The sequence below is a fragment of the Arachis hypogaea genome, chromosome 18, assembly GCF_003086295.3.
Source record: "Arachis hypogaea cultivar Tifrunner chromosome 18, arahy.Tifrunner.gnm2.J5K5, whole genome shotgun sequence".
NCBI lineage: Eukaryota > Viridiplantae > Streptophyta > Magnoliopsida > Fabales > Fabaceae > Arachis > Arachis hypogaea.
The window spans coordinates 73,020,247-73,092,335 of NC_092053.1; the positions used below are offsets into that span (position 1 = coordinate 73,020,247).

Consider the following 72,089-nt stretch of genomic DNA (forward strand, 5'->3'; position numbering starts at 1 on the left):
GCCGTGAAGGACGACTTATGGGTGCTAGGTAGCACATAGTGGGATAGGATCTGGGCCCAAGCTCTAGCTTCTACAGTGAGGAAGCAAGCGTCAATGCATTTGGGCCTCATCCGAAGTCGACCATCGGTCCAAAATGTCTCTGGCTCAGCAATGACTCGGAGGATCGAGTCCCAATCAAACCCAAATTTTTCTCGCTGACGTAAGACCTCTTGGTAACCATCCATATCACTTGGTACCGGTAGGACATTAAGTACTTGCTGAATAGCCTCTTCTGAAATTGCGACTTGCTTCCGGCGCATGTATACCGATTGAATAGAGGGAGATGGTAGTTAGTGTAGAATTCTACCTCCCATGAGAGGTTGACCTCTTGTGGTTTCCTCAGAAGGAACTCCCATCCTTGCTGTTTAATGTGGGGTAAAATACAAGGAGCAACCTTGTCCGACCCTGCGCCATTCTGATAATGAAATTTGCTCGATGGTCTAGATTTTCTTCTTATAGAAAAGAATTACTTCGTTGTAAGCATAGCTCCAAACCAACAAAAAATCCTCACATCAAAAATTTTGGTTGTCACAAATAACAAACCCCAAATAAGAATTTACCAAAGTATTTGAACTCTGGGTCGTCTCACAAGGAATTGCAATGAAGTGTATGATTATTGGCTTTGAGGGACAAGGGACGTGCACGCGTCAATGGCGCTGACGCGCGAGTGTAGCCATGCCCCTGGCACAGGATTGGCACAAAGTTGGCCCAAGTCTCGGGTAACATGTACCAGAGTTAGCATTCAGTGCAGGTGCGTGGATGCGCATAGTGCGCTGACGCGTGCCTGAGCGGATTGGCAACCGGCGCAGACGTGCGCAGTGCGCGAACGCGTCGGTGCGGGCACAGGTTAGGCACAAGTGTGGCATAACTCTCTGGGTTTTGTACCAGGAAGTTTGGGTGGCACCATCGGTGCGCAAGCGCACTGCCAAATATGCAAGGGGCGCACAGGTGGCAAGCACGGGGATGCGTGGGTACCTTGCTCGAGATGGGCATAAAGTGGACATGACTCTCGGGTTTTTGGCCCAGGAGTTAGAAATACACCACCGGCGCACGCGCACGGTGCGCTGGCATGTCGGTGCCCTTTTTGACCATCTTCTCATTTTTTTTCAAAACATATAAAGAGTTATTCTAACACATTCTTGGTAGGTGGTCAAGCTAGTAGGCAAGAAAACACTTATAAATTCATGCACCATTCAAGACAAAGCATTTTCTCTAACTTCAATAATTCATCCATACCAAAATGAGGGAAAACTATATGAACATCCTATCTCTCCAACAAGAACAATAAGGCTAGCAATCCTATGCAATCAGCAACAACAAGAAATCACAAAATTCACAAGAATTTAAAGCTACAAACTAGATGGTATACATAAGGAAGATCTTACCATGGTGGGGTGCCTCCCACCAAGCACTTTTCTTTAACGTCCTTAAGTTGGACGGTTAGTCGCTCAAGCTTCTCCTTCCTTAGGTGCATCCGCCAATAGGAACACCTCTAGCTCTTTTGGGAGCTTGTAGCCATGATACTTCTTCACTCTATGTCCATTCACCTTGAAAGTTGCTTCACCTTTAGGATCAAATAACTCCACCACTCCATAGGGCTTTATCTCCTTTACCTTGAAAGGTCTTTCCCATCTTGAACGGAGCTTGCCAGGCATGAATCTAAGCCTCGAGTTGTAGAGAAGGACCTCATCTCCTTCTTGGAAATTCTTTTTCCGGATGTGATGTTCATGAAATGCTTTAGTCTTTTCCTTGTAGATCCGAGCATTCTCATATGATTCGTTCCTCAAACACTCGAGCTTCTCTAGCTGTAACTTCCTGGCTTCACTCGCCTTGGCTAAATCCATGTTGCACTACTTTACTGCTCAGTAGGCTCTATGCTCATCTCCACCGGAAGGTGGCATGCCTTACCAAAGACAATCCGGAAGGGGCTTATCCCTAACGGAGTCCTGTAGGCCGTTCTATACGCCCATAGTGTATCTCCTAACCGGACGCTCCAATCCTTCCTTTGTGGATTGACCACTTTGACCAAGATTCTCTTAATCTCCCGGTTGCACACTTCCGCTTGCCCATTGGTCTGTGGGTGATAAGCAGTAGCAACCTTATGCGACACTCCATAGCGCTTGAGCGGTGCCTCTACTTTCCTGTTACAAAAGTGGGATCCTTGGTCGCTCACGATTGCTCGTGGTGACCCATAATGGCATACAATGTGATTTCTAATAAAAGAAACAACGGTATTGGCGTCGTCAAGGCGGGTAGGTATTGCTTCTACCGACTTTGACACGTAGTCAACCGCTAACAGGATATATAAATACCCACTTGAGTTGGGAAACGGTCCCATAAAGTCAATGCCCCATACATCAAATATCTCACAGAACAACATAGGTTGCTGAGGCATCTCATCCCTTTGGGATGTGTTTCCCGACTTCTGACATTGATGGCAAGACACACAGAATCGGTTAGCATCCTTGAATAAGGTTGGCCACCAGAATCTACAATCCAACACCTTTTTAGCTGTCCTTTGTGGGCCAAAATGGCCGGCACATTCGGACGAATGGCAAGCTTCAAGAATGGGTTGGATTTCAGATTCTGGCACACATCTTCAAATTACTTGGTCTACGCCCCTCTTCCACAAGTGAGGGTCATCCCAAATGTAGTATTTGGAATCACTCCTCAACTTATCCCTTTGGTGTTTAGAAAAGTTAGGAGGGAAGAATTTTGCAACCAAGTAGTTCGCCATTGGGGCAAACCAAGGAAATCTACCCGACACAGCATGTAAACTATACAATGGGAATGAGTCATTGATCGGAAATGGGTCAAATTTTAAATTCTCAATGCGGCTTAAATGATCCGCAACCTGGTTTTGAGACCCACTCCGGTCCCTAATCTCAATGTCGAATTCTTACAAAGGCAAGATCCAACGTGTGAGTCTAGGCTTTGACTCATTCTTTGTCAACAAGTACTTTAAAGCTGAATGATCCGTATATACCACTATCTTGGACCCTAGCAAATAAGATCTGAATTTATCTAAAGCATGAACAATAGCTAGGAGTTCCTTTTCAGTAGTGGTATAGTTTGATTATGCTGCATCCAGTGTTTTAGAAGAGTAAGCAATGACATAAGGGAGTTTACCATCGCGCTGTGCAAGCGCGGCACCTACATCATGGTTTGACACATCGCACATTATCTCGAATGGCAACGTCCAATTGGGGTCTCGCACAATCGGTGCTGTGGTAAGAACTCTCCTTAGCTCTTCAAACGCTTTCACACATTCACTGTCAAACTCAAAGTCCACATCTTTTTGGAGTAGGCGCGACAATGGCAAAGCAATTTTGCTGAAATCTTTGATAAAGCACTTGTAAAATCCTGCATGTCCCAAAAACGAGTGGACCTCCCTCACAGATGAGGGGTGAGGTAAAGTGGTGATAACATCAACCTTGGCCGGGTCTACAGAAATGCCTTCATGAGATACTACATGTCCTAACAATATACCTGGTCTTACCATAAAGTTACATTTCTCAAAATTCAAGACAAGGTTAGTGTCAACACATCTAGCTAAGACCTTGGCCAAGTTCTCTAAGCAACAATCAAATGAAGTTCCATAAACACTGAAGTTATCCATAAAGACTTCCAGACAATTCTCCATTAGATCGGAAAAGACACTGGTCATACACCACTAAAAAGTAGCAGGTGCATTACATAGTCCAAATGACATCCTTTTATAGGCAAAGGTGCCAAAAGGGCAAGTGAATGTGGTCTTTTCCTGATCTTCAGGAGCAATGTGAATCTGGAAGTAACCAGTGAATCCATCAAGAAATCAATAATGGGATTTACCCGCCAAACGGTCCAATATCTGATCGATAAAGGGCAAAGGGTAGTGGTCCTTTCTTGTAGCAGTGTTCAGTCTTCTATAGTCAATGCACACGCGCCACGCATTTTGTACTCTCTTGGTGACCACTCCTCCATCATCCTTTTTAACCGCAGTGATGCCTGATTTCTTGGGAATGACCTGGACCGGGCTCACCCATTCACTGTCAGAAATTGGGTATATGATACCCGCATCAAGTAGCCTAGTGACCTCCTTCTTTACCACATCAAGGATGGTCGGGTTGAGCCTCCTTTGCGGTTGCCTAACTGGCCTAGCTCCCTCTTGGAGAAATATACGATGCATGCACTTGCGAGGGTCAATCTCCACAATATCAGCTAGGCTCCAACCAATTGCCTTCTTGTACCTTCTCATAACATCTAGGAGCTTTTCTTCTTCTTCACTCGAAAGCTCACTAGCAATAATGATCGGAAACTTTTGGTTGTTCTCTAAGAAAGCATACTTTAAATGAGATGGAAGAGGCTTTAATTCACTCTTTGCCTCAAGTTGAGGTTCCTTTTCATCAAGCTCACGGAGTTCATTCTCAAAAATTTTCTCATGTTCATCCTCTTGGTCATCCGTCTCTTCAACAATAGGGTAGCATAGCTTGGTGTGGTCTTCTTCTTGCACTTCCACTACCACCTCGTCAATTACATCACATCGGAGAATGGAATGCTCTTCGGGAGGATGCTTCATGGCTTCTTCCAAATTGAACTTGATAGTCTTCTCTCCAACCTCAAAGGAATATGTGCCGGTGAAGGCATCTAACTTGAATTTAGAGGTCTTAAGGAAGGGTCTACCAAGTAGAATGGAGGATGAGCTTCTATTTTCTGTTGGAGGTATTTCAAGGATGTAAAAGTCAACCGAAAAAACCAAATCCTCGATCGCAATAAGTACATCTTCGGCTATTCCTATCACCGTGATCACACTTTTATCGGCTAAGGCAAACTTCACCGCCGACTTCTTTAATGGAGCTAAATTTAACCGCGCAAAAATGGATAATGGCATGATGCTTACGCAAGCCCCTAGATCACACATACAGTCATGAAAAGTGCGTCCACCAATACAACAAGACACCAAACAAGGTCTAGGGTCACCATATTTCTTTGGAAATAGGCTCCATCAAGGAAGAAATTGAACTACCCAAAGATAATGTCTCCAATTCTCCTATCCTATCCTTGTGTGTACACAAGTCTTTCAAAAATTTTGCCTACTTTGGAATTTGTTGAATAGCATCAAGAAGTGGTATGGTTACCTCAACCTTCTTGAACACTTGAAGCATGTTCAAATCAAATTCTGGCATTTTCTTTGCTTTCTTCACCATGGATGGGAATGGAATAGGAATGGACTCATCCACTATAGCTTTTCTCTTGGGTTCCTTGAGGCTTACTCCTTCTTCCTCAGGCCTTTTGTCTACCTCCTCTTCTTTATGTGGAGCTTCAACAACCACTTCTTCCTCATGAATGTCTTCCATGACCCTTGGAGGTATCTCCTCCAATGTAGTCCCCGACCATAGAATGATGGCGTTGAGACCGCCCTTGGGGTTTGGTTGGGGTTGGGATGGAAGATTAGAAGAGCTTGAGGGTTGGTTGGTGTTGTTGTTGGAGGTGGAGGGTTGGTTTGACATGGCCATCTTTGAAAGCATGTTGGTGAGGTTAGCCAATTAAGCGCCCAAGCTATCAAATTAAGCCTTGTTGTTCTCGTCCCGTTTCTCCATGGCGGCTCTAAGCTCATCAACTTGATTGTTGGAAGATGGAGAGGTTTGGTTGGATTATTGTCTATGGTGTGGTGCTTGGTATTTGGTGTAGTTATTTTGGTTTTGGTTGTGGTGATTTTGGTTGGCTTGGTGGTTGTTGTTGTTGTGTTGGTATTAAGATGAAGATTGGTTGTTGTTGTAATGAGAAGAAGAATTGTTCCATCTTTGGTTTTGATTGCTCCCTTGTGCATTGTCCCTCCACCCTTGATTTTGATTACTACCATGAGAGTAGTTGTTTTGGCCTTGAGAAGGATAGGACGGACGGTTGTTATAGTTCACATTGGCTATAACAAGGGCATGCTCCTCTTGAATTTGATGGCATTGATCGGTGTAATGTGTGGTGCTAGAGCACAAACCACAAATTCTAGGAGGGCCTTCAAGTTGAGCAACTAGAGGTGGGGCTTGGATGGCTTGGATGGAGTAGTATTCCTTTTGATCCTTTTGTATTTGTGTAAGGATGGTGGTCATATCCCCAAGTGCTTTGGTTAGGCTTTCTTCGGAAGGGGATGGTTCTACCACACCCTTGAGAGGATTACTTCTTACCCTCGTATGTTGTGTAGTCTCGGCAACATCATTTATCAACTTCTAAGCTTCTCTCTCCATCTTGTTTTTCGAAAGGGAACCGCCACTAGAAGCGGTGAGCAATCTTCTATCTTCCACACAAAGACCTCTGGTGAAGTAGCTAATGAGCAAGTGAGTGTTCAATCCATGATGTGGACAAGATTCCAATAGCCTCTTGAATCGAGTTCAATACTCATACAAACTCTCTTGGTCTCTTTGCATTATTCCTGAGATCTCCTTCCGGACATAATCGGTCTTCTCCGGTGGGAAGAACTTATCTAGAAACCCTCTTATCAAGAAATCCCAATTGATCGCAATCTCATCTGGTAGCGAATAAAACCATGTCTTTGCTTGCCCTTCAAGAGAGAAAGGAAAGGCAAAAACCATAATGGCCAACTCATCAGCTCCATGCCTTCGAGCCATAGAGCAAGCAACTTGAAAGTCTTTTAGATGTCAGATGGGGTCTTGACCCGGCAACCTATGATATTTAGGAAGTAGATGTATCAAGCTACTCTTCAACTCAAAGTTTGGATCAAGGTTAGGATACCTTGCTTGCAAAGGTTGGAGTATGATATCCAGAGCTCCTTGCTCATGCAAAGTGATCCGTCGTGGCTCCGCCATGTATGGTTCACCTGTAGGATGCAAAGATGTATTAGTAGTACCAACAGAAGAATAGGAAGTATCGGACTCCAATTCACTTTTGGTACCGCCTAGTGATTCGGTATGTTCCTCAAAAGAGGCCGAAGTACTAGCCATATAGTCCAACCGCCGTCTAGCTTGCCGAGTGTGTAACAAAGTTCTTTCAATCTCAGGGTCAAACTCGGCTAAGCTAGAATTTGGTTGAGACCGAGTCATCAAACTTGGGAGTCATAGCACACAAACAAAAGAAATCTAAACTAGAGCCAAGTATTGAAAGAAAGTAAACTATCTACAATATTCACATATTCACATAACCAATATCAAGGCATGTGTTGCAACCATTCCACGGCAACGGCACCAAAAATTTGATGTACCTCAAGAGACTACGTCGGAATAGAATTTCTCAATAAAGTCCCGTTGCAAGTATAGCTCTACCAACAACAATCCTCGAGGATCAAATTTAGAAAGGGATTTGGTTGTCACAAGTTTAACCCCAATAAAAATAACCGAAGTATTCAAACCTCGGGTCGTCTCACAAGGAATGGGCAAACATGTACTTCAACATTGGTTAGAATTCTGAGGTTGTGAGTCATGAGCAAGAAAATAAAATAGGAATCTTAACAAGCAAGTAATCTTGAAATGCAAGAAACTATTCAAATGACTAATCAAGATGTGAGCAATTCCAAACTAATAGGATCATTCAATGTAATTCTACTCTAAAACTAAACAATAACTATGAATAAGACAAGACAATTAGAATTTGGGTTTTCAAATATGAATAATAAAAGCAAATCTTGGCTAGGCATGGGAATTAGGGTCACTATCCTTGTCTAATAACCATATCTTGACAATTATGAGGAACCAAACTCATTAAGTCTACTTCTATACTTGAAGTACGTTAAATGGTTTGGTCAACATCAACCTATAAAGTCTAACCTCACTACTAATTGTCTTAGTAGTAGGTTAGTGTCAATGGCTATCAAATTGACCACTAAGGGTTCCCAAATCATCAAATCCATTAGACCCAATGACTCAAGTTTACCCAATTCCCTTAGCCTAAGCCAAGAGTAAAGAGAACTACTCCATAATCAAAGTAAACAATTCATCAAACACATGGTAAGCATTAATAAAAGACATGTTCAAATTGCAATTAAATTGAAACTAACAAGTACCCACTAACAATTATCAACATACAAGCCTTCAAATAACACAATTAACCATAGAAATCATCAATGTAGCATTAAAAAGTCAAGATTCACAACATTCATGAAATGGGTATAAAATGACAATTGACAAGAATTCATAAAACTAACACAAGATGTAAGCAAAATTATACTAAGGAATTCAAAGCAAACAATCAAAACTAGTAATTAACAAGATCCAATTCAGAATTCAACAAGGGAAAATCAAATTAAAACTATATTTAGAGAGGAACAAAGGTTTCTCTCTCTAGAAGAACAAGAACCAAAAACTAGCTAAAAATTGTGTCTAAGTGTAAAATGATTGATCCCCCATTTCCCCTAGCATCTTTGGTCTTTTCCATGTAGAAACAGCTTGAAATTGGGCCTGATGAGCCTCAGAAATTGCCAGGCACGATTTCCTTTAATGAGGTCACGTGCAGCTTCCCGCGCGTGCGCGCCATGCGTGCGTGCGCGCCGATTGCTTCCGCGTGCGCGTCGATGGGATTTTTCTGATCCGCGCGGATGCGTCCATCCTTGCGCGCCGCTTCTAGCTATCCTCATGCACGCGTGCGCGTGCAGTGCGCGTGCGCACCCTTTGCGAAGTTCCCAAAATCCAAATCTTCATGTTCCTTCCTCTTGTGCATGCTTTCTTTCTCTTTTCTAGGCCATTCTTGTCCTATAATTCCTGAAATCACTCAAAAAATATATTATGGCATCGAATGGCAATAAAAGAGGATTAAAATATAGCACTTCTAAGGCAAAATAAGCATGTTTTTCATCATGAATCAAAATCAAGAAGAGAACACAAAACCATATAATTCTTATGAATAAGTGTGAGAAATATTGACAAAACCCCCCAAATTTTACACAATATAAACCACAAAATTGGGGTTTATCAAGGTTCATCCTCCCAAGTCTCATTACCAAATAACTTGGCATTCAGCTTCATGATTTCTCCTAGATACCGAGCAACTTATATCTTCATCCTCTTCAGAAAAAGAATACTCATTAGAGCTCATGAATGGCAACAGTAAGTTCAGTGGAATCTCAATGGTCTCTGTATGAGCCTCAGATTCCTTTGGTTCCTCATTAGGGAACTCCTTAGTGGTCAGTGGACGTTCATTGAGGTCTTCCTCACTGTAAATCACTGCCTCTTCCTCCTCTATAGGTTCGGCCACTTTGGATATATTGATGGCCTTGAACTCTCTCCTTGGATTCTCTTATGTATTGCTTGGGAGAGTACTATGAGGGATTTCAGTAACTCTTTTACTCAACTGACCCACTTGTGCCTCCAAATTTCTGATGGAGGACCTTGTTTTAGTCATGAAACTGAGAGTGGTCATAGATAGATTAGAGACTATGGTTGCTAAGTCAGAGAGGCTTTGCTTAGAATTCTCTATCTGTTGCTGAGAAGATGATGGAAAAGGCTTGCTATTGCCAAACCTATTTCTCCCACCATTATTATTATTGAAGCCTTGTTGAGGCTTCTGTTGATCCTTCCATGAGAAATTTAGAAGATTTCTCCATGAAGGATTATAGGTGTTTCCATAGATTCTCCCATGTAATTCACCTCTTCCATTGCAGGATTCTCAGGGTCATAAGTTTCTCCTTCAGAGGAAGCTTCTTTAGTACTACCGGATGCAGCTTGTATTCCAGTCAGATTCTGAGAAATCATATTGACTTGCTGAGTCAATATTTTATTCTGATCCAATATGGCATTCAGAGTATCAATCTCAAGAACTCTTTTCTTCTGAGTCATCCTATTATTCACAGGATTTCTTTCAGAAGTATACATGAACTGGTTATTTGTAAGTATTTCAATGAGTTCCTGGGCTTCTGCAGGTGTTTTCTTCAGGTAAAGAGATCCACCAATAGAGTGGTCCAATGACATCTTGGACAATTCAGACAGACCATCATAGAATATACTTAAGATGCTTTATTCTGAAAGCATGTCAGAAGGACACCTTCTGATCAATTGCTTGTATCTTTCCTAAGCTTCATAGAGGGACTCACCTTCCTTCTATCTGAAGGTTTGGACTTCCACTCTAAGCTTTCTCATCTTTTGAGGTGGAAAGAATTTAGCCAAGAAAGCATTGACTAACTTTTCCCAAAAGTTCAGGCTTTCTCTAGGTTGTGAGTCTAACCATATCCTAGCTCTGTCTCTTACAGCAAAGGGGAAAAGCATAAGTCTGTAGACCTCGGAATCAACCCCATTGGTCTTAACAGTGTCATAGATTTGCAAGAATTCAACTAAGAACTGATGAGGATCTTCCAATGGAAGTCCATGAAACTTGCAATTCTGCTGCATTAGAGAAACTAATTGAGGCTTAAGCTCAAAGTTGTTTGCTACAATTGCAGGAATTGAGATGCTTCTTCCATAGAAGTTGCAAGTTGGTGTAGTAAATTCACCAAGCATCTTCCTTGCATCTCCACCATTGTTCTCAGGTTCGGCTTCCATGTCTGCCTCTTTTTCGAAATTTGCTGTAAGGTCCTCTCCTGAGTGTTGTGCTTTAGCTTTTCTTAGCTTCCTCTTCAGAGTCCTTTCAGGTTCACGATTTATCCTTGTTCCTGCTCATATGAAGAAGAAGAGAACAAAGAGAGAAGAGGAACCCTCTATGTCACAGTATAGAGATTCCTTTATGTGTCAGAGGAAAAGAAGAATAGAAGAATGAGGTAGAGAGAATAAGAAGAATTCGAACATAGAGGGAGGGAGAGGGTTCGAATTATTATATGAGTAGAAGAGAAATGTTAGTAAATAAATAAAATAAATAGAAAGAGATGAGAGAGAGAGTATTCGAATTTTAAGAAGAGGGAAAAGAAAAATATTTTTATTTTTATTTAATTAATTAAGTTAGTTTCAAAGATTTGAAAAAGAAATACATGAAAATTGAAAACTAAAACAATTAGTTAATTAAAAAGATTTTTGAAAAAGTGGTTAGTGATTTTCGAAAATTAGAAGTGGAAAATTAGTTAGGTGGTTTTGAAAAAGATAAGAAATAGTAAACTTTTTTAAATTAAAACAAATAAGTCAAGTAGTTAGTTGAAAAAGATTTAAAAATAAATTTTGAAAAGATAAGAAGTTAGAAAAAGATTTTGAAATTAAAATTTTAAAAAGATATGATTGAAATTTATTTTGAAAAAGAATTGAAAAAGAAGTTAAAAAGATTTGATTTTTAAAATTAAAGTTGATGACTTGACTAACAAGAAACTAAAAGATATGATTCTAGAATTTAAAGATTGAACCTTTCTTAACAAGAAAGTAACAAACTTGAAATTTTTTAATCAAAACATTAATTGTTAGCAAGGATTTTCGAAAATATGAAATAAAATTAAGAAAAATATTTTGAAAAATTAGTTTTAAAATTTTCGAAAACATTAAAAGAAAAATGAAAAAGATTTTGAAAAAGATTTGAAAAGAAAAATTTTTTAAATTGAGATTTTTAACTTGACTAACAAGAAACAACTAAATTTTAAAAACTTTTTACCAAGTCAACTCAAAATTTCGAAAATTATGAGAAGAATAAGGAAAAGATAATTTTTTTTACTTTTGAATTTTTAATGAGGAGAGAGAAAAACAACAAAATGAAACAAAATATAAAAATTCAAGATGAACACCAAGAACACTTTGAAGATCATGATGAACATCAAGAACATACTTTTGAAAATTTTTAAGAAAAAAAAGAAATGCAAGACACCAAACTTAAGAACTTTTGTACTAGGGACACTAACAATTTGAAAATGCATATGAAAAACAAGAAAAGACACAAAACAAGAAAATGTAAAGATCAAATAAAGAAAATCATCAAGAACAGCTTGAAGATCGTGAAGAACATAATGCATGAATTTTCGAAAATTTTAAAAAAATTAAAATAAAAAAATACAGTTGACACCAAACTTAAAATTTAACACAAGACTTAAACAAGAAACACAAAATTTTTTTGGTTTTTATGATTTTATTCAACTTTTTGTATTTTTTTCGAAATTATTTTAGAAAAAGAAAATAATGAAATTCAAAATTTTTAATAAGAATTCCAGGATCCATGCAATGTTAGTCTAAAGCGTCGGTCCAAAAGAATTAAACATGGCCAAATAGCAAGCCAAGCTTTAGCACAGAATTATAAATGAGAATCTAAAGGCTCCTCCAATAGCTGCATTGATAAGTGGAAGCTCCGGTTCAAAAGAATTAGACATGGCTTAATAGTCTGCAAAGCTTCAACATATCATCCTGGAGCTCTAAGGTGGAATTCATTCTTAAAATTTTTGAAGAACATTTTTTTCGAAAACTTTTTTTTTTCTTTTTTTTTTTTGAAATATTTTTAAAAACTTTTTGAAAAGAAAATAAAGGTTGAAACAAGAAAGAAGGTTACCTAATCTAAGCAACAAGATGAACCGTCAGTTTTCCAAACTCGAACAATCCCCAGCAACGGCGCCAAAAACTTGGTGCACGGAATTGTGATCACAGTTTTCACAACTCCAGTACAACTAACCAGCAAGTGCACTGGGTCGTCCAAGTAATAAAACCTTACGCGAGTAAGGGTCGATCCCACGGAGATTGCCGGATTGAAACAAGCTATGGTCATGCGTGCTCCCTTTCATGGCAAGCTATATGTTGGTTGATCACCATTGTCAATGGCTACCATCTGTCCTCTCAGTGAAAATGGTCCAGGCACGGCTTCTGTACGGCTAATCATCTGTCGGATCTCTCGTCTCGGATGAAGAATACCAGGCACAGCTACCGCACGGCTAATCATCTGTCGGTTTTCACTTGTGTCGGAATAGGATCTCTCTATTCTTTTGCACACTGCCACTGCGCCCAACATTCGTGAGTTTGAAGCTCATTTGTTCTAGCCTTTACCACGAAGGTTCTGATCTCTGTGAGTTCGACTGCTCTGTTATCAGGAGATGCAAGTCAAAGTCATGAACCAGAGGCCTAAGAGATTATACTCCAGCTGTCATCCAATGACTACGTTGAACATCATATAGGCCGCTTGTGGTTGTCAGGCAAGCGGATCTTGGCTAAGCGAGTAATGAAGATAGTGGGTGATTGTCACGGGTCACCCCTTCATTCTGACTTAACTGAATTAAGAATGAGAGTATATCTTGGAGAAGAGACATGCGTGAATTGAAAGAGAAACAATAGTACTTTCATTAATTCATGAAGAACAGCAGAGCTCCGCACCTTAATCTATGAGGTGTAAAAACTGCACCATTGAAAATACATAAGAGAAAAATGTCTTGGCATGGCCGTGTGGCTATCCTCCAAATGTGAAAAATGGCATAAGATACGAATACAATAGTAAAAGGTGCTATTTATACTAAACTAGTTACTAAGGATTACAGAAAATAAGTAACTAAGTGCAGATAGTGCAGAAATCCACTTCCAGGGCCCACTTGGTGTGTGCTTAGGCTGAGAATTGAGATTTACACGTGAATAGGCCTTTTCTAGAGTTAAACGCCAGCTTGGATTCCAGTTTGGGCGTTTAACTCCAGTTCTGGTGATAGTTCCAGCATTTTACGCCAAAAAAAGGTCTCTGGCTGGCGTTGAACGCTAGTTTGGGCCATCAAATCTCGAGCAAAGTGTGAACTATTATATATTTCTGGAAAGCCCAAGATGTTAGCTTTATAGCCCAATTGAGAAAGCTCCAATTGGACATTTGTAGATGTAGAAAAACGCATTTGAGTGCAGGGAGGTCAGAATCCAGCAGCATCTGCAGTCCTTTCTCAGTCTCTGAATTAGATTTTTGCTCAGGTCCCTCAATTACAGCCAGAAAATACCTGAAATTATAGAAAAAACACACAAACTCATAGTAAAGTCCAGAAATGTGATTTTTGCATAAAAACTAATAAAAATATAATAAAAAGTAACTAAAATATACTAAAAACTACCTAAAAACAATGCCAAAAAGCGTATAAATTATCCACTCATCAGAATGCTTAAACATGGGCTGCCTCCCATGGAGAGCTTCTTTAATGTCATTAGCTTGATGGTTGGCTTCTATCAGGGAGGGTTGTAATGTCTCAGGTGCTCTCCTCTCATAGTGAATCTATCTCCGCTTGCTTCTTTGAGAATTTGTACATGCTCCAAGGATAGAATTTTATTGATTGTGTACACTTGAGGCAGCTGAGATGGAATGGTAGGAAGATGAGTTAGGATTAATGGGTGGGGGATTGATATCACCTGATCTCCTGAGGAAAAGTCTTCTGTATGGATCTTTTGGTTTTTCCATCTCCTTGGTACCTTCTTCCCAATTCTTTTCTCTTCATCAAGTGGTATTTTGGTGATTCCTGTGTCCGGAGGATCCTTGTTGATTATTTCTCTTGAATCTTGTGGGTTCAAATCCTCTTTGGGTTTCCTTGGTTGTTGTATCATTTGGACTTCTTGTTTGGCTGTCAAAGAGGTCTTCAGAGGCTCTGCTTATGATTCTCTGCTTGTTTCCTCCAAGAATGGCTTCTTGTCGTCCACCTTCAGGTGTTTGCTCTCTTTTTCGGATTTAAGTGAGGGCTTGAAGACATGAAAGGAGAGTTTTCATCTTGTATTCTCAATATCAACTCCCCTTGCTCAACATCTATGAGTGCTCTGGCTGTGGCCAAGAATGGTCTCCCCATAATGATTGGATGGAGGTAGTGTTCATACCCTGGGTCGAGCTATGAGACCCGGGCTGACTAAGGACAAAGCGACCGACCTCTTTACGTCAGGTCCCCTGACCTCTTCTTTAAAGAGTTCGGCCACATTAAGGAAAGGAAAGAGGTTTGAATGCACAACAGAGTATGAGCAAGCCTTCCACGATTTCAAAAAATTCTTGGGGCAACCACCCATCCTTACCCGACCACGGGAGGGAGAGGCACTCATATTATACCTCACAGTAGGAAATCGGGTAATAGCCTCAGCACTAGTCAGAGAGGACAAAAGTGGGCAACAACCCATCTACTTCATCAGCAAAGCTCTACAAGGGGCCGAGCTAAACTATCAAAAGATAGAAAAGTTCGCCTACGCTCTCATACTCACTTCTCGACGACTTCGCCCATACTTTCAAGCGCACACTATCAAGGTTTGGACCAGCCAGCCCATAAAAGGCATCCTACAGAAGACAGATTTAGATGGAAGAATCCTGCAGTGGGTAGTCGAGTTGTTCGAATTCGATCTTCAATATGAAGCTTGGACAACCATCAAATCACAGTATCTGGCTGACTTCATTGCTGAGTACACTGATACTCCGAGAACTCCCACATAATGGAATCTATACGTGGACGATTCTTCAAACAAAACTGAGAGTGGCATAGGTGTGATAATAGAAAGCGCAGAGAACCCAAATCGAACTCTCACTAAAGTTTGAATTCCCTGCTTCAAATAATCAAGCTGAATACGAGGCATTACTGGCTGGTTTGAGGTTGGCTAAGGAGGTAGGAGTTCAAAAACTCACCATCTTCAGCGATTCACAAGTAGTTACCTCACAAATAGAAGGGAGCTACCAAGCTAAGGATCCCACCATGAAAAAATATCTGGACAAGACCAGAGAACAGCTCAGACAACTCGGGGAATATGAGGTCCAACATATACCTCGGGAACAGAATGCTCGAGCTGATGCACTCTCAAAACTAGCCAGCACCAAACCAGGGGGCAATAATAGAAGCCTCATCCAAGAAACACTTCAAAGCCCATAAATCTCAGAGGAAGAAAAGGTCAAGACCATATTAGGTCAGGATCAAGGGTGGATGACCCCTATAATCAACTACCTCAAGACGAAGACACTCCGCACAGACAAAAAGGAGCCAAAAAGACTAGTATGAGAAGCACAGCACTACACCATAGTAGGCAACATCTTATATAGGAGAGGGATTTCAACACCCCTCCTAAAGTGTGTGCCGACCTCCAACACAAAGGAAGTTCTAGAAGAAATACATAGTGGTATGTGTGACAACCATTTCGGGGCACGAGCTCTCTCCAAAAAGGTACTCCGAGCTGGATTCTTCTGGCTGACCTTACAAAAAGAAGCGACAGAGTTCGTCAAGACATGCCCACCATGTCAGAAGCATGCTAACTTCCACATTGCTCCACCAGAAGGGCTCATCAGTGTAACATCACCTTGGCTGTTTGCAAAGTGGGGGCTCGACCTCCTCAGACCCTTTCCCCAGGGATCAGGATAAGTCAAGTTCCTCATTGTAGGGGTAGACTATTTCACAAAATGGATTAAGGCAGAGCCCCTAGCTAATGCCACCGCTCAAAGAAGTCAGAAATTTCTATACAGGAACATTATTACAAGGTTCGGAGTCCCTGATAAACCACTATTGTATGGTTTATCTTGTGCTCAATTGAGTGGTTTTTATCAAGTCTTTGCACACTAATTCATACTAATTTCATGGTTTTACATTTTCTTTCCTAATTTTGTGCTATGATTGAAAACATGCTTCTTTGGTCTTAAATTTTACTAATTTTAATCCTTTCTTATTACCATTCGATGCCTTGATATGTGTGTTAAGTGATTTCAGGGTTTATAGGGTAGGAATGACTTAGATGATGGAAAGGAAGCATGTAAAAGTGGAAGGAATACAAGAAACTGAAGGAATTGCTAAGCTGTCCAGCCTGACCTCTTTGTACTTAACTAACCATAACTTGAGCTACACAGGTCCAAATGAGGCGGTTCCAAATGCTTTGGAGAGCTAACATTCAGAAGTCGCTGGGGGCAATTTCTCATTATTCATAATTTTAGGTTTTACATGTAGTTTCTAGAGAGAAAGGCTCTCTCCTCTCTCTAGGTTTTAGAATTTCTCTTATTTTTAAGTTTATTTCTTCTCAATTCTAGGTTCAATGTTCCTTTACTTTATTTTCTCTTCTACTTTTATTTGTTCTAGCTTTCTAGTTTATTTATTTTCCTTGTTGATTACTTTATGTTGACAATTTGGTTTACAAACTCCATGTTAGAATTCATTTTCTTATTCAATACAATTCGAGGTATTTCATATTTATGATTTTAATTTAGATTTTTACATTCTTAGCTTGAATTGATTAATTAAAGACACTTGAGTTATCAAACTCCTTTGTTGGTTGATAATTGGAATTAAAAATACTGGAATTATGAATCCCAGGTCGTCTCCCAACGAGTTGCAGGAAAGAGTGCTATTTTATCAACTAGGAATTTTCCAATAGTTTTGAGAGTTGAATAATGATGAGCAATTGAATAATTATAAATTAGAACAATAAAAATAAACTAAGAATAATTATTGATATTCTAAATAAAAGGCCTTGACTGGGGGACTAACTAATTGGAAGTTCTATCCTTGTTGGGATCTCTTAAGTGTAGTATTAAAAAGGTTATTGTTTTCAATTAGTTAACCCTTACTAAATAAAGGAAAGTCAAGTGATTAAGCTAACCCTTATTCGCAAATCCTAGTCCTCTCCCTTAGGAAGGTCTAGCGTTAGTAAATAGAGAACTAGCCAACAATGTTCAATTTAACCGACACTTAAGCCTTCCAACTCAAGTGTCTCCTCTTAATCAACTCCCATGTCAAGTAGAAAAACTACTCCATTGACATGGATTGAATACTCATAAAAATATAAGAAAACATAATAAATTAATTAAAATAAAATAAGAGAATTAATAATTAATTAAAAGTAAAGGTAACTCTATATATTAATAAATTTAAAATGCAACATACTTATCTGAATAGGGTGAATGAATAACTGAAAAGAGTAAAGGAATAAGGAAATAAACTAAAGTAGTAACTTCAACGGAGGTGTTGATTCTTCAACATCCAAAATCCAAAGCAAAAACATAAACTATCAATGTAAAGCGAATCTAGATTCAGATCTAAAACTAAAAGAAGTCCTAATATCAATGCATCTCAATGTGTATGGATGCCTCCCTGAGTCTCTTCATGTTCCTTGTTTTTAATCTGTGTTTCTGGGCCAAAAACTGGGTTAAAACGTGGCCCGAAATTGTCCCCAGCGTATTCTGTTATTTCTGCAGATCGCGCAGGTCACACGTACGCGTCGTCCACGCGTTCGCGTCGTCCACGCGTTCGCGTCATTCAGCTATTTTTCTTGTCACGCGTTCGCGTCGTCCACGCGTTCGCGTCATTCGTGCAGACTTCAATCCACGCGTTCATATCAGGCACGCGCTCACATCGCTGCGATTTTCTTCTTTCTGCGCGTTCGCATGAGGGACGCACTCGCGTCAGTGTTCGCTGGTCATCTCCTTAGTTTCTTGTGTTTCTTCTATTTTTGCAAGCTTTCTCTCTATTCTCTGAGCCATTCCTGCCCTATGAAGCCTGAAACACTTAACACACGGATCACGGCATCGAATGGTATAAAGGAGAATGAAAATATACTAATTAAAGATTTCTAGGAAGCAAGTTTTCAACCATAAACAATACTAGGAAGGAATTATAAAATCATGCAATTCATATGAATAAGTAGGTAATGGCTTGATAAAAACCACTCAATTAAACACAATATAAATCATAAAATAGTGGTTTATCAACCTCCCCACACTTAAACATTAGCATGTCCTCATGCTTAGTTTAAGGAGATAAAATAAATGAGTAAGGAAATGTAAGACTCATGTAATGCTATGCAATCTATATATATGAATGCAACTATATGATTCTTGTCTACTTGGTTAAAAGTAAATAAGCTCTTCAAGAAAAACATAAATTGGATTTCACTAATTCAAATTATACAATAAAAGACAAGTAAAATTGTAAGAAGACAGCTCATGAAAACAAGAAACATAGAATTAAACATTGAACCCTCACTGATGGTGTATATGCACTCTAGTCACTCAAGTGATAGGGTAATCACTCTACTCTTTTCTAATCATGCTTTCTAAATTTTGTTCCTCACCTAACCAATCAACAATATTTAATGTCCCAATGCAAACATCATGAGGTCTTTTCAAGGTTGTAATGGGGCTAAGGTAAGGGTAAGGGTATATATATGGCTAAGTGAGCTATAAATTGAATCTTTGACTAACCTAAGCTCTCACCTAACATACATAGACTCTATATAACTCTAGAATTATGACTAGCTACCCAAAATTTTCACTTTTGCATTATATACTCATGTATCAACTTTTGTTTTAACTTTTATCACATATGCATTGACCATGGAGCTTATCTTTACTTATAATTGGGATAATTTTGTCCTCTTATTTATTTATTTATGTAATGAATATTTTTGGATTTTTTTTTCAGCATAGAAATAAACATATCATTATCAATGCACATAGATTTTCAATTTCTCTAGTTTCACATGAGTAGATACCCAAATTCCCATTATTTTATCATGACACGTTCCCTTATTAACCCTTGTTCCCACAATCTTTCTATACTCAATTGACACACAATTTCTATCTTAAGCTGACCAAAGATTCAATTTGGGGTGTTTAATTATTTTTCCGCTTAAGGCTAGTAATGTGGTAAAATATAGAACAAATGGGATTTAAAAGGCTCAAAGTAGCTAACAAAGATGTTTGAAAGGGTAGGCTTATTTGGGATAAGTGAGCTAAACAAGTAATGGCCTCAATTATATGCATGCATATAACACATTAAATATTGGACATATAGGATAGAACAAAATAAAGATTACAATCATAGAGAAGTAAACACACAAGAATAATATTTATGGTTAAAAAATATAACCATGTTATTAGGCTCAAGTTTTACAGGTTGTGTGTTCTTAGCTTTTTAACTATGTTCTAAATACAACTTCTAACAATTTTAGCACAAAAATTTTGATTTAAATTAGTGAAATTTTTTAAAAATAGGGTCTTAAAAGAAACTTAATATTTTTCAATCAAGTAGAACATGCATGCAATTAACCTATTACTATGCAATTTATCCTATCCTAAACAAAAGAGAAATTAACTAAATATCCAATTTTATTGGTGTTTTAAGGAAAATAAATTACCTCCGGAAGTTAGGTACTGACCGACCTCCCCACACTTAAAGCTTTGCACCGTCCTCGGTGCCATCTGTCAGGAACAAAGGGGAGCTGGTAGCAGCATTTCTACCATCGGGACCGTCATGGCTCCCTATGCTGGTAAATAAACTGGAGTCTGGGGTGTCTGGGTCTTCTTTAGGTAGGTGGTTATCAACAAGTAGCTCTTTGAGGTATGTAAATCTGCGCTTGTTACGGCGCTCTCTTTGCTTTCCTTTCCGGTCAAGCCGGTCTAGCCTCTCAAGTATCTGATGGAGCAGTTGGTTTGTTGAAGGTGCTTGTGATGTGGAAGAAGAAGGAATATATTCTGCTGGTTCTGTGCTCCAGTTGATAGTGGCTGCTGGAGGTCTGATATACTTCCCGTTAGGGACATATTGATCATCTCGTGGAATCATGGCCTTGGTGTCTCCAGCTCTATAGGAGACTCCAGCTGATGAGACTAGATTTGAAACCAAGGCGGGGAAAGGTAAGTTGCCCGCAATCTGTACATGTCCCATAGCATGCCGAATGTGTCTTGGTAAATTGAAGTGCTGGTCTGTAAGGATACACCAGAGTAAAATAGCCATGTCTGCAGTGAAGGACAACTCATGAGTGCTCGAAAAGATGTAATGGGACATGATCTGTGCCCATACTCAAGCCTCCAAGGTGAGTGCTAAAGCCAAGATTCCCTTAGGTCGGGATCGATGGTATCCGTAGATCCATATGCTGCCAGGTTGTGCGATAACTCTGAGAACGGCGTCCCAGTCAAATTGGTATGTCTGGCGCTTGAGTGAGGCTTCTTGAAATGCGTCCAATCCTTCTGGAGCAAGGGAAAGATCTAAAGCTCGCTGAATGGCTTCTTCTGTTATAGGGACTTGCTTCTGACGGACATAGACAGATTGCATGGTCGGTATGTGAAAATTGGAGTAAAATTTTACTACCCATGAAAGATTAACCTACCGTGGCTGTCTCCGTAGGAATCTCCATTGTCTTATCTCAATGCGGGGCTCAACAATTTCAGCAATATTGGTCGGGAGGATAAGAAGATACTCATTGTTATAATTCCTTTCAGCCAGGATAGGGAACATCTGCTCACAGTAGCGGTTAGTGAACCGCGCAGTGTCCTTTGCTGGAAAAGCTTTCTCTTTTTCATCGACCTTGATGATCCTCTTGATTCATTTTGTTGAGGGTTTCACCGCTGTTGAAGATGGCTCTGCCACTAATGTTCTTTTCATTCCTCTCCTTGCCGGTGGTTTGGGAGTAGCTTTCTCCTTACCTTTCTTGGTGGCCATCCTAAAAAAAAAAGAAGAAAGTAATATGTAAAGCTAAGGGTTCGAGCAAGGGAGCGAATATTTTGGCTCAGCTAAATCGCTGATCAGTTGCCATGCTTCATCTGCGGTCTTGTACTTTTTCATAAAACCATTACTAGCACCATCCAGTGTAGTTTTATCCTGAGGCTTCATGCCTTGTGTGAAGTAGCTGATCAACACCAGTCTATCAATCATGTGATGGGGGCATACGTCTAGAAGGTTCTTAAAGCACTCCCAATACTCATAAAGAGTTTTTGATTCTCCTTAAACAATGCAGGAGATCTCTTTCCTCAGTCTATCTGTGACTTCAGTTGGAAAGTATTTTTCCAAAAATTCTCTCCTGAGCGTATCCCAGTTGTTAACAGTTGCTTCAGGTTGGGAGTAGTACCACTCCCTCGCCTTTCCCTTAAGAGAAAATGGGAAGGCGGTTAACAGAATAGAAGTTTTATCTGCACCATTACGCCTAACAGTAGAACAGGCTGTCTGAAAATCCTTTAGGTGCTTGATAGGCTCCTGAGTAGGTAAGCCATGAAACTTGGGCATCAAGTTGATTAGTGCAGTTTTTAGTTCAAAATCTGCAGCCAGAGTTGGATGATGCACTTGATAAGGCTGCAGTGCTCCAGCTTCCTGGAGAGTAATCCTCTTAGCTAAGAAATTAATAAATGAAATGCGTTGCAAGTACAGTTCTTAACCAGCTAAAATCCGCTTATCAATTTAAAAAGGATTGTCACAAAAATTAGAATTAAAAATACTGGGAGTATGAATCCCAAGTCGTCTCCCAACGAGTTCCAGGAAAGAGTGCTATTTTATTAACTAGGAATTTTCCAATAGTTTTGAGAGTTGAATAATGATGAGCAATTGAATAATTATAAATTAGAACAATAAAAATAAACTAAGAATAATTATTGATATTCTAAATAAAAGGCCTTGACTGGGGGAATGATTAATTGGAAGTTCTATCCTTGTTGGGATCTCTTAAGTGTAGTATTAAAAAGGTTATTGTTTTCACTTAGTTAACCCTTACTAAATAAAGGAAATTCAAGTGATTAAGCTAACCCTTATTCGCAAATCCTAGTCCTCTCCCTTAGGAAGGTCTAGCGTTAGTAAATACAGAACTAGCCAACAACGTTCAATTTAACCGACACTTAAGCTTTCCAACTCAAGTGTCTCCTCTTAATCAACCCCCATGTCAAGTAGAAAAACTACTCCATTGACATGGATTGAATACTCATAAAAATATAAGAAGACATAATAAATTAATTAAAATAAAATAGAGAATTAATAATTAATTAAAAGTAAAGGTAACTCTATATATTAATAAATTCAAAATGCAACATACTTATCTGAATAGGGTCGATGAATAACTGAAAAGAGTAAAGGAATAAGGAAACAAACTAAAGTAGTAACATCAATAGAGGGGATGATTCTTCAACATCCAAAATCCAAAGCAAAAACATAAACTATCAATGTAAAGCGAATCTAGATTCAGATCTAAAACTAAAAGTAATCCTAATATCAATGTATCTCAATGTGTATGGATGCCTCCCTGAGTCTCTTCATGTTTCCTGGCTTTAATCTATGTTTCTGAGCCAAAAACTGGGTTAAAATGCGGCCCGAAATTATCCCCAGCGTATTCTATTATTTCTGCAGATCGCGCAGGTCACGCGACGCGTCCACGCATTCACATCATTCAGCTATTTCCTTGTCACACATTCGCGTCGTCCACGCGTTCGCGTCATTCGTGCAGACTTCAATCCACGTGTTCACGTCAGGCACGCGCTCGCGTCGCTGTGATTTTCTTCATTCCACGCGTTCGCATGAGGCACACGCTCGCGTCAGTGTTCGCTGGTCATCTCCTTAGTTTCTTGTGTTCCTTCCATTTTTGCAAGCTTCCTCTCTATTCTCTGAGCCATTCCTGCCCTATGAAGCCTGAAACACTTAACACACGGATCACGACATCGAATGGTATAAAGGAGAATTATATATACTAATTAAAAGTTTCTAGGAAGCAAGTTTTCAACCATAAACAATACTAGGAAGGAATTATAAAATCATGCAATTCATATGAATAAGTAGGTAATGGCTTGATAAAAACCACTCAATTAAACACAATATAAATCATAAAATAGTGGTTTATCAATGGACAAGGATTCCATACATTCCGTACCGTGGTCCAGGGAAAGGCTCTCTATTTTCATATTGACAAAGTGAGAAAGATCTTTAAATTACCCCCACAAAGAGATGATCCAAAATCCTTTAATAGGAGGGTACAAGCCAATCCAAAGCTGGATCAGGTCCTAAAGGATATATGTCTACTTGGAGCTCAATGGATCAATGACACAAAAGGCAAACCAAACCAACTGAGAAGAGTGGACCTCAAACAAGTTGCTAGGGGTTGGCTGGACTTCATTGGGCACTCGATACTCCCCACTAGCAATCGGTCTGAAGTCACTATTAAAAGAACTGTGATGATTCACTGCATTATGATGGGGAATGAGGTGGATGTCCACTGATGAACGGATTTTTGATGGTTTAGAATTCACAATAAATTTTCGTTGCAAGTATAGTTTCTAAACCAAACAGTGATCCTTTTATACAAACGATTGTTTGTCACAAGTACAAACCCCTAAATTTATAAACCGAAGTATTGGAACCTCAGGTCGTCTCTCAAAGGAATTGTATGGTAGTATTCTTGTTATTGGTTATGATTTGTATATTTTGGGTTTTGATTAAGGAACAAGAAAAGTAAATGACAATGGAAATGTAAATGATAAAGCTGTCTTGGCAAGGGTTGGTGGTCAAGGATCTCTATCCCTATCACTAACCACAAAATGAGAATTGGCAAGGATCAATCCAACTAAGTCATCCTCTAACTAATAGTAAAGGAAAGTCAAGTGAGCTATATCAATCCAATTCCATAAGTCCTAACTCTCCACTAATTGAATTAGTGAGAACTAGAGTCAATGGTTCCCAATCATCAATTACTTGGACATTAGCAACTCAAGAGTTCTTAAGTTACCTTCCCAAGCCAAGAGCATAAAATTCTACTCTAACATCCTTCCAAGCATTTCATCAAACACTTTGAAGGCAAAAAAGGAAAACATAGTAAATTGACAACAAGAATAGAATCTAACAACAATTATTGCAAGGAATTAATAACAACAATAAAAGAAAACAAGATCTACATGAATTACCTCAAATTGCATTAGAAGAAAATAGAATGAACAAAAGTAGATCCACAACAAAGCATAGGAACAAAGTAGAAGAAATTATAACAAACAATAGAAGAATGATGAATGTAACAACAAAGTAGATGAAATAATGAATTAAAACCTAGATCTAAGAACTAAACCTAATCCTAATCCTAATTCTAGAGAGAAGGGAGAGCTTCTCTCTCTAAAAACTAACTAAAACTAGATCTAAAGTGTGTTGTGTGATGGAGTCCCCTCATCCCCCTTCATTCCTTGGTCTATTTAGCCTTTTCCAGCCAAAAAATCAGCTCCAAATAGGGCCAGAAACCCTCCTAAATTGCCAGGCACGAGTTCTTCTTTAAAAATCGCGTGCGCCCTTCGGCGCGTATGTGCACAATGCGCGTACGCGTCCCTGGAGCATTTTGCAATCCGCGCGTAGGCGTATAGTGCGCGCGCGCGCCCATGGGCTTTTCCAAATCTTTTGCTTTTCATGATTTCTCCACTTTGTATGCTTTCCTTCCACTCCTTTGATCATTTCCTAGCCCTTTTCAATCTGAAATCACTGGCAAACACATCAAGGCATCTAGTAGAATCAAAGGAAGATAAAAAATCATCAAATTAAAGGTCTAAAAAACATGTTTTTACATCTAAGCACAAATAAGGAGATAATAAAAAATTCATGCTATTTCATTGAATAAATGTGAGGAAAGGTTATCAAAATGCTCTAGATTCAACACAAGATAAACCCTAAAAAGGGAGTTTATCAACCTCCCCACACTTAAACCTTAGCATGTCCTCATGTTAAACCAAGGATGAAGCAAAGGGTATGACATTTATTCAATGCAACTAAACTACCTAAATGCAACTAACTATATGAATGCAAATGCTTGGTCAAAACAATTCAATTTCCAAGAGAACATATATAAGCATAAGGGCTAGAGTAATGAAAATCAAAATCCAACCCACAATTGAATTGAATTATCAAAAAGGATTTACAAGCTTGCATGAATATAGATGATATTGATGAATACATGTAATTGAGCGATCGAACCCTCACCGGATGTATATCCGCTCTATTCACTCAAGTGTTTAGGGGTTGATTCACTCAATTCTCCCCTAATCATGCTTTCCAAAATTTGTTCTTCATCTAACAATCAACACTTATTCAATGCATGTATACCTTCTTTATGAGGTCTTTTCATAGGGTCGTAATGGGGCTAGGGTTAAGATAAGATCATATATGGACAAGTGGACTAGAATTTGAATCTTTGATTAGCCCAAACTTTCCCACCTAACCTATGTAATAACCTATACAATTAAGTTCTAACGTAGCTACCCATCCTTCATTTTTCACATACTCATGCATTTCTTTTGATTTTTCCAACACTTATGCATTGACTCTTATTGGACTTTACTTTGGAGCATTTTGTCCCCTTTTTATTGTTTTTCTTCTTTTATTCTTTCTTTTTCTATTTTTTTCTTTTCTTTTCTTTTTCTTTTTCTTTTGTTTTTTTTTTCATTTTTTCTTTCTTTCTTTCAAGCTACATACAAGAACATCAATGCATAAGGTCTATACATTTGATCAATACATGAGTGTGCTAGAATAAAGATCCAAACAAGGGACTTTATTGTTTTTTCGCTTTAGGCTTGTAATGTGCTAGAATAAAGAACAGTTGGATTAAGCATAGGCTCAAAATTGGTTGACAATGGAGAGTAAAAGGTAGGCTATTTGGGTAAGTGAGCTAATGAAATAATGGCCTCAATCATATAAATGCATGAATACAAAGAATAATTGGACATAAAGAATTAAACAAATCAAGGATCACAATCATAGAAAAAGAACAATTTCACACAAGAAGGAAAATAAGTGGTTATGAGATGTAACCACACAATAGGCTCAAAACTCACAAGCTTGTGTTCTTAGCTCAAAACATGATCCACAAAGGTATAAATCCATGCAAGTTCAACAAAAATTTTCCAATCAATTAGGGTGGTGCCCTATAGATAATTTTTTTTGGAAAGATCTCCTTGTTTTGACTAGGCTTATTCTAAATGCAAATGCAATGTTGTGATTGAGAAATTTTAAAATTCCATAGTTTACCCTCTTTTTCAATCAAAACAAATTCATTTATGCGCAAAGGGTTTAACTAGATTTTCAACAATTCAAAACAATTTTCAAATCACAACCACAAGGCTAAAATGCAATCTATACAATAAAAGTGTACAACAACCAAAATAAAGAATCCACAATAGCAAATATATACAATAATCCTAAAATAGTGCAAAATAAAGCAAAATAAGATGAACTAAGTGATAGTGTCCGAAAATGTTCACCAAATCCACCGATGGCTACGATGGTGACCTCCCCACACTTAAGATGAAGCATTGAACGAACTGATTTTTGCTGTAAAGAATTCACAATAAAGTCTCGTTGCTAGTATAGTTTCGAAACCAACAAAGAATCCTTTCGTACGAAAACTTTTTTGTCACTAAAGCAAACCCAATAAAATTTATAACCGAAGTATTTAAACCTCGAGTCGTCTTTCAAGGAATTGCAGGGAAGTATGATTTATTATTGGTTATGGAAAAGTATCTTTTTGGGTTTTTGAAATAGGAAACAAGGAAATAAATTGGCAAGAAAGTGAATTAATAATAATGAAAACCATTGCAAGGTATGAGAATTGGAAATCCCATCATAGTTATCCTTATCAATTGTGATGAGAATTGTTCATTACTCCCACTTAGTTAACCCTTACTAAATAAAGGAAAGTCAAGTGGACCAATCAATGGGATTCCTCAAGTCCTAGTCAACTCCTATGGAAACACTAGCTTTAGAGGGATCCAAATCAATCAGCAAATTCCAATTTTCAATCAACAAGGAGTTTGATAACTCAAGTGTCACTAATTACTCAACCAAAGCAAAGGGAGAAAAATCTAAATATTGAAAGCATTAATAACATAAATAGAAGAAACAATCATAAATCTGAAATACCTCAAATTGCATTAAATAGGAATTCAAATCTAACATGAAGAGTTCATAAACAAAATTGGGAAAATAAGTAATTAACAAGAGATAAACCAAAGTACTAGAATAAATAAAAGTAGAAGAGAAACTAAATTAAAGGAACATTGAACCTAGAATGGGGAAGAAGTAATCCTAAAACTAAGAGAAATCCTAAATCCTAAAACCTAGAGAGAGGAGAGAGCCTATCTCTCTAGAAATTACATCTAAAACCTAAATTTATCAATATGAAAGTTCTATGATTGAATGAATTGATTTTCCCGCTTTATAGCCTCTAATCTGTGTTTTCTAGGGGGAAAACTGGGTCAGAAGCAGCCCAAAAATTGCCCCCAGGGATTTCTGATATGTCCAGCACGTGGCAAAGTCACGCGTACGTGTCGTCCATGCATACGCATGGATTGAATTTTCTCCAGGTCACGCGTGCGCGTCGCCTATCTTTGGGGCGGTGATGAGCGGATAATTTATACCCTTTTTGGCATTGTTTTTACATAGTTTTTAGTATGATTTAGTTACTTTTTATTATATTTTCATTAGTTTTTATTCAAAAATCACATTTCTGGACTTTACTATGAGTTTGTGGGTTTTTCTATAATTTCAGGTATTTTCTGGCTGAAAATGAGGGACCTGAGCAAAAATCTGATTCAGAGGCTGAGAAAGAACTGCAGATGCTGTTGGATTCTGACCCTCCTGCACTCAAAGTGGATTTTTTGGAGCTACAGAAGCCCAATTGGTGCACTCTCAATTGCGTTGGAAAGTAGACATCTTGGGCTTTCCAGCAATATATAATAGTCCATACTGCCATTGAAAGACAGCCAAAAACTTTCTGGCATAAAACGCCAGAACTGGCACATTTCTTGGCGTTAAACGCCCATTTTGACACCCAGGGTGGCGTTTAACTCCAACTTTAGGCATATGCACGTGAAAGCTTAAAAGCACAGCCAAAACACTCACCAAGTGGGTCCCGGAAGTGGATTTCTGCACTATCTGCACTTAGTTACTCATTTTCTGTAAACCTGAGCTACTAGTCTAGTATAAAAACTACTTTTAGAGATTCAGTTTACACCTTATGACATTTTACACTTCATATTGTATATTCTACGGCATGAGTCTCTAAACCCCATAGGTGGGGGTGAGGAGCTCTGCTGTGTTTTAATGGATTAATGCAATTACTACTGTTTTCTATTCAATCACGCTTGATTCTATTCTAAGATATTCATTCGTACTTCAATATAGAGAATCTGATGATCCGTGACACTCATCATTACTCTCAATTCTATGAACGCGTGCCTGACAACCACTCCCATTCTATCTGACTCAACGTAGTCATTGGGCAACAGCTTGAGTGCGTATCTCTTGGGTCTCTGATCCACGGACCGAGTCTGTGAGATTAGAACCTTTGTGGTAGAGGCTAGAACCAATTGGCAGCATTCCTGGGATCAAGAAAGTTTAAACCTTGTCTGTGGTATTCCGAGTAGGATCTTGGAAGGGATGACTGTGATGAGCTTCAAACTCACGAATATTGGGCGCAATGACAGTGTGCAAAAGGATAAGGGTCCTATTCTGACGCTAGTAAGAACCGACAGATGATTAGCCGTGCGGTATCTGTACATGGTATTTTTCATCCAAGACGAGAAATCCGACAGTTGATTAGCCATGCAGAGATCATACCTGGTAGTTTTCATCCGAGAGGATCATACAGCTTGCCATTGAAGGAAACCATGCGTGTTTGGAGAAGAAGACAGTATGGAAGTAGAGATTCAGATGACAGAGCATCTCCGGAACCTCAACCTATTTCTCACTACCGAATCACAAGTACCATTTATTTCATGTTATTTATTTTTCATAAACAAAATCATCTTTATCATTAATCTCCTGACTAAGATTTACAAGATAACCATTGCTTGCTTCAAGCCGACAATCTCCATGGGATTGACCCTTACTCACGTAAGGTATTACTTGGATGACCCAGTGCACTTGCTGGTTAGTTGTACGGAGTTGTGAAAAGTGTAATCACAATTTCCTCCACCAAGTTTTTGGCGTCGTTGCCGGGGATTGTTCGAGTTTGGACAACTGACGGTTTATTTTGTTGCTTAGATTAGAAAAATTTATCTTTTTGGTTTAGAGTCACTAAAATTGTGTCTTCAATTATTTTTTTTGTTGAAATTTTAAAATCCTTGTTTTCTTTTTCTAGATTTTTTTTCGAAAACCTTTAATAAATAGATAAAACCAATAAACTAAAAATTGAGTTTTCTGTTTAAGTTTAGTTTCATGTTATAAGTTTGGTGTTAATTGCATGTTTTTAATTTTACTCATTTTTTTAATTACATGTTCTTAGTTCTTTCTTGATCTTCAAATTGTTCTTGATAATTTTCCTTATTTAATCTTTAAAATTTCTTGTTTGGTGTTTGTTGCTGTTTATTTTATTCATTTTCGAATTATTAGTGTCCAGAGTATAAAAATTTTTAAGTTTGGTGTCCTTTGTGTTTTTATTTTCTTAAAAATTTCCAAAATTTGTTCTTGGTGTTCATCTTGATATTCAAAGTGTTCTTGGTGTTCATCTTGACATTCAAAGTTTTCTTGTTTGTTTTCTTTGTTTTGATCTAAAAAAATTCTAAGTTTGGTGTCATTTTATTATTTTTCTCTTTCCTCATTAAATTCAAAAAAATTAAATAAAAATATCTTTTCCTTTATTTACTCATCAATTTCGAACTCCTTAGGTTGACTTAGTCAAAATTTTTAAAATTTGGTAGTTTCTTGTTAGTTAAGTTAAAATTTTAATTTTAAAATCTATCTTTTTAAATCTTTTTCAATTTTTTTTTAAAATCTTTTATAAAATTTTTCAAAATCTTTTTCTTTTCTTATTCATAATTTTCGAATTACTTGTACTATTTTATTATTTTGATTGAAAAATTTTAAGTTTGGTGTTTCTTTGTTGAGAAAGTTTCAATATTCAAATTTTACAATCACATCTTTTTCAAATCTTTTCTTTTATTTATTTATTTTTACAAGTATCTTTAATTTTTAGACATATCTTTTCAAAACTCCTTAACCATTTTCTCTCTCTTCAATTTTCAAAAATCATATCCAAAATTTTTCAAATCCTTTTAATTAATTAGCGATTTAGTATTCAAATTTTTATTTATTTATTTATTTTAATTTTTTTTCTTTTAGTTTTTGAAACCTATATTCCATTTTCCAATTATTTTATTTTATCTTATTTCAATTTTATTCGGTTTATCCTTAATTAAATTAAATAAAAAAAAAATATACTTTATTTACAATCCACATCATCTCCCTTTCACCATCATGGACTTAAGTGGAAATGAACAGTCCAGAAGGACTCTGGGGTCATATGCTAATCTCGCTACTGCTGCATATGGGAGTAGTATCTGTATACCCCCATAAGAGCCAGCAATTTTGAGCTAAACTCTCATCTCATTATCATGGTGTAGCAAAATTGCCAGTATTCCAGTCTTCCACAGAAAGAACCTACTGAGTTTCTGGTACAATTCTTACAAATTACTGACACAATACGTGATAAGGAAGTAGATTAGGATGTCTACAGATTATTACTGTTTCCATTTGCTGTAAAAGATCAGGCTAAGAAGTTGTTAAATAATCAACCCACAGCAAGCATAAGAAAATAGAAACAGTTATCAGACAAATTCCTGAATCAATATTTCCCTCCAAAAAGGATGACACGACTAAGGCTGGACATCCAAGACTTTAAACAAGAGGATAATGAATCTCTTTATAATGCCTGGGAGAGGTACAGAGAGATGCTAAGGAAATACCCTTCTAAAATGTTTTCAGAATGGGTGCAGTTAGACATCTTTTACTATGGGCTTACAGAAAAGGCCCAGATGTCTCTAGACCACTCAGCTAGTGGATCTATACACATGAGAAAGACAATTGAAGAGGCTCAAGAGCTCATTGATACAGTTGCTAGAAATCAGCACATGTACTTAAGTAGTGAGTCCTCCATGAATGAAGAGGCTCAGGCAATATCCACTGAACTTAGTCCTCTAGAACAAATTGTTGAACTCAATCAGCAACTATTTTCTATAACAAAATAGTTAGCAGAATTTAAAGAGATGCTGCAAGAAACCAAAGATGCTAACCAGAATATGGAAAAACAATTAAATCAGACAAGACAGCAGTTATCTAAACAGATAACAGAAGAATGCCAAGCTGTTCAATTAAGGAGTGGGAAGACATTGAATGTCTCAACTCAAGGGAGCAGAAAGCCAAGAAAGGAACAACTGAAAGAGGATGACCAAGCCATTGCCCAAATTCCCTCTGAATACAGTAAGAGCCCAGAGAGGAATAATTCTGACGTTCAAACGCCAGAAAAGGGGGAAAATTGGCGTTAAACGCCCAATGGGTAGCCAAATCTGGCATTCAAACACCAGAAAAGGGTGGCAATCTGGCGTTAAACGCCCAAAAAGCACCAAATTCTGGCGTTCAAACGCCAATAAGGGATCAGACAGCTGCAAGTGCTGATAACAACCCCCTTAAGCAGGCTTCTCCAACCCCTTCTGTAGGAAATAAACCTGCAGCAACTAAGGTTGAAGAATATAAAGCCAATATGCCTTATCCTCAGAAACTCCGCCAAGCGGAACAGGATAAGCAATTTTCCCACTTTGCAGACTATCTCAGGACTCTTGAAATAAAGATTCCGTTTGCAAAGGCACTTGAGCAAATACCATCTTATGCTAAGTTCATGAAAGAGATCTTAAGTCATAAGAAGGATTGGAGAGAAACTAAAAAAGTCTTCCTCACTGAAGAATGTAATGCAGTCATCCTAGAAAGCTTACCAGAGAAGCATAAAGATCCCGGAAGCTTTATGATACCATGCACATTAGAGGATGCTTGTACCAAGACAGCTCTATCTGATCTTGGGGCAAGTATCAACCTAATACCTGCATCCACTATCAAAAAGCTTGGTTTGACTGATGAAGTTAAACTAACCCGGATATGCCTCCAACTTGCTGATGGCTCCATTAAGATTCCATCAGGCATAATTGAGGACATGATTGTCAAGGTTGGGCCATTTGCCTTTCCCACTGACTTTGTAGTGCTGGAAATGGAGGAGCACAAGAGTGCAACTCTTATTCTAGGAAGACCTTTCCTAGCAACTGGACGAACCCTCATTGACGTCCAAAAAGGGGAGATAACCCTGAGAGTCAATGAGGATGAGTTTAAGTTGAATGCTGTCAAAGCTATGCAGCATCCAGACACATCAAAAGACTGCATGAGCGCTGATATTATTGACTCCCTGGTGGAAGAGGTCAATATGACTAAGAGTCTCGAATCAGAGCTAGAGGATATTTTTAAAGATGTTCAGCCTGGTCTGGAGGAACCAGAGAAAACATAAGAACCTCTGAAAACTCATCAGGAAGAGGAGAAGCTTCCTAAACCCGAGCTCAAACCACTACCACGATCCCTGAAATATGCATTTTTGGGAGAAGATGACACTTTTCCTATGATCATCAGCTCTACTTTAGAACCACAGGAAGAGAAATCATTAATTCAGGTGCTAAGGACACACAAGACAGCTCTTGGGTGGTCCATAAGTGATCTTAAGGGCATTAGCCCAGCCAGATGCATGCACAAGATCCTATTGGAGGATGATGCTAAGCCAGTGGTTCAACCACAGAGGTTGCTGAATCCATCCATGAAAGAGGTAGTGCAGAAAGAGGTCACTAAGCTACTAGAGGCTGGAATTATTTATCCTATTTCTGATAGCCCTTGGGTGAGCCCTGTCCAAGTTGTCCCCAAGAAGGGAAGCATGACAGTGGTTCATAATGAAAAAAATGAACTGGTTCCTACAAGAACAGTTACAGGGTGGCATATGTGTATTGACTATAGAAGACTCAATACAGCCACAAGAAAGGATCATTTTCCTTTACCATTCATAGACCAGATGCTTTTTAGATGGTTATTCAGGTTACAACCAAATTGCAGTAGATCCTCAGGACCAAGAGAAAATAGCATTCACATGTCCTTCTATAGTATTTGCCTACAGAAGGAAACCATTTGGTCTGTTCAATGCACCTGCAACCTTTCAGAAGTGCATGCTCTCTATCTTCTCTGATATGGTAGAAAAATTTCTGGAAGTCTTCATGGATGACTTCTCAGTATTTGGAGACTCATTCAGCTCCTATCTTGACCATCTAGCACTTGTTCTGAAAAGGTGCCAAGAGACTAACCTGGTCTTAAACTGGGAAAAATGTCACTTTATGGTGACTGAAGGAATTGTCCTTGGGCACAAAATTTCAAATAAGGGGATAGAGGTGGATCAAGCTAAGGTAAAGGTAATTGAAAAATTACCACCACCTGCCAATGTTAAGGCAATCAGATGCTTTCTGGGGCATGCAGGATTCTATAGGAGGTTTATAAAGGATTTTTCAAAAATTGCAAAACCTCTGAGCAATCTGCTAGCTGCTGACACGCCATTTATATTTGACACAGAGTGTCTGCAGGCGTTTGAAACTCGGAAAGCTAAGCTGGTCACAGCACCAGTCATTTCTGCACCAGTCTGGACATTACCATTTGAACTAATGTGTGATGCCAGTGACCATGCCATTGGTGCAGTTGATGGTGTTTTTGTGGAAAAACGAATTCCAAACACACAAATCTAACCGGCAAGTATACTGGGTCGCATCAAGTAGTAATAACTCACTTAGAGTGAGGTCGATCCCACAGGGATTGATGGATCAAGCAACTTTAGTGGGTGATTAGTTTAGTCAAGCTAACATTGAAGTGAAATTGGGTGAAATGTAGCCAATAGAATGTAAACTGCAGGAATCTTAAAGATGCAGAAAGTAAAATTGCAAGTAACTTAAAGAACAAGAAAGTAAAATAGCTGAAACTTAAATTGCAAGAAAAGTAAATTGCATGAAAAGTAAAGGGGAGTGGGTGCTGGAAATTAAAGAAAGCAATAGATCAAGCAACTAGAAATTTAAATTGCAGGAAAATGTAAATGTGCAGGAAATTAAATCAAGCTCAATGTGAACAGAAATGGAAAATTGCAGAATGCAGGAAAGGAAATTACAGAAAAGTAAAAGTAGCAGAAGAGGAAATCAGTAAGAAGACTTAGATCAATTTTGAATTCTCAAAGAGAAACTAACAATTTCAATGAAATAATAAAAACAGAAAGGAAGCTAAGAGCTCACTTGCTAAATCTAAAGAGAGGTTGAAGATCTCAGGAGCTCAATGAGACTAGAAAATAAGTCTAGATCTCAATCACTTCCTTGATCCAATAAGAGAATAATTGCAGAAGAAGTAGAAAATAATTGCAAAAGTAGAAGATGAAAGCAATAAAGAGAACTTTGATTCAACTCACAATTCACTAAAATTATGCAGACAAGCAAACAGAGAGAATTCTCAAGGTGAGATTAAAACAGAATTTTTTCAATTCTCAACGCAAGATTCAAAACAAAAATGAAAACTAAGAGAGAGCTCTCAAATCCTAATGCTCTCTTGTGGAGCCAGCCCCCTAAAGAAATGAAGCAGATGCCTTTTTATAGGCTTTTCACAAAATGAAAAATGAAAAATGAAATTCTAAACAAATTACAATTAAAAATAAATTCCTAAGCTAACTTGTTCTTGTGCCTTGAAGTGATGTCCATGGGCTTTTAAATTTTGGTGCAGGATTGAATTAATTTGATTTTTGGACCATGGGTCACACTCCCAGGGCAAAGCCCAAGAGCTCAAAGCTCTCCGTAAGAGCTCTATTAGAAGCACCCCTTTGTTTTAGAGAGAAACTCCAAGTTCGAACCATGATGGAAGTATTTTGTGAGCCCTTTTTCTTACATTTTCATGAGGAGACCCACGATAAAGCTCTCAAGGAGAGCTTAGAGCTCTCAAGGAGAGCGCTACTTCCTTGCTTCCCTTGGTCTCCCTCTTCGAATCCTGGTGAAGCCACTTTGATTCATTTTTGTTTGTTTTTGGTCCTTAAAGATGCCTTTTCATCATGCCTCAATTTCGTGCCAAATATGAATTGCCATATATCGTTGGAAAGCTCTAAATGTCAGCTTTTCAACGCAACTAGAAGCACATCAATCGGACATTTGTAGCTCAAGTTATGGCCCTTTGAAGGAGGCATGGTCATGCTGTGAGCGCCCAAGTTTAACCTAGCAAAAATTTTTGCCTCCAAGCTCATTTTCCTTGAGGCAAGCCCGAAAAAGCTCTTGGCAAGAGCTTTGGGCAAGAGCTTTGCTTTGAGTTTTGCCTTGCCTTTTGAAACAAAGCTCTTGGCAAGAGCTTTAGGCTCTTGGCAAGAGCTTTATGCCATTGCTCCTTGTTGTGAGACACGCTTTTCTTCCCTTGGTTTGGTCATGGGCCACGCTTTTAAAAGCGTGGCATAAGGCTCCAAAATGTGCTCCAACCTCAAATTGTGCCCCAAAGCTCTTTTTTTTTTTCTTATTTTGTGCTTCTTTACTTATTTTTCTCCTTATTTCCTACAAGATTTATAAAATTAAAAGATCAAGGAAATATACCTTTTAAGCACAAAAGAATGCGATATTTAAGCACAAATCATCAGTTTCTTATATGGAAAAGCATAGAAAAACATGACATGGTGACATGTCATCAGCGGTATTGGGATAGAGGCATAACAAGCTTCTGCACGTCATTTACCATGCTAGCCATGTTTTGAATGACGCACAGAAGAATTACACAACCACGGAAAAGGAGCTGCTTGCAGTGGTTTATGCCATTGACAAGTTCAGATCTTACTTAGTGGGATCAAAAGTGATTGTGTACACTGACCATGCTGCTCTAAAATATCTCCTCACAAAGCAGGATTCAAAACCCAGACTCATAAGATGGGTGTTGCTTTTGCAAGAGTTTGATATAGAAATAAGAGACAGAAAAGGGACAGAGAACCAAGTAGCTGATCACCTGTCCCGGATAAAACTAGTGGTAGGAGCGTCCCTCCCTTCTACTAAGATCTCTGAAACCTTTCTGGATGAGCAACTCTTTGCTATTCAGGAAGTACCATGGTTTGCAGACATTGTAAACTATAAAGCTGTGAGATTCGTACCCAAGGAGTACAGCAAGCAGCAAACGAAAAAATTAGTTACTGATGTAAAGTACTACTTGTGGGATGAACCATATCTCTTTAAGAGGTGTGCAGACAGAATGAACCGTAGATGTGTGCGAGAAGAGGCACAGAAGATCCTATGGCATTGCCATGGATCACAATATGTAGGACATTTTGGAGGTGAGCGAACAGCCACAACGGTTCTCCAATGTGGCTTCTACTGGCCCACTCTCTATAGAGACTCCCGAGAGTTTGTGCGTAACTGTGATAGTTGCCAAAGAGCTGGTAATCTGCCTCACGGTTATGCCATGCCTCAGCAAGGGATCTTAGAGATTGAGTTGTTTGATGTATGGGGTATTGACTTCATGGGGCCTTTCACACCATCATATTCAAACACTTATATTCTGGTGGCAGTAGACTATGTATCTAAATGGGTAGAGGCAATTGCAACACCCACTAATGATACTAAGACAGTGATGAAATTCCTCCAGAAGAATATCTTCAGTAGGTTTGGTGTCCCTAGGATACTGATCAGTGATAGAGGCACTCATTTTTGCAATAAACAGCTTGACTCTGCTCTGGTCCGATATGGAATTAACCATAAAATGGCAACTCTATATCATCCACAAACAAATGGGCAAGCTGAAGTCTTAAATAGAGAACTAAAATGGATCCTGGAATGGATAGTAAGTACCCGTAGAAAGGATTGGGCAAGAAGTCTGGATGATGCTCTGTGGGCATACAAAACTGCATTCAAGACTCCTATAGGGACCTCTCCATACCAGCTTGTGTATGAAAAAGCCTGTCATCTGCCAGTGGAACTGAAACACAAGGCCTACTGGGCAACCAGGTTCCTAAACCTTGATGCTAAGGTAACCAGAGAGAAAAGATTACTCCAGTTGAATGAGCTGGAAGAGTTCAGACTCAATGCATTCGAAAATGCTAAAATTTATAAAGAGAAAGCAAAAAGATGGCATGACAAAAGACTGTCATCTAGAGTCTTTGAGCCAAGACAGAAGGTCCTACTGTTTAACTCTAGGCTCAGATTGTTCCCTGGGAAATTGAAATCCCGGTGGAGGCGACTGATGAGCGGATAATTTATACGCTTTTTGGCATTGTTTTTAGTATGTTTTAATTAGTTTTTATTATATTTTTATTAGTTTTTAAATAAAATTCACTCTTCTAAAATTTACTATGAGTTTGTGTATTTTTCTGTGATTTTAGGTATTTTCTGGCTGAAATTGAGGGACCTGAGCAAAAATCTGATTCAGAGGCTGAAAAAGGACTGTAAATGCTGTTGGATTCTGACCTCCCTGCACTCAAAGTGGATTTTCTGTAGCTACAGAAGCTCAATTGGCACGCTCTCAATTGCGTTGGAAGGTAGACATCCTGGACTTTCCAGAAATATATAATAGTCCATGCTTTGCTCAGGATTTGATGGCCCAAACCGGCGTTCCAAATCAGCATAAAAATTCTGGCGTCAAAATGCCAGAACTGGCATAAAAGCTGGAGTTAAACGCCCAAACTGGCACAAAATCTGGCGTTTAACTCCAAGAAAAGTCTCTACACATGGAAGCTTCAATGCTCAGCCCAAGCACACACCAAGTGGACCCGGAAGAAGATTTCTGTATTAATTACCTATTTCTATAACCCTAGGCTACTAGTTTTCTATAAATAGGACCTTTTGCTATTGTATTTTCAGACTTTTTCAAATACCTTTGGGATAATTTTCATCTTTGGGAGGCTGGCCTCACGACCATGCCTAGACCTTGTTCTTATGTATTTTCAACGGTAGAGTTTCTACACACCATAGATTAAGGTGTGGAGCTCTGCTGTTCCTCATGAATTAATACAAAGTACTATTATTTTTCTATTCAATTCAAGTCTATTTCTTCTCCAAGATATTCATTCGCACTCAAGAACATGATGAATGTGATGATTATGTGACGCTCATTACCATTCTCACCTATGAACGCGTGCCTGACAACCACTTCCGTTCTACATGCAAACAAGCTTGAATGTGTATCTCTTGGGTTTCTAATCTAAGATTAGAACCTTCGTGGTATAGGCTAGAATTATTGGCGGCCATTCCTGAGATCCGAAACATCTAAACCTTGTCTGTGGTATTCCGAGTAGGATCTGGGAAGGGATGACTGTGACGAGCTTCAAACTCGCGAGTGTTGGGCGTGTGACAGACGCAAAAGGATCAATGGATCCTATTCCAACATGATCGAGAACTGACAGATGATTAGCCGTGCGGTGACAGTACATTTGGAACATTTTCACTGAGAGGACGGGAAGTAGCCATTAAAAACGGTGATGCCCAACATAAAGCTTGCCATGGAAGGGAGTATGAATGATTGGAAGAAGGCAATAGAAAAGCAGAGGTTCAGGAGGAACAAAGCATCTTCATACGCTTATCTGAAATTCCTACCAATGAATTACATAAGTATCTCTATCCTATTTTATGTTTTATTTATCTTTTAATTATAAATTCTCCATAACCATTTGAATCTACCTAATTGAGATTTACGAGATGACCATAGCTTGCTTCAAGCCGACAGTTTCCGTGGGATCGACCCTTACTCACGTAAGGTATTACTTGGACGACCCAATGCACTTGCTGGTTAGTTGTGTGGAATTGTGACAAAGTGTGATTCACGTTTGAGAGCTCCAAGTCTTTGGTGCCATAGTTGATGATCACAATTTCGTGCACCAAGTTTTTGGCACCGTTGCCTGGGATTGTTCGAGTTTGGACAACTGACGGTTCATCTTGTTGCTTAGATTAGGCACTTTTCTTTTTATTTTTCAAAATTTTTAAGAATGAATTCTAGAGTTTCAAGGTGATGTTTTTATCATCGCAAAAGCTGATTGATTCTCATCAATTTAGCTGCTGAATGTAATGTGCTGCTGAAGCTTGGCTAACTATGTCTAATCTTTTCATAGTAAAGCTTTAGACTAACATTGCATGATTCCTGGAATTCTTATTAAAAGTTTTGAATCTCTTTATTCTCTTTTCCATATGATTTTCGAAAAATCACAAAAAAATTTATAAAACCATAAAAATCAAAAATATTTTATCTTTCTTGTTTGAGTCTAGCATCAATTTTTAAGTTTGGTGTCTTGCATGCATTGTTTATTTGATCCTAGTTGCATTTTTTTGTTTCTCATTTTTAAAAATTCAAAAATATTTTCAAAATTGTGTCTTTTCAAGTCAATAATACAGAGAATTGAAGATTCAGAACATTCAGCAGAGGAATTAAACAGAAAAAGCTGGGCGTTCAAAACGCACAGTAAAGAAGGAAAACTGGCGTTTAAACGCCAGCTAGGGTACCTGGCTGGGCATTTAACGCCCAAAAAGGTAGCATTTTGGGTGTTAAACGCCATAATGGATACCATTCTGGCGTTTAACGCCAGGATGACACTAGAGGAAAGATTTTGTTTTTAATTCATTTTTTTTCCAAATTTTCATAATTTTTCAAAATCAAATCTTTTTCAAATCATATCTTTTCAATCATATCTTTTCAAAATTGATTTCTTTTCAATATTTTTATTTATTACTATTTTCAAAAATCCTTGCTACAATTAGTGATTTAATTCAAAATTTTCAAGTTATTACTTGCCTATTAAGAAAGGATCAAGTTTTAAATTCTAGAATCATATCTTCTAATTTCTTATTAGTCAAGTAATCAACTTTAATTTTAAAACTTTCTCTTTTTAATATGATTTTCAATCATATATTCTCAATCATATCTTTTCAATCACATCTTTTTCAAAATTAATTTTCAATCATATCTTTTTAATTTCTAATTTCAAAATCTTTTTCAAAATCACTTAATTTCTTTCCCAATTTTAGTTTTCGAAAATCATCAATCAAATTTTCAAAATTTCTTTTAATTATTTCAAAATCTTTTACTTTAATTTCGAAAATTCTTCCCCTCTTCTCACATCCTTCTATTTAAGGACTAACACTCCTCCACTATCAACAATTCGAACTCTATCCCTCTTGATAAGTTCGAATTCTTCTCTTTCTACCTTCTCCTTCTATTCTTCTTTTCCTCTGACACTTCAAGGAATCTCTATACTGTAACATAGAGGATTCCATACTTTCTTGTTCTCTTCTCTTTCATATGAGCAGGAGCAAGGACAAAAGCATTCTTGTTGAGGCTGATCCTGAACCTGAAAGGACCTTGAAGCGAAAGCTAAGAGAAGCTAAAGTACAACTCTCTATAGAGGACCTAACAGAGCTTTTCAAACAAGAAGAAGCCATGGCAGCCAAAAATAACAACAATGCCAACAATGCAAGGAAGGTGCTTGGTGACTTTACTGCACCTACTCCCGACTTCTATGGGAGAAGCATCTCAATCCCTGCCATTGGAGCAAACAACTTTGAGCTTAAGCCTCAATTAGTTTCTCAATGCAACAGAATTGCAAGTTTCGTGGACTTCCATTGGAAGATCCTCATCAGTTCTTAGCTGAATTCTTGCAAATCTGTGACACTGTCAAGACCAACGGGGTTGACCCTGAGGTCTACAGACTTATGCTCTTTCCTTTTTCTGTAAGAGACAGAGCTAGAACATGGTTGGATTCACAATCTAAGGAAAGCCTGAACTCTTGGGAAAAGCTAGTCAATGCCTTCTTGGCAAAGTTCTTTCCACCTCAAAAATTGAGTAAGCTTAGAGTGGAAGTCCAAACCTTCAAACAGAAGGAAGGTGAATCTCTCTATGAAGCTTGGGAAAGATACAAGCAATTGATCAGAAGGTGCCCTTCTGACATGCTTTCAGAATGGAGCATCATAGGTATATTCTATGATGGTCTGTCTGAACTATCCAAGATGTCATTGGATAGCTCTACTGGAGGATCTCTTCATCTGAAAAAGACGCCTACAGAAGCTCAGGAACTCATTGAAATGGTTGCAAATAACCAATTCATGTACACTTCTGAAAGAAATCTTGTGAATAATGGGACAAATCAGAAGAAAGGAGTTCTTGAGATTGATACTCTAAATGCCATATTGGCTCAGACTAAAATATTGACCCAACAAGTTAATATGATTTCTCAGAGTCTGTCTGGAATACAAGCTACATCAGTCAGTACTAAGGAAGCTTTCTCTGAAGAAGAAGCTTATGACCCTAAGAACCCTGCAATGGAAGAGGTGAATTACATGGGAAAACCCTATGGAAACACCTATAACACTTCATGGAGAAATCATCCAAATCTCTCATGGAAGGATCAACAGAGACCTCAACAAGGTTTCAACAACAATAATGGTGGAAGAAACAGGTTTAGCAATAGCAAGCCTTTTCCATCATCTTCTCAGCAACAGACGGAGGCAGAAATTACCTCTGAAGAGACAAGATCCTGGGAAGTTCTCAATACCTTGTACCATAGGCACCATGACCTTTGAGAAGGCTCTATGTGACCTAGGGTCAAGTATAAACCTCATGCCTCTTTCTATAATGGAGAAGCTAGGGATCATTGAGGTACAAGCTACAAGAATCTCACTGGAGATGACAGACAATTCAAAGAAACAGGCTTATAGACTTGTAGAGGATGTCTTGGTAAAGGTTGAAGACCACTACATCCCTGTTGATTTCATAATCCTAGAGACTGGAAAGTGTGTGGATGAATCCATCATCCTTGGCAGACCCTTCCTAGCCACAGCAAAAGCTGTAATTGATGTTGACAGAGGAGAATTGATCATTCAAGTGAATGAAGACTCCCTTGTGTTTAAAGCTCAAGGATATCCCTCTATTAGGGGTGGGCAAAAAAATCCAAAATTTGGATTTTAAACCAAATCCAAACCAAACCTTTAAAAAAAAACCAGTTTTAAACCAAAAAAAATCCAAACCAAACCAAATTTATTTTATAATTTGGTTTTAAGTCCAATCCATTTAAACGGTTTTAATCCGGATCCAGATCCAGATCCAGATTAAAATCCAAATCTCACAAAACCCTTATTCTTAACTTTTGATTCTCAAAAAATCCAGATCCAGAGCAGTAGAGCACCGTCACGAATCCTTTTCTTCTTCGCCCGCAACCGCCAGCCGACACCGCCGCACCGGAGCAGGCAACTGGCACTGCAGTTTCGTAGCTGCCACCACCACCACAAGCGCGTCGCGCCACTGCTCTGTTCCGCCATCCGCGGTTCTGCCATCCGCGGTTCCGCCGTCCGCCTTTTCTCACCGTGACCCAGCTCTGTTCTTCTCCGTTCTCTGGGTACCCTCAAGGCGCCGTCCGCCTTTTCTCGCCGTGACCCAGCTCTGTTCTTCTCCGTTCTCTGGGTACCCTCCGTTCGCCTTGTGATTATAGAGTTGAAATTGCCAAAGGTGCTTCCATGTTCTTTTCTGTTCTGTTCCATTCCATCAATTTGAAAAACTGAACAAGGTTTGATTGCTTATGCTGTTATGCATATCAAGTGTTTGTGTTAATGCCATTTTTATTTTGGGATTTTTTTTTTGCAGCAAGGTTGTGTGGTTGTCCTTTGGTCAAGTGTTGACGGTGATTTCTCAGAAGTAGAAGGCTATCTTGAGGGAAGTTTATAAGAAGAAGAAGTACATGTCAAGCTCTTGATCTCCACCCTAAGAAGTAAGAAGACCAGAGCCATTTGCAGAGGCTCACCAAGCACCAGGTATTTGCCTTGCCTTGTGTTTAAATTTTTTAATTAGCTTTGAATTTTGTTCCTGTTCATTCATCATGCTACTTTGTTGTTGAGACATTGCACCAGGTTTCTATTTCTAGCATACTGTTAAAGCATAGGATATTTCACTTTGCTAATGGTTTATTGCTGAGGATACAACACATCAAAGTTCATTGTTTGTTTACTGGGGAAGGGATGCAAGTATGATTTTATTAGGGAATAGTTTATAGTTGATAGTTTATAGTTTATAGTTGATAGAAGCCCAATCATATGATATATAAACTGAAATTATGAAGCTGTATTGGTTGAGTTTGTGTTGCTGGATTTGTCTCTTTATATATGGAAAATTAAGCAATGTTCTTAAGGCAGTTTACATGCAACATCTAATGAAGATTGATGGTGTCATTGTTGATCTTGTTAAAGAAATAGCAGAGTTAGTTCTTGATATAAATGATCAAGGGATGGAGGAAAAATTGCAAGTGAAGAATTAGTAATGAAAAAAGGAATTAGTAATAGATTATTTATTATTTATGATCAGAATTCTTTTATTCTTGCAATAAATTTTGGTCTAAATCTTTCTACATTCAAGTCGAAATTAGTTATTGGTGTATTTATAAGTTAGGCTACTTATATTATACGCTTTGAATGTAATTTTATTTTTGGCATTAATACAATATGGCTTAGTGAAGATATATTGTGATATGTGACTGATTTCACTTGCCTTCACATGCACTTATTTAATTGACCTTAATAATCTTTTCCAACAGATAAACACAGAATTGTGCAAGGCTATATAAAGATTATAAACCCGTGACTCAATAGATTCCTAAGAAATATTCCTAATATTCCCTGTATGGATAAGTAGTTAACTATTGGTACTCATTGGTTTTTAGTGATATTGTGATCATTATTTTAGTAATTATTGATCTTTACTTAGAAAGAAAGGAAGCTTGATGGAATGCCTTTATTATTTATCATATATTAAATCATTGATGCCCACCAAGAATATGAATACAGGGAATGTGGGTAAAGAAATATATGGCAAATCCAATCCTCTTTCTTTGTAGAATTTTGCAACACTCAATTGACAAAAATGGTCAAATTAGGCAAAATCTTGGAGAACTGAAACTCACAAAGCAACAGCAAAATGTTTCAAGTTAAATTTAGTTGCCAGTATGTTGGAATTTTGAGTGATGTCTTCATTACAAAATAATTCAATTGAAAATTCTGCTTCTACCCTCTTCTATTAATTTATTTTTCTGATTTCAATAGTTAGTAAACAGCATGTGGTGATCATTTTCAGAAAAGCTATTGGACCACAAGGCAATTGATGAAACTTTTGGCCATTTGCTTCAGAAAGAACAGGCAGTAGTTGAAGATACTTCTTGATTTCCATTTCTTTAATTATCCCACATGGAGTTCACTTTCACCCCACACTTCCACCCTTCACTCTCTTATCAGATAATGACAATTAATCAGTCAAGTTAGGCTACTTATATTGTGATATGTGACATTACAGCAGCTCATTATTAGGTTTTGCATCTTTTTCTTTGTGGCATGATCATCGTACTGGAGGCTCTTAAAATATAGAATTGGTAGAGTGCAGAAGTAACATATTCCTGAATTGTAAAACTTTATTTTGTATTGTGATGTGATAGAAAAATGTGGCTGTTGTTTGGTTTTTTTTCTTAGATTTTGTACAAAACAATTTATTTATTGTCTTTACTTTTGTGTTCTGATGCAAGCTTGAATTTGGATTAGTTTGTGTTAATTTTAGCATGGAGTAATATTGGCACCAAATTTTGAGTTATGTACACCTTGCTTTATATGCAGAGTAAGATGACTGAAAACAGTAATATTGAAGCAGCAGGGATGTCTGCTAACACTCAACCATCTTCTCCACCGTCAGGTGTTCGTAAGAATCGGTCAGCTGTCTGGGATCATTTTGATGTGGAAAATGCTACCGAGAAGAAGGCTAAATGCAAATATTGTGGTAGTTTAATACAATATGGGAATGGAACCAGCTCAATGGGTGGTCATTTGAGAAGATGCAAGCAAAATCCTAATAATGATTCAAACAAAAGAAGAAAAACAACGACCACACCGACTATAGATGAGCGTGGTGTTTTAAATTCACCCAGTGCTTCCAAATTTGACCAAGAGGAGGCTCGAAGGGCACTTGTGGAAATGTTTATTGGGGAAGAGCTACCATTTCGCTTCGTTGAAAGTCCGAAATTCCGAAAATTTGTGCATGCCCTACAAGCAAGATTCAAAGTTCCTTCACGGACTACATTAGCACGTGACATTGGAGCTCTTTATGCTGAAGAGAAGATGAAGTTGCAAGATTTTCTTTCGGCAAATTGTGGTAGAGTATGTCTAACCACTGACACTTGGACTTCAATTCAAAATTTTACTTATATGAGTTTGACAGCACACTTTGTTGATTTGGATTGGAAATTACATAAAAAGATACTTAATTTTTGTCAAGTGACAAGTCATTCAGGAGAGGTTATAGGAGCAACAATTGAATCTTGTTTAAATAATTGGAATTTGAATCGGGTCTTTAGTGTGACAGTTGATAATGCCTCCTCTAACGATGTTGCAATTAAATATCTGAAGCAGCGATTGAATTCTTGGAATAGCATTATTTTGAATGGTGAATTTATTCATATGAGGTGTTGTGCACATATTATAAACTTAATTGTAAAAGAGGGGTTGAAAGAGATTGATGAATCAGTCTTGAGGATTCGTAGTGCAGTAAAGTATGTTAGATCTTCTCCATCTAGAGCTAGTAGGTTTCAAAAGTGTGTTGAACTAGAAAAAATCCAATATAAAGGCTTGCCTTGCATGGATGTTGAGACTAGGTGGAATTCTACCTATCAAATGTTAGAGGTAGCTTTGAAGCATCGCAAAGCATTTGAGTTGTTTGCTTTGAAAGATAATACCTATATAGGAGAGATGAATGGAGGAAAAGGGAGAGGTGTTCCTTCTGATTCAGACTGGGAGTATGCTGAGTCCATTGTACCATTTTTGCGAGTGTTCAGTGATGCCACTATACGTGTTTCTGGTACCTTATATGTTACCAGTGATATGTATATGAAGGAAGTATTTGCAATTGGACGATTTATTCGTCATTCTTGTGATTCTGTTGATTTTAGTACTATGTCAATGGCAGAAAGGATGAGGGTTAAGTATGAGAAGTATTGGGGCAATCCTGATTCGGTGAATATGTTGTTATTGATTGCTATCGTACTTAATCCAATGCAAAAGATTGAGTATGTCAATTATTTCTTGGATTACTTCTTTGGAGAAGAAAAAGGAGGCGAATTGAAGTCAAAGTTGTCTAAGTGCATAAAGTTACTTTATCAGCAATACCAAAGTTCTGGGGAAGCAAGTGAAGCTGATACGCAAGAAGTTCAAGCTAACAACATTAATACCGATCTTCATGGCATGGGCTTTTTTCTGCAAGCAACCGGTCGCAGAACAAATACAAGATCTGAACTTGATAGATATTTACAAGAAGAATGCGAGCCATACTCCCATAAGTTCGATATACTAAACTGGTGGAAGGTCAACTCAACCCGATTTCCAATTCTTGGAAATATGGCTCGTGAGGTATTGGCTATACCTGTTTCTACGGTAGCTTCGGAGTCTGCATTTAGTACTGGAGGAAGAGTCCTCGATCCATACCGCAGTTCCTTAACACCTAGAATGGTAGAAGCCTTAGTCTGCATAGGAGATTGGCTTAAGGAAGATCTTTTCTCTGCTTTAGATGATGATGGTGAAGTTCTTCAACAAGTTGATCAAGGTATAAAATTTATTTCATATTTCTTGTTATTTTATTTTATTTTTGTTTTTGTTATCTTTCTATTTTAGAATTTAGGTATTAGTTACCAATTAAAAATTGTTGAATATAGACTTGATAATTAATTTGATTCCCTTGGCAGATATATTTTCCTCTAATGATGGTGCTTGTTCTATGGCGGCATCAATTGATAATCTTGATGATGATTAGGTATGCTTAATATTCTCATTTGGTTTAATACTTTCATTCAAAGATTTGTTTTAAAATGACAAAGGTATATTTTGTTATTTGCAGATATATTTTCCTCAAAGGTTGTGGTTGTTTGATGATTTTGTTGGCAACTTGGCATCTTTTGATATTTTGTTAGAGAGATATTTTGGTAGTATTCTTTTGATGTCTTGAGAATGATTAAATGTTATATAGATTAGCTATTGTCATTAGATTTATAAAGAACTAAATTCTAGTTGTAATGAACATATACACTTTAAAATGACTTTAGTATTAATTTTACTTTTTAAAAAAATTATGGTTTAAAAATTGAATTTCTAAAAACTGGTTTTAAAAGTGGATTTTTGTTTGAAGAAACTGGTTTTAAAACTGGATTTTCAAAAACTGGTTTTAAAACTGGATTTTTGGTTACCAAAAATCTGGTTTTAAAACTGGATTTTATAAAAAAAACCGGATTTTAGATTTGGATTTAAAAAAACCGGATTTAAAACCGGTTTTGCAAGTAAAACCGGATTTAAAACTGATTTTGCAAGTAAAACCGGATTTAAAACCGGTTTGTAAATAAAACCGGATTTAAATTTTAAAACCGGTTTAGAACCGGTTTTTATTTTTTCAAACCGGTTTAGAACCGGTTTTGCTCTTCAATCCAGTTCTGGTTTGGTTTCCTAAACCATAAAACTGGTTCTGAAGTGGATCTGGTTTGGATTTTTAAAAATCCAAACCATGCCCACCCCTACCCTCTATAACCATGGAGAGGAAGCATGAAGAGCTTCTCTCAATACAGAGTCAGACAGAGCCCCTACAGTCAAACTCTAAGTTTGGTGTTGGGAGGCCACAACCAAACTTTAAGTTTGGTGTTGAACCCCCACATTCAAACTCTAAAGTTTGGTGTTGGGAGGTTCCAACATTGCTCTAGACATCTGTGAGGCTCCATGAGAGCCCACTGTCAAGCTATTGACATTAAAGAAGCGCTTGTTGGGAGGCAACCCAATCTTTAATTATCTACGTTAAATTTCTATTTTCTTTTGTTATTTTACGTTTTCTATAGGTTGATGATCATGTGAAGTCACAAAAACAATTGAAAAAGCAAAAACAGACTAAAAAATAGAATGAAAAATAGAACACCCTGGAGGAGAAACTTACTGGCGTTTAAACGCCATTAAGGGTAGCAGAATGGGCGTTAAACGCCCAGTTTGGCACCATTCTGGGCGTTTAACACCAGAAATGGGCACCAGACTGGCGTTTAAAGCCAGGAATGGGCAATAAGCTGGTGTTAAACGCCAGAAATGGGCAGCAGCCTGGCGTTTAACACCAGGATTGGCAGAAAGGGGCAATTTTGCATGCCACTTAGTGTAGGGATGAGATATCCTTGACACCTCAGGATCTGTGGACCCCACAGGATCCCCACCTACCCCACCTCTCTCTCTCTCTTCTTCACCCATTCACCAATCACCTCAATACCTCTTCCCCAAAAACCCCTCACCTATCAAATCCCACCATTCTCTTCACCACTCACATCCATCCTTCATAAAACCCCACCTACCTTACCATTCAAATTCAAACCACTTTCCCACCCAAACCTACCCATAATGGCCGAACCATACCCCCCCTCTCCACTCCTATATACACCCATCTTCACTCCTTCATTTTCACACAACCTAAACACTACTTCTCCCCTTGGCCAAAACACAATGCCCCATCCATCTCCTCTATTTCTTCTTCCTCTACTCTCTTCTTTCTTTTGCTCGAGGACGAGCAAACCTTCTAAGTTTGGTGTGGTAAAAGCTAAAGCTTTTTATTTTTTCATAACCATTAATGGCACCAAAGGCCGGAGAAACCTCTAGAAAGAGGAAAGGGAAGGCAATTGCTTCCACCTCCGAGTCATGGGAGATGGAGAGATTTATCTCAAAAGTGCATCAAGACCACTTCTATGAAGTTGTGGCCAAGAAGAAGGTGATCCCCGAGGTCCCTTTCAAGCTCAAAAAGGGCGAATATCTGGAGATCCGACATGAGATCCGAAGAAGAGGTTGGGAAATTCTCACCAACCCCATTCAACAAGTCGGAATCTTAATGGTTCAAGAGTTCTATGCCAATGCATGGATCACCAAGAACCATGATCAAAGTGTGAACCCAAACCCTAAGAATTGGCTTACAATGGTTCGGGAAAAATACTTAGATTTTAGTACGGAAAATGTAAGGTTAGCATTCAACTTGCCTATGATGCGAGGAGATGCACACCCATATACTAGAAGGGTCAACTTTGATCAAAGGTTAGACCAAGTCCTCTACTTTGGCAAGGTTATCCTTCCCTCACCTTATTTGTCACCTCTACAATTCAGCTGGAATTGACATAGAGGGAGACATTCTCATTGATGAAGACAAACCCATCACTAAGAAAAAGATGGAGCAAACAAGAGAACCTCATCAAGAGCATGAGGAAATTCATCATCATGAAATCCCTGAGATGCCTCAAGGGATGCAATTTCCTCCACAAAATTATTGGGAGCAAATTAACTCCTCTCTAGGAGAATTAAGTTCCAATATGGGACAACTAAGGGTGGAGCACCAAGAGCATTCCATCCTCCTCCATGAAATTAGAGAAGACCAAAGAACCATGAGAGAGGAGCAACAAAGGCAAGGAAGAGACATTGAGGAGCTCAAGCACTCCATAAGATCTTCAAGAGTAAGAACTAGCCGCCATCACTAAGGTGGACCCGTTCTATAATTTCCTTGTTCTTTATTTTCTGTTTTTCGAATTTTTATGCTTTACGTTTATTTATGTTTGTGTCTTTATTACATGATCACTAGTGTCTTAGTGTCTATGTCTTAAAGCTATGAATGCCCTATGAATCCATCACCTTTCTTAAATAAAGAGTGTTTTAATTAAAAAAGAAAAAGAAGTACATGAATTTCGGATTTTAAAACAGTTTAGTTATTTTGATGCGGTGGCAATAATTCTTGTCTTCTGAATGAATGCTTGAACAATGCATATTTTTGAATTTGTTGTTTATGAAAGTTAAAATTGTTGGCTCTAGAAAGAATGATGGAAAAAGGAGAAATGTTATTTGATGATCTGAAAAATCATAAAATTGATTCTTGAAGCAAGAAAAAGCAGTGAAAAGCTTGCAGAAAAAAATATATGCGAAAAAAAAAAGAAAAAAAAAGCAAGCAGAAAAAGCAAATAGCCCTTAAAACCAAAAGGCAAGGGTAAAATAAAAAGAGGATCCAAGGCTTTGAGCATCAGTGGATAGGAGGGCCCACAGGAATAAAATCCTGGCCTAAGCGGCTAAACAAGCTGTCCCTAACCATGTGCTTGTGGCGTGAAGGTGTCAAGTGAAAACTTGAGACTGAGCGGTTAAAGTCGTGGTCCAAAGCAAAAGAGTGTGCTTAAGAGCTCTGGACACCTCTAATTGGGGACTCTAGCAAAGCTGAGTCACAATCTGAAAAGGTTCACCCAGTTATGTGTCTGTGGCATTTATGTATCCGGTGGTAATACTGGAAAACAAAATGCTTAGGGTCATGGCCAAGACTCATAAAGTAGCTGTGTTCAAGAATCAACATGCTTAACTAGGAGAATCAATAACACTAACTGGATTCTGAGTTCCTATAGAAGCCAATCATTCTGAACTTCAAAGGATAAAGTAAGATGCTAAAACTGTTCAGAAGCAAAAAGCTAAAAGCCCCACTCATCTAATTAATACTGATCTTCATAGATGTTTTTGGAATTCATTGTATATTCTCTTCTTTTTATCCTATTTGGTTTTTATTTGCTTGGGGACAAGCAACAATTTAAGTTTGGTGTTGTGATGAGCGGATAATTTATACGCTTTTTGGCATTGTTTTTAGTATGTTTTAGTTAGTTTTTATTATATTTTTATTAGTTTTTAAAAAAAATTAACTCTTCTGGACTTTACTATGAGTTTGTGTGTTTTTCTGTGATTTCAGGTATTTTCTAGTTGAAATTGAGGGACCTGAGCAAAAATCTGATTCAGAGGCTGAAAAAGGACTGCAGATGCTGTTGGATTCTGACCTCCCTGCATTCGAAGTAGATTTTCTGGAGCTACAGAAGCCCAATTGGCGCGCTCTTAAATGCGTTGGAAAGTAGACATCCTGGGCTTTCCGGAAATATATAATAGTTTATACTTTGCCCAAGATTTGATGGCCCAAACCGGCGTTCCAAGTCAGCATAGAAATTCTGGCGTCAAAACGCCAGAACTAGCATAAAAGCTGGAGTTAAACGCCCAAACTGGCACAAAAGCTGGCGTTTAACTCCAAGAAAAGTCTCTACACATGGAAGCTTTGAATGCTCAGTCCAAGCACACACCAAGTGGGTTCGGAAGAAGATTTCTGCATTAATTACCTATTTTTGTAACCCTAGGCTACTAGATTTCTATAAATAGGACCTTTTGCTATTGTATTTTCAGACTTTTTCAAATACCTTTGGAATACTTTTCATCTTTGGGAGGCTGGCCTCACGGCCATGCCTTGACCTTGTTCTTATGTATTTTCAATGGTAGAGTTTCTACACACCATAGATTAAGGTGTGGAGCTCTACTGTTCCTCATGAATTAATACAAAGTACTATTATTTTTCTATTCAATTCAAGTCTATTTCTTCTCCAAGATATTCATTCGCACTCAAGAACATGATGAATGTGATGATTATGTGACGCTCATCACCATTCTCACCTATGAACGCGTGCCTGACAACCACTTCCGTTCTACATGCAAACAAGCTTGAATGTGTATCTCTTGGGTTTCTAATCTAAGATTATAACCTTCGTGGTATAGGCTAGAATTATTGGCGGCCATTCCTGAGATTCAGAACGTCTAAACCTTGTCTGTGGTATTCCGAGTAAGATCTGGGAAGGGATGACTATGACGAGCTTCAAACTCGCGAGTGTTGGGTGTGTGACAGACGCAAAAGGATCAATGGATCCTATTCCAACATGATCGAGAACCGACAGATGATTAGCCGTGCGGTGATAGTGCATTTGGAACATTTTCACTGAGAGGACGGGAAGTAGCCATTAACAATGGTGATGCCCAACATAAAGCTTGCCATGGAAGGGAGTATGAATGATTGGAAGAAGGCAATAGGAAAGCAGAGGTTCAGGAGGAACAAAGCATCTTCATACGCTTATCTGAAATTCCTACCAATGAATTACATAAGTATCTCTATCCTATTTTATGTTTTATTTATCTTTTAATTATCAATTCTCCATAACCATTTGAATCTGCCTGACTGAGATTTATGAGATGACCATAGCTTGCTTCAAGCCGACAGTCTCCGTGGGATCGACCCTTACTCACGTAAGGTATTACTTGGACGACCCAGTGCACTTGCTGGTTAGTTATGCGGAATTGTGACAAAGTGTGTTTCACGTTTGAGAGCTCCAAGTCTTTGGCGCCATTGTTGATGATCACAATTTCGTGCACCACGGACCATATGTGATTACAAGTGTGTCACCATATGGTTATGTAGAGCTTCAAGATGTTGATTCTGACAAAAAATTCATTGTTAATGGACAAAGAATCAAACATTATCTTGAAGGCAATATTGAGCAATACTGCTCAAAACTGAGACTAAATTAAAAAGCTCAGTAAAGTCCAGCTAAAGACAGTAAAGAAGCACTTGCTGGGAGGCAACCCATCCATTATAAAAAATTAGATGTTTATAACAATTATATAAGTATTTAATTTTGTTCCTAATGTTAGCTAATGCATTTCAGTGAATAAGTTAGGAAAATGGAGGTTCAAGACATAAAACGGAGAAATCACAGAGAAAAGGAGCTCACTGGCGTCAAAATGCCAGTAAAGAGATAATTTGGGCGTTAAACGCCCAGAATGGTAGATTCTGGGTGTTTAACGCCAGTAAAGGTATCATTCTGGGCACTAAACGCCAGAATGGGCAGCATTCTGGGCGTTTAACGCCAGAAATGGCAGCATTCTGGGCGTTTAGAAAAATGCCCAGTAAAGAAGGATTTTTAGCGTTTAACACCAGCCAGGGTACCTAGTTGGGTGTTAAATGCCTAAAATGGGCACCATATGGGTGTTAAATGCCAGAATGGATATCATTCTGGGCGTTTAACGCCAGAACAGCTAGGGGAGAGGTAATTTCGTTTCCAATTCAATTTTTTTCAAATTTTCTGCATCCAAATTACTGGTGTGGGAAATCGTGATTCACACTTTTCACAACTCCGTACAACTAACCAGCAAGTGCACTGGGTCGTCCAAGTAATACCTTACGTGAGTAAGGGTCGATCCCACGGAGATTGTCGGCTTGAAGCTAGCTTGGTCATCTTGTAAATCTCAGTCAGGCGGATTCAAATGGTTTTGGGGTTTTGATAATTAAAAGATAAATAAAACATAAAATAAAATAAAGTTACTTATGTAATTCATTGGTGGGAATTTCAGATAAGCGTTTGGAGATGCTTTGTTGCTTCTGAACCTCTGCTTTCCTGTTGTCTTCTTCCAATCATGCGTGCTCTCTTCCATGGCAAGCTGTATGATCCTCTCGGATGAAAAATATCAGGTACGAGCTCTGCACGGCTAATCAACTATCGAATTTCTCGTCTCGGATGAAAAATACCAAGTACAGCTACCGCACGGCTAATCATCTGTCGGTTCCCACTAGCGTCGGAATAGGACCCTTGTCCTTTTGCACACTGTCACTGTGCCCAGCATTCGCAAGTTTAATGCTCGTCACAGTCATCCCTTTCCAGATCCTACTCGGAATACCACAGACAAGGTTTAGACTTTCCGGATCTTAGGAATGGCTGCCAATTGGTTCTAGGCTCTACCACAAAGATCCTAATCTCAAGGACTCGGTCCGTGTATTAGAGACCCAAGAGATACGCACTCAAGCTGTCGCCCAATGACTACGTTGAGCTCAGATAGAACGGAAGTGGTTGTCAGGCACCCGTTCATAGGTTTGAAAAAATAATGATGAGTGTCATGGATCATCATATTCTCCATATTGAAGTACAAGTGGGTATCTTAGAATAGAATCAAGTGTGAATGAATAGAAAACAGTAATAATTGCATTAATTCATGAAGAAGAGCAGAGCTCCACACCTTAATCTATGGGGTGTAGAAACTCACCGTAGAAAAAACATAAGTGAGAAGAGTCTAGGCATGGCTGAATGGCCAGCCTCCATGTCCAAGTCTCAGATCTAAAAATGATCAAAAGATTGCAATACAATAGTAAAAAGTGCTATTTATACTAAACTAGTAACTTAGGTTTACAGAAAATGAGTAACTAAGTGCAGATAGTGCAGATATCCACTTCTGGGGCCCACTTGGTGCGTGCTTGGGCTAAGCATTGAAGCTTTCACCTGCATAGGTTGTTCTTGGAGTTAAACGCCAGCTTGGGTGCCAGTTTGGGCGTTTAACTCCAATTCTAGTGCCAGTTCTGGCGTTTTACGCCAGAAAGTTTTAGGCTGGCTTTTAGCTTCAGGTTGGGCCATCAAATATCGGGAAAAGTATGGACTATTATATATTTCTGGAAAGCTCAGGATATCTAATTTCCAACGAAATTAAGAGCGTGCCAATCGCGCTTCTGTAGCTCTAGAAAATCCACTTCGAGTGCAGGAGGGTCAAAATCCAACAGCATCTGTAGTCCTTTTTCAGCCTCTGAATCAGATTTTTGCTCAGGTCCCTCAATTTCAGCCAAAAAATACCTGAAATCACAGAAAAATACACAAACTTATAGTAAAGTCTGGAAATGTGATTTTTGAAGAAAAACTAATAAAATATAATAAAAAGTAACTGAAACATACTAAAAACTGTGTAAAAACAATGCCAAAAAGGGTATAAATTATCCGCACATCAATTACAAACATTCATTTTCTAATTTCCATTAACAAAAATTCATAATCTTATAAATTCTTTTTTAATTCTCTTGATTCTTTTCAATTCTTTTTCAAAAACTCATTCATCTTTCCAAATTTTCTTTTCAAATCTTTTTAATTCATTCATATTATCTTTTATTTCTTAGATGCATACACAAAAATCCAGATTTAACTTCCTCATATCTTTTTCATATCTCTTAAATTTTGAAAACAATCTTCTCTTTTTCACATCATGTTTATCTTTTATCAATCATATCTTTCAAATCATATCTTTTTCTAAAAATTCGAACCCATTCCCTCCCTCCCCTTTATTTATACATTCAGCCATCCCCTCTACTCCATCATTCGAATCTTTCTCTCCATCTATTCATCTTCTTTCTTTTTATCTTGCTTGAGGGCAAGCAAATCTCTAAGTTTGGTGTGATTTCCGTGATCTCTGAGTTAAAATAAACTAATCTCATGGCACCCAAAGGAAGATAAACCGCTTCAAGAGACAAGAAATAAAGCAATCCAAAACCACGTTGGATGCATGAGAACTTCTTCACTAAAGAACATGCAAACCATTATTTCAAAATTGTGTGTAGAAGATTAGTGATCCTGGAAGTTAGGTTTAATCTGAAAAAAGATGAATACCTGGAGATCTAAGAGCAGATTCAAAACAGGGGCTGGGAAGTCCTGGCTAATCCTGATATACATGTTGGAAGGAACATGGTCCAGGAATTTTATGCAAATCTGTGGATGACATAAAAGCAAAGATTAAAGGGAACTGCTTTCTACTCCTTTTGGACTATGGTCAGAGGGAAGATTATTTACTTCCACTTTGACAAAGTGAGAGAAGTTCTTAAACTTCCTCAATTACAAGATGATCCAGAGTCCTTTAATAGGATAATGGCCAAGGATAAAAGGCTAGATCAAGTTCTAGAGGATATATGCCTCCCTGGAACCAAGTGGATTACCAATTCAAAAGGTGTCCCAAACCAACTAAAGAGAGGTGATCTCAAACCAGTTGCTAGAGGTTGGCTGGATTTCATTGGGTGTTCTATACTCCCAACCACCAACTGATCTGAAGTCACTGTCAAGAGGACAGTGATGATTCACTGTATTATACTGGGGAAGGAGGTAGAGATTCATCAACTGATCCCTGTTAAAATTTACATGTTTGCAAACAAGGAATCCATTGAGGCCAAATTGGCCTACTCAAGCTTGATTAGTCTGTTATGCAAAGATGTGGGGGTACAGATAGGTGTGGATGAATATATCACAGTTGAATGCCCAATCACCAAAAAAGTAATGGATGGACCTCAAATTCAAGATAACCTCATCAAGAGGGGGGCGAATGAGCTCCTCCCAGAAATTCCTCAATTTGACTATTGGACCCGCTTAGAAGCATCTGTCACCAAGCTGCAAGAAGCTGTGAATCAACTTAAAGAAGAGCAACAGAATCAAAATAGCATGCTCTGCAAAATGCTCATAGAACAAGAGAAATAAGGGCGTGAAATACAGGAGCTAAAGCGTCAGAAGCTGTCCCTTGAAGAGTTGGACGTCCCACAGATTAAAGGAGCACCTACCCCCCAAAATCAAGGCTGTTGAGTCCTAACTCTGTGATAACTTTTATTATTAGAAACCTATTTTAAGAGTTACATATGCATTAGTATTAGAGTCATTTATTTTTATGTCTTTAATTTTCTTTCTTTTATTATTATTTGTCTGCTTTTATGTTTATTTTATGTCTTATTTTTATTCCATGATCAATAAAGTTTAGAGTCTATTGATTTAAGAAAATTGTCGTGTCGGTATAGAATTTCATACAAAATGAATTCTCGTTGCAAGTATAGTTCTACACTAACAAACATTCCTCCCAATAAAAAATTTGAGTTGTGTCACAAGTAACAAACCCCAAATAAGAATTAACTGAAGTATTTAAACTCCGGGTCGTCTAACAAGGAATTGCAATGAAGGGCTCAATTATTGGCTATAAAGGGGGTAAGGGGTTTGGTTTTGTATTTTTGCAAGAAAATAAATGGCAAGAAAAGTAAATGAACAATTAACTAGTAAAAGAAAGGAAAAATACTCTTGGCTAGACATAGGTAATTGATATCACCATCATTGTCTATAAACCATATATTGACAATTATGAGGAACCAAGCTCATTAAGTTTACTTCTATACTTGAAGTATATCAAATGGCTTAATCAACATCAACCCATAATTCCCAACCTATCTACTAATTAGATTAGTAGTGGGTTAGTGTCAATGGGCATTAAATTGACCACCAACGGTTCTCAAATCACCAATTCAATGAGACCCAATGACTCAAGGTTACTCAATTCCCTTAGCCTAGGCCAAGAGTCAAGAAAACTACTCAAAAACTAGAGAAAACATTTTGACAAACACCTAGAGTGCAAGGAAAGTAAACATCACCACATACCAAAATTAACAAGATCCATAACTATCATCAACAAGAAATCAACAATAACAATGGAGGTAACATAAAAGAGACATAGAAACATGAAATTGCATTCAAAGAAATCAGGATTCAACAATGGTTCATAAACATAAAAATGGCAAAATAGGGAAATTAACAACAAGAACAAGAAGAACAAAGGTGTAACAACAAGAAATTAAAAGAGAAAACTAAATCAAAACAAGAATTGAAAGACGAATTTGAGAGAATTAAACCTAAACTACCCTAAATTCTAGAGAGAAAAGAGAGCTTCTCTCTCTAGAATTCTACCCTAAAACATGATGAAAACTAAACTACGACTACTTGGTTCATTCTCCCTTCAATCCTTGGGTTTAATAGCATCATAAATGAGTTGGATTGGGCCCAAAATACTTCAGAAATCGCCCCCAACGAGTTGCCCAAAGTGGACCCATGCTGCTCCATCGGCACGCACGCATACAGTGCGCATGCGTGTCCCTAGACATCAGGAAACTATGGCAAATTTTATCTCATTTTGAAGCCCCGGATGTTAGCTTTCCAACACAATTTGAACCGCCTCATTTGGACCTCTGTAGCTCAAGTTATGATCGATTGAGTGCGAAGAGGTCAGGCTTGACAAGTTTACGGTTCCTTCATTTCTACATGAGTTCTCCCACTTTGCATACTTCTCTCCTTACTTCTTCCATCCAATACTTGCCTTATGAACCTGAAATCACTCAACAAACATATCAAGGCATCGAATGGAATTAAAGTGAGTTAAATTTAGCTATTTTAAGGCCTAAAAAACATGTTTTCACACTTAAGCACAAATCTAGGGAAAATTACAAAACCATGCTATTTCATTGAATAAATGTCGGAAAAGGTGATAAAATCTCCCAAATTAAGCATAATATAAACCAAAAAACCATGCTATTTCCTAAATAAAAAATTATTTTTTACTGCAAAAGAACAAGAAGTGCATAATTTCGATATTTATCTTGAACTTAGCTTAATTATGTTGATGTGGTGGCAATACTTTTTGTTTTCTGAATGAATGCTTGAACAGTGCATATTTTCGATATTGTTGTTCATGAATGTTAAAATTATTGGCTCTTGAAAGAATAATGAAAAAGAGGAATGTTATTGATAATCTGAAAAATCATAAAATTGATTCTTGAAGCAAGAAAAAGCAGTGAAAAACACAAAGCTTGCGAAAAAAAAAAGAGAGAGAGAAAAAACAAGCAGAAAAAGGCAGTAACCCTTTAATGGATAGGAGGGCCCAAAGGAAAAAAAATCCTGGCCTAAGCAGCTAAATCAAGCTATCCCTAACCATGTGCTTGTGTCATGAAGGTCCAAGCGAAAAGCTTGAGACTAAGTGGTTAAAGTCATGGTCCAAAGCAAAAAGAGTGTGCTTAAGCGCTCTGGGCACCTCTAACTGGGGACTCTAGCAAAGCTGAGTCACAATCTGAAAAGGTTCACCCAGTCATGTGTCTGTGGCATTTTTGTATCCGGTGGTAATACTGAAAAACAAAATGCTTAAGGTCACGACCAAGACTCATAAAGTAGCTGTGTTCAAGAATCAACATACTAAACTAGGAAAATCAATAACACTATCTGAATTCTGAGTTCTTATGGATGCCAATCATTCTGAACTTCAAAGGATAAAGTGAGATGCCAAAACTATTCAGAAGCAAGGAGTTACTAGTCCCGCTCATCTAATTAAAACTAATCTTCATTGATATTTTTGAAACTTATTGTATATTCTCTTTTTTAATCCTATTTTGTTTTTGGTTGCTTGGGCACAAGCAACAATTTACGTTTGGTGTTGTGATGAGCGGATAATTTATACCCTTTTTGGAATTGTTTTTACATAGTTTTTAGTATGATTTAGTTACTCTTTATTATATTTTTATTAGTTTTTATTCAAAAATCACATTTCTGAACTTTACTATGAGTTTGTATGTTTTTCTATAATTTCAGATATTTTCTGGCTGAAATTGAGGGACCTGAGAAAAAATCTAATTCAGAGGCTGAGAAAGGACTGCAGATGCTGTTAGATTCTGACCCTCCTGCACTCGAAGTGGATTTTTTGGAGCTAATAATACCCAATTGGCCCGCTCTCAATTTCGTTGGAAAGTAGACATCTTAGGCTTTCCAGCAATATATAATAGTTTATACTTTTCATGAGATTTGATGGCCCAAACTGGCGTTGAAAGACAGCCTAAAACTTTCTGGCGTAAAACGCCAGAACTGGCACATTTCTTGGCATTAAACGCCCATTTTGGCACCCAGGGTGGCGTTTAACTCCAACTTTAGGCATATGCACGTGAAAGCTTAAAATCTCAGCCCAAACACTCACCAAGTGGGTCCTGGAAGTGGATTTCTGCACTATCTGCACTTAGTTACTCATTTTATGTAAACCTAAGCTACTAGTCTAGTATAAAAACTACTTTTAGAGATTCAGTTTACACCTTATGACATTTTACACTTCATATTGTATCTTCTACGGCATGAATCTCTAAACCCCATAGGTGGGGTGAGGAGCTCTGCTGTGTTTCAATGGATTAATGCAATTACTACTGTTTTCTATTCAATCACGCTTGATTCTATTCTAAGATATTCACTCGTACTTCAATATAGATAATCTGATGATCCGTGATACTCATCATTATTCTCAATTCTATGAACGCATGCCTAACAACCACTCCCATTCTGTCTAAGCTCAACGTAGTCATTGGGCAACAACTTGAGTGCGTATCTCTTGGGTCTCTGATCCACGGACCGAGTCTGTGAGATTAGAACCTTCGTGGTAGATGCTAGAACCAATTGGCAGCATTTCTGGGATTCGGAAAGTCTAAACCTTGTCTATGGTATTTCAAGTAGGATCTGGGAAGGGTTGACTGTGACGAGCTTCAAACACACAAATGTTGCGCGCAGTGACAGTGTACAAAAGGATAAGGGTCCTATTCCGACGCTAGTGAGAACCAACAGATGATTAGCCGTGCGGTAGCTGTACATGGTATTTTTCATCCAAGACGAGAAATCCGACAGTTGATTAGCCGTGTAGATATTGTACCTGGTAGTTTTCATCCAAGAGGATCATACAACTTGCCATTGAAGGAAACCATGCGTGTTTGGAGAAGAAGACAGTAGGAAAGCGGAGATTCAGATGACAGAGCATCTCCGGAACCTCAACGTATTTCTCATTACTGAATCATAAGTACCAGTTATTTCATGTTTTTTTTTCATAAACAAAATCATCTTTATCATTAATCTCCTGACTAGGATTTACAAGATAACCATAGCTTGCTTCAAGCCGAAAATCTCCGTGGGATCGACCCTTACTCATGTAAGGTATTACTTGGATGACTCAGTCACTACAAGAAAAATACCCATTCAACCACACTTTTTTTAAGCTACATTTGAAAAGCGTAGAATAGGCTACGCTTTTCTCCGTGTTGCCTTTTTATAAGAGAAAAGGATACACAATTGTGGCATCATTTAAAAAGTGTAGCCTTAGGTGTTATAGAAATCACTTATAAAGCGTAGCCGTAGGTTAATATCTAAGGGTTCACTTTTTGTATCAAACAGAATGCTTTTAAAGAGTAACTTATTTATTATGTTTTTGGTGCGTTTTAAAAGTGATACCTAATGTATGTGGACCAAATCCTAACACTTAGTGAAATTTTTATTCCTCTTTCAATTTCCTCCAAAAGCACACATGCACACAGCACCTTCAATTCGAGGAACCCTCACCTTTGCCATTCTCACCTTCAACACACATCACCTACGACACTTATCACCTTCGCCTTCTCACCGTCGCTGTTGACCATCGCCACCCAGTCACCACTCACCACATGGCTGCGCCACTCACTAGTTACCACTCACCAGTCACCAACTCACCACTCACAAGCTCACACTCTCATCCTCACTCACACACACACAAAAGAGGGAAAAATCAGAAAAGGGGAGAACGGGAAGAAGAAGAGAAGAAGAGAGGAGAGGGGAAGGAAGGAGAGGATGACGCCGGCTAGGGCTCCGCCGCGTGGACCATCATCGTTGCGTGTGCTGACCGTCGCCTCGCATTGCCATCTCGTGCACTCACCATCGTCGCTCAGCATCATTGTCGCATGTGCTCACTGTCGCTGCTCAGCATTGTCGTCGTCGTTCAGCATCGTCATCGCTGCTCACCTGAAAAGGTATGTATCGATTTTTAATTTGTTATGTGAAATTTGGGAGGTTTTGGGTTCCAATTTTAGGGTTTTTAATTAAGGGTTGTAGCTTCTGGATATGACACTGATAGGAATTGGGGGTTTTACTGCATGAATGGTTTTAGCTTCCTGGTAGCCGAGAGGCAATCACAGACCACCTACAATAATTCTCAATCTCATTCTCTTTGTCGCTCGTCATCTTACTTTTTATCTCATTCGCTCTTTCTTTGTCTCATCATCTATCTCACTTGTTCTCTGTCATGGATTTTTCTTCTGTGAATTCTTGAAGGTTTTGGGGGTTCTATTTTTGGGGCTTCCTAATTTTATGAGTTTCTGCTTCTTGCTTCATTAGGGTTTTCTTTTTTGTTTGAGAAGATTATTGGCCTCAAGTGTGCGAATCGTCGCCTCTTCAAATAGAGTTTATTATTTCTAACACTATTTGTGGTTTGTGTGTACTATGAATTTGCAGAGCTAATGCAGATAGAAGCCAGAAAATTGGGAATTGCTTTGGTGCTTCAAATTGGTTTTTGAGGGAGTGATGAAAGTGATACTGCTGGAAGCCATGGGAACAAGGTAATATGACAAGTTTCGTGGCTTTGAATTTCTAATCAATTGTTTTGTGTTAGTATTGGGAAGCTGTTAACTTTTTCATATCATGATTTAGCCCCTAAAATTTATGTTAAATCACTACAAAAAAAAATACCTATTCAGCCACACTTTTTTCTGGTGTGTATGAATTTTCTGGTTTTGCAGTTTTTTTGAGGGTTTGTTGTTCTGATTTTTGGAGTTCTACAATCTTTTGTAATTTTTGCTTCTTACTATGTTAAGAGTTTTCTTTTTTATTTTGCATTTTTCTTTATGATTTTGCACTTACAGACTATGTTTGTTCAAGCTTAGCAGTAAGTCCTGTATAATCTTTCTTTCATGTATTTATATTGCTTTGAGAATGTTGGCACAAAGAATGTAAAATGGTTATCATATCAATATTGTATTTGTACTGATATACCCATTTCTCGGGTATTCCTAGAATAGTAAATTTTTTTTAATTTTAGTGAAAAAAGTAATTTAACCTCTCTGAACTTTAAGCTCACATGCACTTTACACCCAAAACTTTCGAATTTGCAATGCGCAACTTTGAGGTTGTCAAGTGGTGTAGAAAAGGCCCTATGTTAACTTTTTTTCTTTTTCAAATTTCCTTTCTAATAAAGGGTGGTGTTGTCAATAAAACACTTCAAGTGAAGCGGTAATTTTGTATGAAATGGTAACACAGAAAACTTGCAATTGTCAAGTGAATATTTTGAAAGTAAGAGTGTAGTGTGGATAAGAGCCAAAGTTAATTGAATGGTATCCTAAGAAAACTATAAGTATTTTACATTACTTTTTAGACGCAACTACTATAAGTATTGTTAATTAAACGCTCTTTGCATATCTTTCAGTTGTCAAAGATGTTGGTAGAAATGACCTTGCTGCTTTAATTGATAGTTCACAGGTAAAGTAGATGTTTTGACTCTCGAAAACAATGTTTCAATTTCATATTTCTGTTTTGAACCCACTCTCCCAAATGTTCATTAAGAACATATATGATGTCCTCTCATGCATAAACCCTTTGAGCTTGAAAGTTGAAATGTGAACAAGCCCATTTAACTATTTATAGTTCACGATATTAGCTTTTGTTAGTTCTGCAAGGAGAGTTTAGCCTTCTGCTGCTCTAGTTATCCTTGTATACAGTATATAAATCAATATCCCACTTTATATGATTTTTTTTATCATCTCAACGACTAAAACTTAATTAAGTTTATGTTTTTATTCCTGAGTTTTCTGTATTGAAGGTTTTTAATATATATTGTTTTCATTATCAAAGGAAGTGGCTAAGAAGTCCTTGGAAAAAGCAGCAGAGTGTGTGAGATGCTTTGAGGAAGATGTGGCAAAGGCTAGGTAAGTTGTTTATTTGTTCTCAGATGCATCATTCTGTATTTTATATACTATTGTGTGCAGTAATTACATTAAAATATGATATGATGAAAATTATGCACTATAAGAAGCAAATTAACTCGATGCCAATTATAAAAATTTAGGGAAAGAGCCGAGCTGCAGGAGTTTTCATTGGGTTCATGCCCTCCTAATGTGGGTCTTCAAGGGATGCGATGGTCAACTATCGGTGATCAGGTTTTACTTGCTTCACATTTCAATATTATAACCTGAAAAATAGTAGTTTTAGATATTTTATTAGGAATATTTCAAGAAAAATAATAAAATTCGAGTTGTGCTATTTTTCGTAAAACACTTCTATTTGCGGTGCTGTTGCAGAAAGAATATGAACTTCAGTTTTGATGCAACTCTTAGAAATTGTAATGCATTATGGATTATGAAGCTGATTCTATGTAAATGGATACCAGCTTGAAGCCTTTCTTGTAATCATGCTTATTTTGAATTTAAATTTTTATAGGAAAAGCTTTTTACTGACACCTTGGTTAAGACCATGGTGGAAGAAGCTTTTTACTTTGCCTGCTGTTGATTTGAGGAAGAAGGCTGTTGGTGGCATTATATATTAGAGTAATTTTGGCTAGTAAACTTTCAATGACCAAATCCCTCGACACTTAGTAATTTTTTTATCCTTTTCCCCAAGACTATCACCAACACAACGTAACTTCATGCCTCCACCACCAACACCCTGATTTCAAGGGACTTAAGTTCATCGCTAAAGGTGGCGGCGGTGGTGGTGGTGGCGGTGTCGGTGGTGCAGGGTGGCATGAAGTGGAGAAGCAGTTTGATGTTCTTACTACTTCAACTGATGGATGGCTTCATCGTTCTCTCTTTGGAAAATGTATAGGTAATAATTGAAATTGAAGAGTTCATACCAAATCTGCACTATTTTTTGTTGTTTCTTTCTAAGTGTTTGTGAAATTGTTTGTGTGTATGTGTGTGTGAGTGAGTGAAATAAGGACTTTTGGGACTTTTGGGACCAGATTTCTGACCAGAGTTTTGATTCCAGGCTCAGAACCGTCTTTGACATGTAACTAATTCATTACCTCTTTACTTAATTTTAGAACTAGGACAAGAAATTGGTTGGTATTTTCTTTAATTCCCACCATTAAGTATGTTAACCTTCATTTGGAATAATCCAGGGTTGATAAAGATGCAGATGGAAGAATCACCGAGGAAGAAATTAAAGAGGTTTATATGAATTTTCTTTTTAAATTCATCAATAGAAAAATTAGAATGAAGATAGTGAAGTAGTTTTTATCGCCAACCTTTTTTCCTTTCCTAGCTTTGCATTTTGTTCCCATGAAAATAGGAGTTTCCTTGATCACAAATGATCAATTTTGTTTTCAGATCATCTGCCTTAGTGCCACAACAAACAAACTCTCAAACATACAGCAGCAGGCTAAAAAATATGCAGATTTGATCATGGAAGAACTAGACCCTGAAGAGACAGGATTTATCATAGTATTTACATCATCCTATTTCAGATTGTTTTGGTGTAAAACTTATCAAAATTAAGTAAAATTAGTCACTATTACAGTTTCACATATAGATAAATACTTATATTTCAAATCATAACTCATAAGTATGAAGTTGATTTATATTTAAGATGATGAGAGGGACTGATTTCACTTGTATTTAGGAAATTAGATCAAATCCATAAGAAAAATTTGACATAGACCAAAATCATAAATAGCTATCTCTAGAAGTGACTAGAAATTTATTTGATCATAAAAGATCTAAGTGCTGACAATTTTATATAGTGTGGACAAACCTTACATGAATTGCTTTGAAAGAAGTTTTATTTACTGTTCTTACTCTGATGTAAAGCAACTTTAAAATTCTGCTTCTTTATGTTGTGATGTCAATGTCAATAAGTTGCCACTTGTCATGTCTAGTTTGTATCAATCAGATGCATCTTGATCTGGTTTTCTACAATTATCGCCTAAATTTTAATTAATTTAATTGATTCATTCTATTTGAATGTTCTCGTGAATGATAGTATCCTTAAATCATCCTTTTACTAGTTGGAGTTGTTGATAGATGTTGGTTTCAATGTAACCTTAGTGGCTCATGAAATAATATGCTGCCTTATTGCTCATGACATGGAATGTGATGAATCAGGAATCCACTATAAGTTTTGGCATGGATTGTTCTTTGGTTTCTTTTATTGTGATTTATGGACTTATCATGTATGATCATGCTATCGCTTCATATTTTGATGGGTTTCTTATTGTGCAGGGGTCTGATTTAGATAGTTTATTATAGTAGAATAATGTAACATCTTCAGCCAAAACAATTGCTGGCTCAACACCTCTGAAGCAGAATCAGAGGCATGAAAGTAGTGCAAGGATTATTAGAAGCATACTCTCAAACAAAGAAATGCGCCAAAGTCAGTCAACCAGGCCTCAATCAGAGCAGGCAGTACCAACATCTGATCTTCAAAAAGAAAGACAACCTCTTCGCCCTGTACATGTGCAATTGATTTTGATGTAATTTATTTTTAGAGAAATAAATTTTATTTTTAGAGAAATAATTTGTATTATTCCCAAATAGAAGATCTTATGGCTGCTAATTTATTATGGCAACCTAAATTTTGTTTAAGGATAATTTTTATTATTTCAAGAATATTGGATTGTATTATTATGTATTTATTTTTATTTTATAATATTTTACTAATTTAATTAAAAATATAGAATTATATATATAATTATATTATTAAATATTAGGTTTTAAAAAAAATTAATATATATATATATATAGAAAATAAAAAAAAACAATGAGGGACCTAAGGCTACACTTATATACAGTAGCTATAGTGTACAAAAAAAAAAAAAGAGGGACCTAAGGCTACACTTATAAATGGTAGCCATGGTATATAATGTGGCTACGCTTTACAGGTGATGTAGTAGTGCTGAAAAGCGTAGCCTATTCTGGTAAAAATGGAAGCTGAAAAGCGTAGCCTTTGGTCCTGAACAGCATCACTTGAAAAGTGCACCCTATTCTCAAACGCCAAAAGCGTAGCCCTTGGTGCAGAAAAGCGTAGCCTTTGAGAATAGGCAACGGCCGAATATGAATCACCCCAAAAAGCGTAGCCGTAGCCCAGAAAGCATAGCCGTAGCCTAAGGCATCATTTTTTTTCACTTTTGGCTACACATTTCAAGTTTACCTGAATGGATGTTTTTCTTGTAGTGAGTGTACTTGCTGGTTAGTTGTACGGAGTTGTGAAAAGTGTAATCACAATATCATCCACCAGGAAGCTATGACAAATTATATATCGTTGTGAAGCCCCAGATGTTAGATTTCCAACGCAATTGGAACCGCCTCATTTGGATCTCTGTAGCAAAAGTTATGGTCGATTTAGTACCAAGAGGTCAGGCTGGACAGCTTTAGCAGTTTCTTCAGTTTCTTGTATTCCTTCCACTTTTGCATGCTTCCTTTCCATCCTCTAAGCCATTCCTGCCCTATAAACCCTGAAATCACTTAACACACATATCAAGAAATTGAATGGTAATAAGAGAGGATTAATAATTAGCAATTTTAAGGCCAAAGAAGCATGTTTTCAATCAAAGCACAGAATTTAGGAAGGAAAATGTAAAACATGCGAATTATATGAATAAGTGAGTAAAGACTTGATAAAAAACCACTCAATTGAGCACAAGATAAACTATAAAATAGTGGTTTATCAATATCCCCACACTTAAACATTAGCATGTCCTCATGCTAAGCTCAAGAGAAACTATAAGAGAGTGAAGAGGAATATGGTAGAATGTATGAATTGCAACCTATCTATATGAATGCAACTAAATGTGAAATGCTTCTACCTACTTGGTTAAAAGTAAATAGACCTTTCAAGAACAAATATGAACTAGATTTCACTAATTCAAATCATAAAAATGAAGTAGAAATAGACTTGCAGAAGAAAATAGCTCATGAAAGCCGGGAACAAAGAATCGAGCATCGAACCCTCACTGGAAGTGTATACACTCTAATCGCTCAAGTGTTTAAGGGTTGATTTTCTCAATTCTCTACTAATCTTGCTTTCTAAGGCTTGCTCTTCTTCTACCAATCAATAAATATTTAATGCACAAATACACATATCAAGAGGTCTTTTAAGGGTTGTAATGGGGTTAAGGTCAAGGTAGGATTGTATTTGGTCAAGTCGACTAAAATCTGAATCCGTAATTAACCTAAACTTCTCACCTAACTTAAGACAATCCATATAATCAAAATACAAAATCTAACTATCCATTAACCATATTTTCCACATATTCATGCATCCTAACTATCCATTATTTGCTCTTTTTTTTCTTTTTTTTTTATTTATTTTCTTTTCTTTTTTCTTTTCTTTTGTTTTTCTCAAATGCATATGATTAAATTATTGAATGCATGAACATGTCCTAAACATTTCTTTCACATTTTCATAAAAATATATAACACCCAATTCTTAAACCAAATGTTTCCAAACCCAACTTTCCCACACTTAAATCATGAACACTTTCACTAGTCTAAGCTAACTAAGGATTCAAATTAAGGACATTATTATTTTCTGTTTAGAGTTAGTGATGAGCTAAAGTAAAGAACAAAGGGGTATAATAGGCTCAACATTGGTTTGCAAAGGATAATGAAAGGGTAAGGTCATATGGGTATGTAAGCTCAGTAAAACAAAGGCCTCAATCATATAAGTGCATGCATACATCAAATAATGGAAATGTAGAATTAAGCAAGACAAATATCACAATTTTAGAGAGAAAAACACACACCAAAAATAAAATATTGGTTGATAAAATGCAACCAATCAAATACGCTCAAGAATCTCACAGGTTTTGTGTGTTCGAGCTCTAAACCATGTTCCAGTATAATATTCCTTCAAAAAAGTTTATCAAAAATTTTAAATCAAATTAGTAAAATGTTATAAAAGGTTTCTTGAAAAAGAAAATATTACTTCAACCAAGTATTGGTAAAATATGCACAAAAATCTGACAAACATGCAGTCCAACATGCAAATGCAACAACTAATTTAACAAGAAAAATTAAACATTGGTGTTGAAATAGGAAATGACTAACCCACGGAGATTAGTATCGACCTCCCCATACTTAAAGATTGCACCGTCCTCGGTGCATGCTAAGATGTGCAAGTGGATGGGTGGTTCCAACTGACGCTTTTTCCCAAGGATTGTGCAAATGGACTTGTTGGTCTCCCCATTTAGAAGCTTTCCCTTTTCTTGCTCGGTGCCCATCCTGAAAAGAGAAGAGGAAAGTTACATGTAAAGTTAAGGGTTAAAGCAAGGAAGAGCACAGTACAAGTGATAATCAATGCCAAGGTAAAGAAGGATGACTTTTATCACATGGTCGCGACTACATGTGATCAGTTCATCAATGGAAATATAGCAAGTGCATATGCTGGCAAGATGCAAGATGTTTATTAGCATGCCGGCAAAGGCATGAGTAGCATAGATCAAGCATTAATTGCCCAATTTGATTATCAAATGTTCCAAACTAACAATCTATTTGTATTGACAATTATATTCAATCAATAAAATATTGAAAGGGGTTTTGTGAAAAACAGGCATTAAGGTTGAAGGATAGAATAAGTAAAAATGCACAATGCCATACGGGCTTTTTCACAAACACTTAGCTTGCATGGTGAATATGTTATTGAGAGTATGAAATTTGAACATGCAAGCAACCCTAAGAAGTAATATTACTTATCAAACAATGCCTCAATATACTCACAAGAAGATATAGGAGAAAACAATCACCCAAATAAATTTCGAACACCAATAAACAGGATTTAAAACGAAAAAGAAAGACAAAGAAAACATAGATAATGAAAGTAAAAAGAAAAAGAAGAAGTAAACATATATAAAAGTAATAATGGAAAAGTGAAAGAGGAAGAAGAAAAGAACCTTGATGAGGAAGATGAAGAGGGAAAGAAGAAAGTAAAAAGTAAGAAGGAATAAAGAAGAAAGAAGGAAGAAGGAAGAATTAAGAAGGGAGAAGAAAGAATTAGGACTGGGGGAGAAAAGATAAGAATTCTGGCGCAGATCTAGTTAAACTGTGCGTCGCATGCGACGCGGATGCGTGCATCACGCATTCGCGTGGGTTGCGCTATTTTCAAGTGACGCGTACGCATGGGGGACGCGTACGCGTGACCTGAACTGTGCTATTGGCGCGAGAGCAGCCTCGCGCACGCATAACTCTCTGTTTTAATACGCGGATTGCCAAAATTTAAGGCGATGCGTACGCGTCAGGGACATGCATGCATGAATGACCTGTATTGGAAAAATGAGGTGTACGCGTCAGGGACGCGTACGCGTGATGGGGTTTGTGCTTCCAGCACAATTCCAGCCCCACACCATCATAACTCTCTGGCCAAACACTCATTTACACCGATTTGCAGGGCCACGCGTACGCATGGGTGACGCGCATGCGTGGAGGGCTGATTTTGCAAGCGATGCGTATGCGTCAGGGACGCGTACGCATGGGCGTGTTTGTGCCTAAGGCATGCCTCGAGCCATGCTTCCGCGTAACTTTCTGTCTCATTCTTCTTTATTTTGCATGCACTTATGACGCGTACGCGTCGGCGACGCTTGCGCATCGTGTGCTTCTTTTTTTTTATGCAGTATGCAGAATGCAAAATGCAGATGCTGATGCAGACATGATGAATAAATCACCAAGAAAAATAGAATAAAATAAAACGAAGAATAAAACAAAACAAAATAAAACTAAAACAAAAAAAGAATGATTATACCATGGTGGGTTGTCTCCCACCTAGCACTTTTAGTTATAGTCCTTAAGTTGGACATTCGGTGAGCTTCTTGTCATGGTGGCTTGTGCTTGAACTCATCCAGGAATCCCCACCAGTGTTTGTAATTCCAATAGCCTCCGGGATCCCACACTGTTTGCATAAAGCCTTAAAGCAAGTTAAAGCAAGTGACAAGGCCCCAAGAGTGTTGATTGCTAGACTGAATTCCGGGGTCCCAAACCTTGCTTTTGCACCCGTCTTCTTGTTGATCACCATTATTCTAACCGGGTGGCAGGCAATCTGAATTCTCACTAAGGCATCCAAACAGCTTCCTAGACCTATACAATTTAGTATTCTTCCAACCATGATAATTCAGCCGTGAGATTTCTACCACAATGAACCTAGGATTGTGTTGCCAACCACTGACCATCTCCCTCTTACTCTTATAGCCACAAAGAGCTCTAAGTTGCCCATCCATCTCAAGTGAAGCATATTCAAGTGGGCTAATTAAGCGCAGAGATGAGAGATTTACCCACTTGAATGAAGGGATAGATGGTGATGGCTTTGGGGGAGAGGTCTCCAACAACCTTGGCAAGGTGATTTCAAGCTCCATTCCCTTGTGCTCTCCCTTGACATCATCCACCTCTTTGCGAGCTTCTTCAGTTTCAACCTCTTCCTCTTGGTAGCTTTCTTCCAATTCAAACTCTTCTTTTCATGGCTTACCAAGGGCATGGAGGGTTGTGCTTCTTCTTCTTTAATCTCCATCTCTTGATCAACCACTGCAAAGTCTTCAACCTTGATATGTCTTGGAGGTTGTACACCCTCCTCAACATCAACATCAAACACCTTGGAAGGAGGCTCTATGACTGGACTTTCCTATGGAGGTTCTGCATCTCCGAAGTCTGCTACCGCTTCTTCCTCTTTAATAATTGCTGCTTTGTCCAGTTGTTTTAGTATAAAATTGTACTCCTCCTTGATGATTTCCTTTTCATGACAACTCCCTTCAACTACTCCTTCATCTTCAAGGGTCTCTCCTATCTCCACATTTTGGGCCTCCTCTTGCTCTAAGACAAAATCAGACTCCTCCTTGATGTCTTCCTTTACTAATTCTTCAACCACTCCTTCGACTTCAAGGGTCCTTACTACCTCCACCTGTAGGGCATCCTCTAGTTTCTTATGAAGTATTAATTCGCGAAGATGATCCCTTTTCTCTTGTTCCATGTCAATAGCATGACTGGGATCATCTTTCTCTTGGATTGATGGATGTGGGTGCTCTTCCATGGAGGGTGGTGATGGGATGGGAAGATCATTATGTGGTTGAAAAGGAAGCGCACTAGAGTTTGAGGGTTGAATATTGGGGGTAGAGGGTTGGTTCATGTGGGATATAAGATTTTGGAGTGTAGAGGTGAGACCAATGATGTTAGAGATGACTGTGTTGTTATCCACTGGAGGTTGGGATGGATAGGGGGTTCAATTGTTGGGAGAAAGGGCTCATAATACGGAGGTGATTCTTCTTGATAAGGATATGGAGATGGTAAATATTGAGGTGGTGGTTCTAGGTGTGGTTCATATGGTGGTTGGTGTGGTGGATAAGGATTAGGGTCATATGGAGGTGAATGGTGGAAAGGGGCTTGTGAGTATGGTGGTTCAGAGTTATGTTGAGGAAGGAGTTCATAA

The 72,089-nt window shown here is 37.9% G+C and overlaps 1 protein-coding gene and 1 non-coding gene across 2 annotated transcripts; one reads left to right on the forward strand and one right to left on the reverse strand.

The window, feature by feature from the left end:
• The first annotated feature begins 689 nt into the window (after nucleotides 1–689).
• On the forward strand, nucleotides 690–47,439 carry LOC112770091 (zinc finger BED domain-containing protein RICESLEEPER 2-like). Its single transcript, XM_025814511.2, has 8 exons — nucleotides 690–758; nucleotides 928–1,052; nucleotides 42,515–42,743; nucleotides 43,252–43,365; nucleotides 43,557–43,643; nucleotides 44,998–46,972; nucleotides 47,112–47,179; nucleotides 47,264–47,439. Exons 1-7 carry the CDS (start codon nucleotides 690–692, stop codon nucleotides 47,177–47,179), a joined length of 2,667 nt encoding a protein of 888 aa, XP_025670296.2. The 3' UTR covers nucleotides 47,264–47,439.
• LOC112774244 (small nucleolar RNA R71) lies at nucleotides 41,197–41,304 on the reverse strand. The gene has a single exon (XR_003188741.1). It is a non-coding gene; the product is annotated as a small nucleolar RNA R71 (small nucleolar RNA).
• Nucleotides 47,440–72,089: the final 24,650 nt, after the last annotated feature.

Bases quoted from the DNA above. Each gene is read 5' to 3' on its own strand.
- LOC112770091 (XM_025814511.2), top strand. From the start codon at position 690: ATGGCGCTGACGCGCGAGTGTAGCCATGCCCCTGGCACAGGATTGGCA. The intron at 759-927 runs GTAACATGTACC...GTTTTGTACCAG, and splicing joins AAAGTTGGCCCAAGTCTCGG to GAAGTTTGGGTGGCACCATC. The intron at 43,644-44,997 runs GTGAAGAATTAG...CTTTATATGCAG, and splicing joins GGATGGAGGAAAAATTGCAA to AGTAAGATGACTGAAAACAG.